Raw genomic sequence first — 72,089 nt, forward strand, 5'->3', positions numbered from 1 at the left:
TCTGAATGGTTTCATTCTTGGCACATTGCTAGTTTTGAGAGGTTGAGGAAACATTCAAATGACCTGTCTGAAAAATATGAAGTAGGCCACATGTTAGGAAACTTTGGAATAAAGTGATGGGAACCAGGGTGAGGTAGAGGGGAGTGATTCACAGTGCGATGTGGATGCTAGGACTGCGTCCACACTAACGAGGGGTAGGAAGGCACCATTCGTCCAAGTAATGTGGGAAATCTTTGCCATCATTCACTTAAATGCCCTGTAACTTTTTTACGGAATGGGTTGTTCCAACGTAGGGAACTCCTGGTCTCCTCATCAGAGAAGCCTGCTGGCTCTATCACTCGTCATTTCACTTTCCATTAAGATGCTCGTTTGCTCCCAGCTTGACTTATCTCTGCTCTGTCTTACTTCTTTGTGGTCCTGCTTAAATGTGCTTGAATTTGTCAGTGTGGTAGGTTCAGACTGTGGTCAGAGTTAAGATAATTTGTTAAGCTGATGGAAGCTAAGACTTCAGAAATGGACATTGGACTTTCCAGTACCTTTATGAAAAATTGTGACTCTTGGGTGCAGATCATAATGATAATGAAGAAGTTTGATTTCTGGATTATGTACCATGCATTGGATCAGATGCTTTATAAGCCTTATCTCATTTAGTTCTCCATCAAGCTTAGGCAGTAGCTACATCTCTTATTTCTAGCCCACAGAAGTGTAAACAAGGCTCAGAGAGGTTAAGTCGCTTGCCTAAGTTCACCCAGCAGGTAAGTTGCAGGGCTTCTACTTGATCCTGGACTATTCTATTTTAGAACCTTAATGGCTACATGTTGCTGCCTCCCCTTGTTGTCCTGGAACATTTCTCATCAATTGAACCCGGTAATGGCATTTCAGGCTGGCAGAGGCTCTCAGCCCTGGATGTACATTGACTCACAGGGACCTTTTGAAAAATGCTAATCCCAAGTCCAGCCCCTAATGAGTCTGATTTAATTGGACTTGAGGTGAGTACTGGTATCTTTGCTTAGGTCCAGCCCACTGTTTGGTTTTTTGAAAAAGTGATTCCAAGGCTCAGGCAAGCTCTGAGTTGGAGATATATTTTCTTCTGGGAAATAGATGCATAAACTCTCGGAGTTCAATTTCTTCTCCACCGTCTCTCCACCTTGTTCCGAATGCCCAGCCTTCTCTCCCACAGACACACGCGTTTCAAGAATCCACGCCTGTTCAGAAGTTTTCTAATCACTCCCCTGAGCACTCCCTAAGAAATCCCGTATTTAGTTTGGCCCAAATGTTGGTGTGGAGGATGCCTTATCGTTAGATTTTGATCAACTGATGTGTGCCGCATCTTCCCACCCAGTTAATTTGTATAGTCCTTAAGGGCAAAGCTATGTGTTCTCCAACTTCTCTTTCCCCAAAGATACCTCGCATACTGCTGTGTGTGCAGGTGTATGAAAAATGCTGGCTGAGTTAGTGCAAAACTACTATGGGGTTTCAAACCTATGAGAGAGTATGCAAGGGACAAAGAAGAAAGATAAATCTGGTATTGGCAATCTTTTAGAATAATTGTACTTTATGTATTCAGAAAATATTGAACATCTCTTATGTGGCAATCATATTCTACTGAAAGACAGAATTATCCCATATATAAACCATAAGTGAGTCTTTTCAGATCGTATCAGTATCTTTCTTGGTGGGCGTAATAAGATTTTTGAGAATTACAATTCACAGTCAAATGATGATGCAAATGACATATATGTGGGCTGTTCTAATTATTTCATGTATGTGGATGGGAGGCCTAAGGAAATTCTGCTAGTGACCTCTAGGGTAGGGAAAGCGTCAGTGTACTGGGTTCTCTTCAAATAAAACATGTCCCCAACACAGTGTTCAAATGGCTAAGGGATACATCATTTACTATGGGTTCTTTTCTTTTCTTTTCTTTTCTTTTCTTTTCTTTTCTTTTCTTTTCTTAAGTTCATTTATTTATTTTTGAGGGGTGGTGGGGGAGAGAATTGCAAGCAGGCTCCGTGCTGTCAGCTCAGAGCCTAAGGTGAGGCTCAAACTCAAGAACCATGAAATCATGACCTGAACTGAAATCAAGAGTCAGAGGCTTAACCGACTGAGCCACCCAGGTGCCTCACTGTGGGTTTTCTCTAACTGTGCTGAAAGGTGGGAAAAGGCATATTCCTGACAAAATGTTTATCTCATGTTGCTCTGGTGGTAACTTGGCAGTGATGGAGTTGTGGCTACTGGAGCCCTTTATAACATCATTTGACTACAGAACTCAGCTTTGTTTCTCACTGCTTCAGTAGGAAGCCTCTAAATAGTAGAAACAGTTATGAAAGACCATTGGTGTATTAGTTATCTATTGCTGCACAACGAATTACTATCAGTTTAGCAGCTTAAAATGAAACACATTTATTCCCTCACAGAATCTGTGAGTCAGGAGTCTGGGCGCAACTTAGCAGGGTACCCTCCTCAGGGTCTCAGAAAGCTGTCATCCAGGTGTCTTCCAGACTGCATTCTCACTTGAAGGCTTAACTGAGCAAGAATCAGCTTCTAAGCTCACTCAAGTTTTGGGGAGAATTCATTTCCTTGCATTTGTAAGACTGAGGCCTCAGGCTTGTTGGTACCTGTCAGCTGGAAGCTGTCCTAGAGAATGCCCTTAACCCCTTGGCATGTGGACCAATCTACCAGCAAGACAGAGATTTTCATACTACAACGTAACAATTGAGGTGATAACCTATCACTTTTGCTGTATTTTGTTGGGTTAGAAGCAAGTTCTAGGTTGGACCCATGCACAAGAGGAAGAGATTACACAGGGCTGCCACACCAGGAATATAGAACTAAGAATCATGGGGCCATCTTTAGAGTCTGTCTATCATACTTGGTTTTATTTAAAAACAAAACAAAACGAAATACTTGTCTTTGGAAATTATAACTAATGTAATAACTTTCAGTGGTTGCTGATAAGCAGACATCTTAAACACTTTCCTTTTATAAATTTAAACTTTGTTCTCCATGGGTCTATTCTGGGGGTAGAAGGGGAGGTACATCTTTTAAACATTACTTTAAAACTGGTTTGTAGGGGCACCTGGGTGGCTCAATCAGTTATGTGTCCAACTTTGGCTCAGGTCATGATCTCACGGTTTGTGGATTCAAGCCCCGCATTGGGCTCTGTGCTAACAACCCAGAGCCTGAAGCCTGCTTCAGATTCTGTGTCTCCCCTTCTCTCTGCCCCTCCCCTGCTCACACGTTGCGTGTCTGTCTGTCTCTGTCTCTCAAAAATAAACAAACATTAAAAAAAAACTGGTTTGTAAACTGACAAATGTCTACACTGTTCATGATTTTTATGACGGTCCAAGGCCACCTCCTATCTTTTTGAGGTAAGCTGACTTCATCCTGTTCTATACAATAGGCAGCCAAAATAAATCGACTGAATTTTTCAACGTGCCTTTCTAGGAGACAAGCCTTCTCGGGAATATTTGCCAAGTGAACGTCCTCTGTGCAGACTCACATGATGCTCTGTCATCTTTGGGAGGAGAGCCAATATTGTGAAAAGTTGCCAGTGAAAAAAATGGATCACAGCAAAATAACCGGAGCATTTAACCAGCCTGAGTTTGGTATGCCTGATGTCCATACCCTTTTAGGAAATATTTGCCTTTTATTGTCACTCTTTGCCTAGCCAGTATTTTAGTGGTTCCTTTTGCCTCTGGAAATTGGAGCCCTCAAGATACTAGACTCCAAGGGTGGTTTTGTCAGGACACAGGCAGTCACCAGAGAGTGGCTTGGAGGGAGTACTGATAATCCCCATTACTCATTACTGCCACCATCTTCCCCCCTACCATCCTCCGCTCCCTGCCCCGCAAGCTCCCCCCCCCCATCACCCCTGCCTTTTCCTTGATATGGACAGTTGGTGTTTTCTTAGTCTTATGTAAAGTGCCGTAAACTAAGCTTGCAACTTGACTCCTCACTTACACCCTTCCATCCAGATTGCTACCCCCACATCACTCTCATTGAGAGGTTCGGGGGCTTCTCTCATTTCACGTTGATATCAGAAGAGAGATTTGGAAACATTTGTATCTTTTTCTTGACCCTTCCCTGAGAATTCAAAGGGGAAAAAGTCACGTTACCTATTGTCTGAAAGACAGATGTGAACTAGCTGCTTCCCAGCCCCAGGTATCGGCTTTTGTTTCATCTCTAGGAGGTGATTGTTGCCGGCCTCTGCGGGTTTCCCGGGTCAAAGAAACAGAATTGAGAACCTGGAAGTGTTGATCAAGACAGGTGCTGCAACTTTGATCAGTTAAGTAAGAATAAATCGGAAATTTATGTTTAAATTCCCTTCGAAATGCAGGCACCCTTGGAGGTTAAGGGGAGAAAGCGTTTGGCAGAATACAGCTGAGAAGTTGCCAGCCATATAATGCTTGAAACATCGCCAGATCCAGTTTGCCAAACCTGAAAGCAGCCAGGTTTGCTCATCTCCACATTAAGGGAACATTAAGGTCTTTATCTCTTGACCTGAACCTAATAAAGAAGGGGAATTTTAGAGCTGAGACTAATGTCTTTTTGAAAAAAATCACCTCCTAGTGCCTAATTGTTGTTGAGATCTCTGTGCGATGTTGCACATCTAATCCATGATATTCAATAAGACCCAAGTGTGGAGTTGGCACATAAGTAAAGGATGTTATAAAGAGGGCAGGGACCAATTAGCCTCATTAAGTCGAGCAAGCCTCAGAACAAGTGATGGCCTTAAACTGCAGTAAGGAAAAATCAGATGAAATGTTAGAAAAGATGACATTATGTAATAGGCAAGGCCACAGCTGCATCAGGATATAAACTCACTTAACTTTTTTATTTAATTTTTAATTTATTTTTGAGAGAGACAGAGCCATGAGCAGAGGAGAGGCAGAGAGAAAGGGAGACACAGAATCCGAAGCAGGCTCCAGGCTCTGAGCTGTCAGTACAGAGCCTGACATGGGGCTCAAACCCACGAACCGTGAGATCATGACCTGAGCTGAAGTGGGACGCTTAACCGAGTGAGCTACCCAGGTGCACCTATAAAATCACTTCTAGTGCAGAGCCTGACGTGGGGCTCGATCTCATGACCGTGAGCTCATGACTGAGTAGAAATCAAGAGTCGGATGCTTAACCGACAAGCCACTCAGGCGCCTCTATAGTAACTCATTTAATCTTTTTTTCTTCCATTTAATCTTTATAATAACTTTATGCTATAGTTTTTTGTCATGGTATTTTGGGATAGTATTAACATTGACTAACTGCTATAACAAACATCCTAAAATCTTAGTGGTTTGCATAATAAAAGATTTATTTCTTCCTTACATCATTGTCAATAACATGATTAGCAGGCAGATTTTCACACCATGGTTTGGGGAGGCAGCAGCAGCTGGAGGGGACTCAGAATCTTATCCTGGATCTTCTGCAACTGGCAGGCAGACTATGAGAGAGGAGAGAAGGAGCAGAGAGGATGTTATGGGAGGCTTTAGGGGTCAGCTCACTAGTGTCATTTCTACCTCTTCCACATTCCAATAGTCAGAACAGGTCACAGGGCTGCACATAGATGAAAGAGGAGAATGGGAAATGTGGTTTTCTTGTGTTCCCAGGGGGGAAAAGAGTGTGATAGATGCATAATGATAGATCTGCCACAAAAAGGTGCTATTATTATCCCCGCTTTATAGCTGAGGGGATGAAGGCATTGGAAGGTTCAATATCCAAGATCACATAAATCAATACCCAATTTCAGAGTCAATAAGTAGGATGATGGGAGCCCATGCTTGTACCTACAACTCTCTACTGCCTCACAGTTATTGCAGGGCCAGAAATGTTATTCTCAAGCCTTTGCTATTTGTTTTGATGATTTTATCCCAGATCTAGCTTAGACTATTATTTATACATTTTTATGATTGGGTAAGTGTGCTATTTACAGAGTACCAGTCACAGATTATAATAAAAATCGGTTAGACAAACAAAACAGAATTCTTAATTCTGTAGGAACATTTTACATCAACTTTTCGCCCACACCTCCTACTTTCTTTCCCTGTCTCAGACCCACCCAACCACCAGTACCACTACTACCAAGAAAAAGGAGAAGAGAGAGAGAGAGAGAGAGAGAGAGAAAGAAAGAAAGAAAGAAAGAAAGAAAGAAAGAAAGAAAGAAAGAAAGAAAGAAAGAAAGAAAGAAAGATCCTGATAAAGCTTTCATAGTATTTGAGAAGGTCAAAGGGAGTTTAGTGAGTTAATATCTGCTGCCACCTGAAATTAACCAGACATTTGGCTCTTTTCCCAAAATGGATGGTTAAAAATACCAGACCATGAGGACTGAATGAGTTTCGCCCAACTTTCAGCCTTGTGCTCAATAGCAGGCCACTCCATGGTTTTTCTTACCCACCACTGCTATTTCTCATGTGTCCAAAAGCATCTGAAACCATCTCACTGAGCCTCCCCCGCGGAGCTTTGCCCTGAAGTCTTAGAGACAACCTCAGACTGGCCTGGTCAGACCCTTGGAAAACTTCAGTATCCTGCCTGTCAGATGTGTACATGTCAACACGCCACCTGTTCTGGCAGGAAACCAATTTTCTTTTCTGTTTCTTCCTCCTTTGGGAAATGTGCCTGTTTCTGGCATCTGTCCCCATGTATCCTGCTTCACACACAGAGACAAAGAAGTCATTTCATTTCTCAAGCCGTCTTTCCCACTTAAAAAAAAAAAAAAGAAAGAAAATTCTTGTGTTCTCTCCTAACAGTCCTCTTGACTCTTTCATCTTCCTCTACTTTATGTATCTAAAACTATTCTTCTTTCCTTGTATACTATTCTTGCTCCATTTTCTCTTAAAGTTCCCTTCTTTGTTTCTGTTTGGAGTCTTCATCTTTTTGAAATCACCTCTGATGTTATGAAAGAACCTCTCTTAAGTCATCTAAGGTGTTTTCATATGCATCAACCACCAATCTTAATGGTTTTCGTTACTGCTGTGGAACATTTTGCCACTGATCTTCAGAAAAGTTGGACTATTTGCTTTTCTTTCTTCCTAATAGTGCATACTAACATACAGATGGTATGGGTGAGAAAAACATGACAGTATTGAAATAGGGGCTTACACTATTGATCTGTACTTTAAGATACACGGCTTCCGGTACTTTTTTTTAAAGAGAACATTGGACTTTCTCATTTTTCCAAATTCCTGCCACCTCTGTTGTTTCAAACATGATTCCTTTGGGGTGTGAAAAGAAACAAGTTCCAGGGAGGCTGGTGTAGGCAGGTCAGATGGATTCTCTTCTTCCTACAGAATCATCCTGTGATCTTGGTAAAGTGAAGTTACAGGACAAAAGTGTATTTAAAGAAAGATATTATGGGACCGGAAGCTTAGAGAATTTAACTTTACTTCTGTGACTCAGATGCCTCCCATTTTAAGAAAGTCATCTGAACACTGTGTACTTTGGTTTTGCCTTTTCGTAAAAAGGAAACCAATAAAAATATAGCACTTACTATGTAGGCCCCTAACAAACTTCCAATAAATGGCTCGTTAAAATCCTTTTCAAAAAATGGTGTGGGTGAAAAAATTAATGAACTTACTCAGGAAGATGAAGTTCATTTCCCAGGAACTGGTATTTTGTGAACATTCTCTGCCCTCCTCCTTCTGTCTTCTACCAAATTTTTGCCAGTTTTTCTCTTCCAGTGAGCAACACTTGGGTTTGCTAGATGTGTTTCAAAGGACATGAGAATGTTAGTGAAAAACACGAGAAAGCAAGGTATAATGAAATATGTGGTACATGCTCTTAGACATAGTATGGATTTCCTTGTCATCCCCTCTCTGTCCTCTCTGAGACAAAGTGTCACAGTCACTAATTCTGCAGATTGTTATGGCAGAACCCATGGGCTCAAATCCTGGCCCCATTGCTGATTAGCTTTGTGATTTTCAGCAAGATAGATAACCTCTCCGGGCCTATCTGTCTTCATAAGCAAAGTCCTCTTTGGGAGCTGTAAGGCCCACATGAAGAAAAGCAAGAGAAACATTTAAACAGCACCTGGCCTGTTGTTAATATGCAACAAGTAGCTCTCCCATAAGCCCAACAGAGAATATTATTAACATATTAAACTAGTCTTTCTTCCTCCTCCCTTCAAATATGAATGGGTACAAATACTGTTTCCTTAAATTCCTTTGACCTTTACAGTTGATTGCCATGGGGAAAGAGAGGGTGGGTGGACACTTAAAAATTATATATATATATATATATATATATATATATATATACACACACACACATACATATATATATTTAAAAGTTTTAAAGTGTGTACTTATTTTTGAGAGAGAGGGAGACAGAGCACAGGTGGGGGATGGGCAGAAAGAGAAGGAGACACAGAATCTGAAGCAGACTCCAGGCTCTGAGCTGTCAGTACAGAGCCTGACACAGGGCTCAAACCTACTGACTGTGAGATCGTGACCTGAGCTGAAGTCCTATGCTTAACCGACTGAGTCACTCAGGGACCCCTGGGTAGACATTTAAACTCAGAGGTTGTAATTTCCCTTTGAGTTGAAAAGCTAACGTTTTGAGTCAGTAGTGTGACAATAGCCTTGAAAGCCACGCGTTTGGGAAAAACAAAAAGAGCCTTCTACTTTGTAAAGCTTCCCTTTACTTATCTAGAGTCAAGTCTGGTAAATTTGGACTCCAGAGCTTTATTTATAAGACCTAGAAAAAAGAAGAAGGAAGATATGATGTAAGAATAAATTTCATCTGACTGAAAGGCAAAGTAAGAAAGCCCTTCAGGTTCCAGAGAGAGGAGTCCAGGAAGGAAGAGGAAGGAGAGGCAAGATTCCAGAAATTGAGGAGTATAACCTTACCATCAAGATCAAAATTCTGGGGCGCCTGGGTGGCTCAGTTGGTTAAGCATTCGACTTCGGCTCAGGTCATGATCTCACAGTTCCTGGGTTTGAGCCCCGCATCAGTCTCTGTGCTGATAGCTAGCTCAGAGCCTGGAGCCTGTTTCAGATTCTGTCTCCCTCTCTCTCTGACCCTCCCCTGTTCACGCTGTCTCTCTCTCTCTCTCTCTCTCAGAAATAAGTAAAACGTTAAAAAAAATTTTTTTTAAAAGATCAAAATTCTGAGTGGAAGAAGGCTTGAGAAACTCTCTCAGCAAATTGACACAACCTAAACATCTCAGGATAAATGTTAGTTGAGTCAGAAGCCCTTCAGGAAAGAGCTCCCTGTTTTGAGCCTAGCACCGGAGCAGCACGGAGCATGGTTCAGAAAGCCTGGAGGTGCCCTTCTTGGTCCACATGGAGCTGCAGAACCCTTGCATGTCTCAGTAGAAGAGTCAGGAAGTCCTATAGACCCCCGAACCACAGAGGGACAGGGAATAAGGAGGTTGTTTTATGGTGCTGGGTCCTCATGTCAGGAGCTCTGGCAGAAATCACAACTTCTGCCTCAAGTAGTAAGTGCAAACGAGGTAAGATGCGTCATGCTAGAGACAAGAATGGGCAACAGAGAGAAGATTTGAACACTCACATCATGTCAGGCCTAGAACATCCAAAGAACAACTAAGACACGGTAACCTTGGAATAGCAACATTAACTTTTCTCTGCTCCCCGTGGAAATAAAGCCTTCTCAAATACAAAAAGATCTGAGAGAGAAAAAAAATAAAGAATCTATATTGACTTTTGCACACCTGAATATAATTCATAAGTTTCTGACCCTTCTATGAAAGTAATTGAGGACTGGCCTCATAGTGAAGTTGACTTTCAGTTTCTGTGTGTATTGTGTGTGTGTGTGTGTGTGTGTGTGTGTGTGTGTGTGTGTGCGTGCTGTGTAGTTATGTTGATAGTGGGTGGGGGCTGGGTTGGTTAGTATAGGACATCTAATTACTTCACAAAGATGTGAACAGAGAAAGCTATCTTTTGGAAAATAGATTTTGAAGCTTCACAGAATAAAGGGGGTAGTCTGCCACAGTAATGTGCTATTTTTTTCATATGAGAGTGGGTCACCTAAGGGCATCCACCAAAACATACACAGCTGTAGCCATGCCATGCTATGCTAGCTACTTAGCTATAGGAGTAGTCCTAAACAGCATTTATGAGTCCTAGTCAGATATATCTCACTACTTACTGCCTGAAGCACTCCCTGTTTGGGGCTTGAAGTAATTCGACTAAAAATATACCTACCAATCAACACCTCCCTGTTGTTTCTAGCTACGTGGATGCTAAGGGCAGAAAAAGTCTCCAAATATACTTCAAAGAGCCCACAGATCTTCAGGACACTAGTTCACACAGTGTTGTGGAAAGCAGAATAGATATGTAGCACAGTTACCAATAGTGTCAACAAACTCAAGGTGTTAGCATGTAAAATGAGGTTGTTATTTTGATGACAGTGATTATATCAACTGTTCCTCCTTACAATCATAAGGTGCTTTTAGATTGTGGACACGAAAATTACCAACCGGTAATTTGGAGATTAAATTAACAGCAGCCCATTCAAAATAAATTGGTTCATTTTGGCTCGGTGGCATTAGGCAACAGAAGGAATGTGAAGTTCTCAAACTGGTTTGTACCACATCTTTGTAGCTCGAGCTTGGTGAAGTTCTGGACAGATGGCTCTTTCAGGCATTGCTCAACTAGGAGGTCATTTCTGCTGTTGTCAGAATGGAAATCCCAAAAACACATATTTGAGAGTCCACAGACTGTCTTCATAGTATATTTCAGTAACGTCAAAATCTTCACAGTTGGAAAATTCTTTACTTTGTCACCCAAGTCCTCCTGATTCACGAGAAACCACTATGTTCCCGAATATCCGTCAATCTTATTCCAAGTCTCCATATTGGATACGAGAAATCCTGTCTCCTCCTCAAGTATTTCTGAGTATCCCTAGATGGCTTACATTCCTGGTGGTTGCTTATTGTATCAGTTAGGAATTGGGCCCAGCTTCATGTAACCAAAATTTAACTGCTGCGGTTTAACCAAGTGGAAAGAGGGGTGGTGTTCTCACACATTAAATGTCTGGAGGTGAGCCATCCCAAGGGCTCTGTAAGCTCTTTACTGTTCCAGTCCCCTTCAATATTTCTTTCCTCCATCTGTAACGTAGGGCTTTTGCCTCATGGTTGTTGCTTCACAGTCACAAGATGGCTGCCCCCTTTTCCATGTTCATTGTCTTTGCTCTCAGCAGAAAGAAGGGATGTCTGAGGGGCTAAAGGACTAAAAAAAAAAAAAAAAAAGGACTAATAACATCTGAAACAGCAAAACAAAACTTTCCCAGAAATCTCTAGCAGGCCTTTGTTTATGTCTAAATGGCCTGAAATGAATGTCCATGCATTTGCTATAGTCCGGGAAAGCAAGGATCTTAGAGAGACACATTCCTACCTCAAACAAAACATGAATACGGTTGGTAAGGAAAAAGGGGAGCATGGCTACTGAGCCCACTGCCCCGCCAAGTCACCGCTCCTGGCTTCTCCACACTGGCCATGTCTGGACACTTCGTAGCTATTGGGCAGAACCCTAACATTATGTACCAGATACACATGCCTTGCATCTTCCTGAGGAAGTAGCCTCCGGAGCATTTCTTCCTGACCATCCAGCCTGACGCCATATTGCTGAGACCACTTCATTTCCTTATTCATTCAGGTAACAAATACTTTCGTGGAGCTTCTGTATGTCAGGGACTGTTGCAGACATAAAAGATATGGAAGGAACCAAGATCTCAAGGCCCCTACCTTCATGGAACTTAAATCTTGGGGAAAACTGGATTTTAGTTCAGAGTTGTCTGGTCTCTGGGCACCGTTGTGCAGGGTACAATCTGCACCATTGTGTGTGACCACTCTGATCATTCTCCAGGAATCCAGGCTTCTGTCTATCCATTTCTACCAGAAGAAATCATAAAAAAAAGAAAAACAGGCAACAAACATTATTGTTGCCAAAATGAGCCTGCTGCCTACTCCAAGTCTCTTATATTGTTAAACAGAATATGTGCCCTCTCTGTGAAGCACCTGCCTTTAAGTCACTCTGTTTGTTCAAAGCTTCCTCAAGAACAATGTTTTCACCTTTTTAGCTGCACGAGAGATTTTACTAAATGCCAATTCCAGTTTCCACATTTATAGCAACCAAGAGTTAAACAAATTTTGGATCCAGTGTTGGAACAGCTCATCAAACTTAAATCTAATGGAAATTCCTCAGGGAGCAATTCATGCCCATTGACAGTTAGTGGCCTAATTTCCCCAGCACATTTTAATTGATAGTCTGTGTGCATTCTGAAGCTCCTTCATAAAATTCACATTCAGTGTTTATGTGAATCTGCTCGATCTGTTGCTTTTAATTTCTTTGTTTAGGGGAAAGGAATGGTAAAATCTCAGTTCTGACAAGATCTTTTTCTCTTTCCTGCTTGACTCAGAATCGTATACACAAAGAGAATATGACAATACCAGAGTCATATGTAAAGATATTCAAGGTGGAATGGGATCCTTGAGGAGTTTGAGGGTTCTGTACATAGGTGATCAAGGCTAATGCAGTTGAGTTTATGAGTTTATAATGCTTTTAACATAAATTCCTTACTAAACTGTCTCTTCTCCAGCGACTGTGTTCTGTTTTGTGGTTTCTATTCCAACTAAGCATGGGTTTTTCCTCCCCTCACCCTCACACCTTCCCTAAAGAGTTTTTCCTTGCTCTCTGTCAAGCCATGTCCTTTAAACTACATTGCTTCAAACCATACTTCTTAAACTCACCATGTATTCCACTGCCTTACCTGTCCTCACTCTGTCCTTCCTGCCTCCCTCAACACTTATATATAGCTATGTCTAGCTATTCATCACCACTCTCCTGTACTGATGCTGGTACTGGTTCAAAAGATCAAACTCACAAAATGGGTGTCAGGGTCTTCTACACACCCAGGAGCTCCCTGCTCCTTGTGTGGAGCTATACACTATATACTATCTTTGCCCAGAATATACCATCTATGCATGGGGCCACTGCAGGTTTAAGATGCAAAGTTCCTCTTTAGTATGCTCAATTTTCTAGGCAATTTATATTTGAGATTCCAAGTAAGTGGGTGTGTAACTGGTTCCAGCCTTCTCTTGGTGGTGACAGAATTATGGGGGGGGGAAGGGGTTCATCTGTGTTGCCTCCATCTGCTGAGACTTCTCCGCGCCTAAGCAGGTGCAATGCACCAACTCAGGCTTTATGTTTCCAAGCAGCCTTTGACTAAATTGCTTGTCTTTGGGAGTCCACTGATTTGGGGTCCTCAGAGGAGTAGGTATAAAGATAGGTACAGTTTCATGCACATGCTAATGAAGAATGCAGAACCTGAGCTTCAGTTTTCTTTCCAATGAAATGGAAGATTATATATTTATCATAAATTTGATGTAAGGATTAGGTGAGAAAACGTATAGTAAGATCCTTTGTACATTGCAGGTGCTCAGCATCTATTAATGTTCCATCCCTATTCCATTTTCATGTTGAGATATCCACTGCTCAGTTGCACAAAATCTCATTCTCCCCCCCCCCCCCATTATTGTGAACCACTCCAGGAGAAAATCACAGCCTACTTATTTTTATGTAAGGAAGAATTGGATTATAGAAAGAACATCAGGAATGATGAAACCATGATCTTGTTCATGGACCTGCCATTCAAATGACTTTGGGCTAGTTCATTGGTCAGAAAAACAAAAGGTTTGGTTTGGAGGATTGCTAAGATCTATGTGCCTAACCTAAATCCCCTAAAAAAAGGGTACTCAGTAGGCATGATTCTCAAGAGGTTTTAAAAATTTTTATTTAAATTCTACTTAGTTAATTTACAGTGTCATATTAGTTTAAGGTGTACAATATAGTGATTCAGCACTTCCATACAACACAAGGTTCTAATCACAAGTGCACTCCTGAATCCCCATTACCTATTTCACCCATTCCCCTACCCATCTCCCCTCTGGTAACTATCAGTTTGTTCTCTATAGTAATGAGCCTGTTTCGTAGTTTGCCTCTGTCTGTCTCTCTGTCTCTCTCTCCCCCCCACTCCCCCTTTGGTTATTTGTTTTATTTCTTAAATTCCACATGCTCAAGACTTTCTAGTAGGCAAATGGGTGAGTGTCCAATGTCTTGATGGCATTGTGGCCATTTTGGCCTTCCTACCCAATGGTCTCATTCAAGTCTGACAGACTCGAGAGTTTAACCATGCTGCAGTTCCTCAGGCCCACAGAGGGAAAGTGTCCCTTCAGTCTGAAGCCCAGTTTCAGGCCAAACTCTCTGAACCAACCAAACAAGTCACCCAAATGCACACCCTCCCCTAAACTCTGTCCATCCAACCCAGCCAAGAAGAATGATGTGAAGGTGCTGGAGGGAATGGTAGATTGAGAGATAGGAATTTAAATTCAAGTTCTGCAAATGATGGAAGCTAAAGTACACAATGGGTGAGCAAATGTTTGACACTTCTCCACTCACTGACAGTGTCATGAAGTTCAATATGGATGTTGAGAATGGCTTTGAGATTATCAGGTAAAAAATGCTATACTGATCTGATTATAAAATTTCCAATTCTACTATTATATTTCTCTGTAACAAGAAAGGTTTTTCCCCTGCCTTGGGTCTTTTATTTGTAGTCATACAAAACCTGACAAATTTGCATTACAATCAATCAGTGGAGATGGTATCTTTGAGCCTATTTTAAGCAAAACTGGAAAGAAGATCTTGGTTCTTGATGTGTTCATGATATCATTGAAAGAATATTTACCAGGGGCGCCTGGGTGGCTTAGTCGGTTAAGCGTCCGACTTTCGCTTAGGTCATGATCTCGCGGTTCGTGGGTTCGGGCCCGCGTGGGGCTCTGTGCTGACTGCCAGCTCAGAGCCTGGAGCCTATTTCAGAGTCTGTATCTCCCTCTCTCTCTGGCCCTCCCCTGCTCACGCTCTCTCTCTCTCTCTCTCTCTCTCTCTCTCTCTCCCAGGAATAAATAGAAAATATTTTAAAAAAAAGAAAGAAAGAAAAAAAGAATTTATTTTTTTTTTAAATGTTTTATTTATTTCTGAGAGAGAGAGAGAGAGTGTGTGAGCAGGGGAGGGTCAGAGAGAGAGACACACACAGAATCTGAAACAGGCTCCAGGCTCTGAGCTGGCAGTCAGCACAGAGCCCGAGGTGGGGCTCGAACCAATGAGCCGTGAGATTATAACCTGAGCGGAAGTGGGAAACTTAACCAACTGAGCCACCCAGGCACCCCAAGAATATTTACCATATTTATTTCTAATGAGCTAGTTTGTATTTTTCTTTAAGAATACTATGACAAGATCATTCTGATACAACTTCATTTTTGCCTCTGAAGACTAGGAACCTGAAACTGATACAAGTTTTCATAATTAATTGAAATTAGCCAAAGGTCAAGTTGGGGGGAGGAAGGGATTAGAAATTAGTCACCAAAGGGAAATGAATTGTCCAGCTCAAAAGATAAATTAACCTCCATTTTAGTACATTCTTCATTTGGAAATCTGGACTAGGAGGCAATACGGTAAAGAGATACAAGTCTTCCTAAGATGTAAGCTCATGGCTATTTTCAATTTTCACACATTCTTTAGTTTAAGGATTTGCAGAAGGACTTAGAACAGATGTTACGAAGGCTGTCAACTCAAATGTACCTAGGCATAACTAATATATCCTGCTTCATCAGTTTGGAATATGAAATAACCTCCCATTTCTTTGAATGTTCAATTTATAATAATCCCAATTCCCTGTTTTCATTGAGAAGACAAGTCTATTCTTTCTTTCCTGTCCATTGCCCTTGAGAAATCTGAGTCACAGACTTCTAAGTTCACACCGCCTGAACAGTCACTCATGGGAGAAGATGCCTACTCTTGCTTTGTCACTACTGAAAACATTAGTCCATAGGTCTAGCGCAGGCAGAAGGGCCAGGAGAGGCTGGCAGGGCAGAGTGCTTGCCCCTGGAATGTGCATGGGACCCTGTGCCTCACCAAGCTGGGTTCCAGCAAGATGAGTCTTTGTGATCAGTCTTCCTTTCTCACGTACTCAGCCATTTGCCATTGGGCATGGGCGTGGTGTGATGGTGACTGAATGTGGAAGGGGCAATATCAGTGCCAGACCAGCTCTCCTCTTGGATAATCTTGATCCTATGCTTAAGCTTAAGGCACTCAGGGGTACCTGATGGGGAAGGTCTCCTGGGCCCCACCCCACTTTCCTACTAACTCAGTTCAGTGAAAAAGATTTCAGTATTTTGGAGATGTTCAAATAATTGGAATATCTGAAATAAGGACTCTGATTCCTGTTTCTCATCAGCTCTCAAGAAATCCCATTATAAATATGGGACTGGTACATGAAGGAGTGACACCTTCCAACACCGTTGTCAATTGCTGCCAAACATGCCTTGTCAAATCAGAGAGTGCTAGGTTTCAACTCTGAGGTGAGAACAAAGGGTGAGCAGTAGCTTTACCTCTGCTGAGCCTCCCAGATAGCTCAGCCCACAGCAAAACTGTCTACGTTGAAGTGACTTGATAACCAGAATGAGAAACAGCAACTTCTGAACGGCCTTTCCCCAAGGGTAATAATAACAATAACAATTTTAATTCCGTCATCATTGGACCACAAGTACTAAAGATAAATGAATGGTTTGTGAGCATTGACTGAGTACTTTTCATACATACATGAACACTCAGCGAACAGAGAAGGGTACAAGAGGAAGAGCTCTGAGCCCCCAAATGTGCAGGCCCTGTGCCAGTCCCGGCATACTTGTCACCCTACAAAGCTAAGGCTCAGAGAAGTTAGGGAACCTGTCCGTGGTCACAGAGCCATTACCTGGCAGAGCTGGGATTCAGAAGCCTGTTCTCCTAACTGCAGCGTCTGTGCTCTTAACCACTGTACCCTAGGGCCTCTCTGAGTGAGCAGTCAGGCAAGCTGTTAACTAATCAAATAGGCAAAAGTGGAGAAGACACAAGGTCTGGGGTCCATCTAAAACTCTATCTCCTCCTCTCCTCACACCTCTGTTCCATGCCAGGTGTGCCTCTGTGATTAATGCTTCTGACGCTCTGGGTGTGTCCAGATGATATGCTATCTACAGCACACAAATGGGGATTTTCAAGATGGTGTTCTTTAACAGGCTTGCCACCAAATGCTGTCAGAAAACTAAAATTGTCCAGGCTATTTTGAGACCAAACTCAAAGTTTTATCCAGCTTCTCCCAAAAGTAAATTGATGTTCACGAATCTCAGAGCTGTTCTCTGCCTCACATTTTTAGTTGGAGTCATATAGCTAGAATTTGTGCTCTTTCAAATTCATGTCCCTATGTTGACCCCAAGCCTTCTAAAAAGCCCAGTGGAATTACATGGTCTCAGATGGAATCAGGGGCTTGCATTCATTAGCTTCAGAGTAAAGAGAAGGCAAGAGTTGACTCAGAACATGAACACGGTACCAAGAATAAAATTAGCATTGCCCATTTAGTGTTTACACATCTCCTAGGCTGGGGGTGAGTGTAGCTTGTTTACTTTTGAGTCTAAATTACTGAGCTTTCCCACCTTGAGATGGAAACCCAACCTGTGAGACAAAATTTTCTTTTCTTCCCTCTTTTTCTAACAAGTAGAGATGGCTTGGTGAAATGTGCATTGGTTTTCATTCCAGGTGAGAAAATAGAAGTAAGGCTGCAAATTCTAAGTAACGCATCTAAGATGCATCTGAGACTAGACTAGACAGGACACTAACATAAATAGTAGCAAGGACTGGAAATTTCAAGCCCCTCCTCCCCACCCCCCACCCCCCAATTATTGGCAGTTGACACTTGGCCCCGGGTCCTGAAGCCCTCATGCTCACTCTGCAGCCTGGGAAGTGAGGCAGGGTGACACACACAGAGAATCTTTTCCTGGAAATGGGTTTGGAGGAGAGCTTATTATAAACAATAAGCCCTTGTGTATGGGATTGAAAATAAACTCAGACAGTGCATAAGGTTACGGTTATGTGTTGAAAGGCTAAAATCCACCATCTGTCACCTATCTACATGCCCTGATCCAAGCGTTTGCCTCTGCCTGGAATCTCGTTCCAGGAAATCTGACGAAGTGATCAGGCACTTCTTTACACAAAGGCAGTGATTTACGGTAGATGGCCATGGAATTGAGACTTATTTTTAAAAACAGATAATATTTTGGTTCTTTTTAAGAAAAGAGTCAATGTTGTATTAGATGGTCACACGATATTTTATTTGTTCACTCATTACTGGTTACTCAATGCTGCAGTCTAATGGGCTCTTCTGAGTCAGCTTTCATATATTCCCCTCCATAAGTATATATGATATTATCTAGTCACAGCGTGCTTGTTGGCTTCAAGCTGTATGAGTGGAAAAAAAAAATCACAAGCTCTCTGGCTTTGCTCTTCCATATAAAAAAAACCATGATAATTTTCCGTGCTTGCTTTTGAGTGTATACTACAGTTATCATTAAGCAGATAGTATTTCTGGGCCAGAAACTGTATATATGGGTCAGGATGTTATCTCTTCCCGTCCCCCATGATGTACATCTCAGCTGAAATGCTTCCTTCCTGTCTTTCTTTCTCCGGTGGCACAGCTACAGTTCTGGAGTTAACTGTGTAATTTCAAGAGGTTATTTTCTATCAACTCAAAGCACTTAGGAGGACTCAGGGAAGAAGTATTTTGGCACTTACCTAGGCAGGATGATTGTGCTGGTTGCAATACCATTTTGGAAATTAAAAGTGTCTTTAGTCTTGTGATTACATAAATTTCTGCTTGGCAAACAAGGGTGTTCTGGCTTTGTGGACCTGGGATCTAACGTATCATCTTTTTTAACCTAAATTCTTTTTCTGTGAGTCTGCATTGTTGGTGAAGGCACAACCCGGGGAGGTGCCGGCTGGCTGTAATTCCAGTCCTAAAGTCAGTGAACAGTGCAGGGGGCCAAGGGGACCTCAAATCTCTTTAGTCATTTTAGGAGATAAGGAGGACAGGGTGGGAACGTCACAGCTTCCCATTCATTTGGCTCATGTTCAACTACCAGAAGGCGCTCAAGGGCACAGAGGGAAAGTGTGGCTACTGTGTTCCCATAAGACAGTCCCTGAAATGTGAATATTTCACATATTAAAGGAGTCCCCTTGGCAGCTTAATGCTATAAAAAGTTAGAAAGTTTACCCTAAGTGCAGGTTCCCAACCCTGGGGCTACATAGTGGCTCCTGGCGGGCTGTAGTTTTATAGAGGGTGGAAAACTCACAATTGTGTAGAAAATAGCCTGTGTGAGAGATGCATCACACAGTTGTGTCCTAAGTTACCTAGCATAGTGGTTAAGGCTCTGGCCTTGGACAAGTTCAAATGCTGGCTGTGTCTTTTACTAGTTGTGTGGCCCCAAATGAGTCATTTAACCTCTGAGTGCTTCTGCTTCTTCATCGGTAAAATGAAGGCAATGGCAATACGACTCCCTCTATAGGGTCGTCATCTTAAGTGAGTTAATACATGTGAACTAGTGTTGCTCACACAGTTAAGATGCAATAAACTTTTAGGGGCGCCTGGGTGGCTCAGTCGGTTAAGCCTCTGACTTCAGCTCAGGTCCTGATCTCATGGTTTGTGACTTCAAGCCTCACATTGGGCTTTGTGCTGACAGCCAGGAGCCTGGAGGCTCCTTGGGATTCTGTGTCTCCCTCACTGTCTCTGCCCCTCCCCTGCTCACCCTCTGTCTCTGACCGTTTCTTAGAAATAAAATAAACATTAAAAAAAAGACTCAATCTAAATTTTAGCTATTATTATTTGACAGACATATTTGTGGGATGATAAATTAAACAATACATTCTTTTAAATGTGATTTCATTGCTAATCTTTGTCAATATATACAGTTTTAATGGATGGAAACCAAATGGAAAATTATCATCATAAGGGAATTCTTATTGTCAGAGATGGAAGGAATAAAGAGGGGAGCTTAGTTATGTCCTAATCGGGAAGAAAATACAAATGGTAAGAGGGCCAGCTTACCCAGTAGGCACAGGAGACAGAGAGGCGAGGACCCATGATACTTTTAGGAAGTCACAAAAATGTTTTACATTCATTTAAAATTAGAAGTATTATTTTCATATGGAATATTAATACATTTATCTTTATGCTGTAAGTATAAGTTAAAAATAAAATTTTTGATATTTTTATGCAAGACGGCCAACAAAGGCACATGCATTAGAGCTCACGGAAGTCATACTGTGGCCTAAGTACAGGTGCTTCTGCTACATTTGTTCATGTACTTTGCTGCATCCCTAGTGAATGGGGAGGGCTTGGAAAAGAGACTCTATCTGGTTTGCCATCGGGCACATAAAGCCTATCACGGTGCCTGGGCACATGATAGGCAACCAATGAATATTTGATGAATGAAAAAAATGATTAGCATTTTGGGGTTACAAGCAACATGCTTGGTGCCCTGGAAAGAAGGGTGCTGCTCAATCTCTAGACAAGTGAGTCTCCGTGCAGCCTAGAAGTGCATTTGAAAGTGACATTCGATTTGTGGATCCAAGCCCCAAAGGGTGGAAAAGTCAGTGACCAAGGCAAAAGAGAGACACATACTCCATTTTCTCCAGATTTGACCTGAGCGTGGTCTTGACATGAAAGACTGAACGTAGAGCTCCAACTGGGCCCAGCTTCTGGAAAGGGGGCCCTCACGCATCGGCCCTAGAGGAGTGGGGCTGTTCGTAGCAGAAGGGGAAAAGCAACTCTGGAGACTTGAACACAAACAAATAACACATTCCCTTCCTCCCTTAGGGCTCTTCTGGGTCCTCTGCTGCCTGAGGCCAGGGAAGGAAGAGAACCCTGATAGGACAGCAGCACCTTGGGAAGTCAAGGATTTGGTGACTAAGAACCAGATACAACAGGACCTAAGTGGAATTGCCTGAGTTGTGCCCAGAGAGCTCACTGTGGGTGGATCTGCTTCATGGAATACTGGGGAGGTAGGTTGGGGGCAGAACTGGGGAGAAGCATGAAGAAAATCAAGGTAACTGAGGTCTAGAGAAAAAAAGGAAATACTGTCGCTTTGGATTTTTTTAGTGAATCAAAAATCTCCTTTGGCTTCATTTCTTGTATTCAAAAATAATTCAAATACATTGTGAAGTATTCACAACAGGAAATATTATCAGAAATTGAAATAAGTAAACAACATGGATGATTCTTTGCAATATAATATTTAGCGATTTTTCATATGGAAAACATTTTAACATCTAGAAACAGAAAGAATAGTGTGATTTCCTCCAGGTACCTACTATCTGGCTTCTGTCTTAGCTAGTCTTGCTTCCTCTGTATGTCTTAGCCCCTTCCCCCTCCCTTATTATTTTGAAGAAAAGCTCAGACATCATAGAATACCATTTTTATGATGTTAAAAATAACTAAAATAAAAAATAGCATTTTCATGAATATAGAGATGCAGTAAAACCATATAAAAAGAAATTCAAGCCAGAAAAAGCACAGCACGTGGGGTGGTAGTTACTGCACGTGGGCAGGGGCAGGTTACAAGTGGATCAGTGTCTGCGATTTTGTTTCCATGGGCCAGTTCTGGGGACTTACTTGTTACCTTGTTAAAAATAACTGATAAAGGAACTAGACGTAAAAGGAGACTATGCAAAGACCAATACGAGAAGGTACATGAAGCAAGGATTCACCTTCAACCCGTGCTGTGCACAGAAGCCCCTTGGGTCCCCTTTTCTGCCTGAGCCACTGGAGTCATCACTGCCTTCCTTTCCAGAGGTAACTAGCCTGTGTGGCAGGAGAGGACTTTGAATCAAGCTTATATGAAGTCCTGGGTTACCTGGGTAGAGCTCTGTGTCTATAAGCACATCCATGTCCCATTTCTCTTTTACCCACTTCGCTTGGTCTGTTGCTGCCTGAATCCTGGGACTCAGAACCACAGCTTGCTAATGATGGCATCCTACCCGGGAGAGGAGTATCCATTGCGGCCAAATGTGCCATGGGGGTTTCAATAAGATGCCTGTGAGGCAAAGTTTATTTCTGGTAGGCAGGAGAGGTTCCAGAGCAAGGGGGAAGATGGCAGAAGAAAGAAGGGGGGAGGGAAGAAGTAAAACAGAAAGAGAAAGGAAGAGTTGGGGGAGGGTTTGTTCATAGCTACTTATAGTATATGTTTTCTCAGTCCAAGATGTTCTTAAATTGATGACTTAGAAGAACAGTCCCACTTTCAGCTTAGGTCCTTGCTTGAGTTTTGGATTTTCATACAACTGTCATAGATGGCATTGCTTGATTTAATTAACTTCTGTATATTGTGCAGAATGAGGGGAGGACAGAGTGGAGTCCATGGACACATCTTTTAACCCTGGCTCTGACCAACTGAGCAGGCCATGTAAGCTCTCTAGGCTTGGTTTCCACATCTGTAAAAACAAGGAGGTTGGACTAGAAGATGTCCAGGGTCCAGTTCAGATGTAATATTTTATGATAAAAGAAATCTTTCTCTTTCATTTTGTATAGTTAAGTGACTCGAACCAGACCATAAATTGCGCAGAAAGGAATATTTCACAGGGATTTAAAAGAACAGTAAATTCAGTCTCTGACTCCCCAGATTAATGTTAAATTTCTACACTTGCAGTTGCTTACGTCTGGAGTTCTCATGTTTTTCCACATTCCTTATGACCTGTGCACCTTAAGAGAAAATGAAGGTTGCAAAATCTTCTCCACCAAACCTCACCTTAAATGGAGCAAAACTTTTCCTGAATAAGGAAGAGTTCTCTGAATGGGAACAGCCACTAAATCAGCCTCAAATTCTGGATTCTATATTCAGTAACAGACACAAGTAGAAAATGGCTGTCTGATTTGGAGAACCACAGGATGTAGCGCACCAACCCTGAAACACACATGCATGAGCATGGGTGAGCATGCGCATTTGTGTACACACACACACACACACACACACACACACACACACAAAATTGCAGGAAGCATCTTTTTGCAGTTCGTGCATTCTGATTTAGGGCCCAGAATCATAGCTTTTCTACCCAGAGGGGAACTAGTGATGAGGACTTAATGCTGATGCCAAGTCCCTTGGTAGCCAAGGGAGATGCTGAGACAGGAGTACAGGCTATCCCATCTGTGGTCCTGGGGTGCTCATGGTGTAGACAGGGCAGGACTGGAATCAGGGTTAGCAGGAAGTAATCACAGGAAGTAAATAGAAAGCCTGGAATCAAACCCAAATATAAATTGTACCTAAAATATGAAGATGATCAAATCAATGGTGGGGAAACATTTAATAACTAACGCTGGGATAACTTTGCTCATATGAAACACTTCCAGTTGAAACCTTAGCTTACATTATACATTTAAATACATTCCAAATGGGTTAAAAAATTAAATATAAAACTGAAACTGCTATCTAGGTAGGAAAAAATGTATGATTTTAGATTGAGAAGCCTTTTCCAAGGGAGAAACTCTGAAGAAATAAGTGCATAAATTTGACAACATAAAGATTTTATGTTTCTGTACATACTAAAAAATAAAAATTAAAGACATAGGACAAACTGGAAAACATATTTGTCAAATATGTGCTAAAATCAACATCCCCGTTAGGGCAATAGTTCTTTTTGTCAATTCATAAAAGATAAACTCCCAAAAGCAAAAATTGGTTTGCACTATAGGCAAGAAAGAACTACAAAAGAGCCTCAGATATAAGCATACGAGTATAAATTAAAACAACAAGATACCATTTTGTCCATAAAGTCAGAGAGTTAAAAGACTCTTAGTACCGTTGGTAATGGTGTGGTGACATTAGCAATCTAAGATTAGATTTACTCCTGGCTCTGACTTCAGTATAAAATCTTCAGATAGACATTTAATCTTTCTTAGCTTCAATTTTCTCACCCATGAAATGGAGTACAGAATAGTCTCACAGGGTTAGGGTGAAGATTAGATGACATAATGAATTTTAAAGGAACTTGGTAAATTCAAACATATATACACGGGTACAAGTAAATGTAATTATTGGGTCCTATAAGCCAAGTGGCATATAGACATAGCACTCAAAGAACAAAAAGGAGTTGAGGGGGTAGGTAGACTTGCTTCTTGATGCTATCTTTTTTTTTTTTTTTTAATTTATTTCTAGGAGAGAGAGAGAGAGACAGCGTGAGCAGGGGAGGGTCAGAGAGAGAGGGAGTCACAGACTGAAACAGGCTCCAGGCTCTGAGCTGGCAGTCAGCACAGAGCCCGACGCGGGGCTCGAACCCACGAGCCGCGAGATCATGACCTAAGCGAAAGTCGGACGCTCAACTGACTAAGCCACCCAGGCGCCCCTCAAAAGCTTTACATTTTAAGCTTAACCAAATTAAGATACTACAGTACTCAAATAAGTTCCTTGAAAGAGCTGTGTGCAATTATAGATTCAGTAAAATATACCTTAGAGGTGGTGCTAACAAAGACTGAGAGACAGGGACATTGCTATAGGAGCAGCAGGTACCAGTAGGACCCTTAAAAAGGTATTGGCCGGCGTGGGTGCCAGAAACCCCCATTCAATGGCAGCAGCCATGACAACAGGTTGTGATGGAAGACACTTCCAGCCACAGAAACTTCCCCAGTGGAGCATGCGTTGAGAGTCCCTGTGACAGGACCGTGTCCAAGGAGAGGAATCACTAGGGGCAACTTCAGTGTTCCCTGCAGGAATGACCCTCAGAGCTGCCACTCAGAGTCACAGGTCAGAGACAGTGCTAGGGAGATCCCAGGGAGGTGGAGATCACTGTATTTTTGTGTAGTGGCTAGAGTGTAGTATATAAGTTTTAGAACCAGACTTCCTGGGTTCACATCCTGACTCCACTAAAGGTGTGCCCATGTGGAAAGTCTCTGTGAACTAGTTTTCTCATTTAAGTGTAGATAATAATTGCATTTAACTCATATGGTTACTATGAGAATTATACGAGTTAACACACATAAAGCACTTAAGGATTCCTAAAACATAATGAATGCCTAATCATGGTAAGAATTTTTATTGTGCTATTGGCAACACTACCCTGACTACTACCACAATGTTCTTTGAAAAGAGTATAACAGGGACACCTGGGTGGCTCAGTCGGTTAAGCGCCTGACTTGGACTCAGGTCATGATCTCACAGGTTCATGAGTTCAAGCCCCGTGTCAGGCTCTGTGAGGACAGCCAGCTCAGAGACTGGAGCCTGTTTCAGATTCTGTGTCTCCCTGTCTCTCTGACCCTCTCCTACTCATGCTCTCTCCCTCCCTCTCTCTCTCTCAGAAATAAATAAAACATTAAAAAAAAAAATAACACATTCTCACTAGGAAACCCAGCGTTATGGGAGGCTTAAAAATTCTGGTTAGTACATCCATGAAAGCCCTAGAGCCCCTCTAATTGCTCCCCCACAATTAAAGGTCCAAGAATGAGCTCCAATCATAACAGTAGGTTATTCCCCTTGCTACATAAGGAAGTCTTCATTTATCATTTGGCTCCACCTCCTTTCTTCCATGCAAAGAAAAGGAAGTACACACTAGGGTAACACAGCATTTGCGAGCCTTCTCACCCCCATCAGAGACCCTCCCATGTTCACAGTCTCAAACTCATACTCCAAGTATGTGCCCCCAGTGGAAAGGCCATTACTGTGTTCTGGCAAGAGAGGCAAAGTATAACTTCTGTCTTTTTGTGTTCAACAGTAAGTTCAAATATTCAACCATGAAAATTTCATAAAGAGTTTCCCATGATATTTTTGGAATTTCAACGTGGAAGTGTTTGATTAAAAACTGAAGGAGAGCAGGTCAGTCTCCACTCCCAAGTTACTTTGCCCTTCCCTTCTGGGTCACAGTGTGCTTTGTGCCCCTGTATTAGCGGTGCTATAAGCAAAACATTTTCCCTATGTAATTTGGAAAATAAAAAGATTTGAGAAACTAATTCTTAAATACAGCATTTGGGGGACCACCGTCAGGGATGTTTGATCCCTACTGCCCCAAGACTGGTGTCGTTTACCGGTCATAACTGCCTTCCAGATGAACGCTCACTAGAATATGTCTCTCTTCATGGCATGTAATTGGAATGATAATTAATTATTCATATCATAAGAAAGATAGTATATTTGTTTTAATAGTTCTTGTGAAAAGAATAGAGACTCAAGACATGCTTTGGGTCACGCTTCTGCCATCAGATACATAAGGTACCATCGTCTCTACGAATAAAATGAGCAGGTTTCAAGAGGTTAAGTGGTTTGCTGGAGATCACTCACCCAGATCATTATTAATGGGAGAGAACAAAGGAGAAAGGAAGAAAATGGCTATTTTCCTTATATGTCATCCATGCTATCTTTTTCTCCAGAGAGAACAGGGACCACAGCCATCACTGGTTAGGGAATATACACCAAATACTCCCAACTATAAACTGTAAAAGAGGCAGCCAGAGAGAAGGAGCGTAGAAAAGAAACAAAATTTCTGAGTACTCAAAACGGATAATACAAATCAAATCCTAGATGTTGAACAGGTATGGTCCCCAGAAGATAGCTGTTCTGTCCATGTTGTCAGAGATGAGTTGAGAGAAGAGAGCAACGAGAGGTGATAATGCATTCCAGCTTTGTTGAGGAGCAACTTGACTTTCCTGTCCTATTTCATTAATGGCGGCTCTGAGCAAATGAACTCTCTTACTTCCTGGGTTTCTTGGGGGGTGCTGAAAACAAGTTCTTCTTTTCCCTGTGTAGTGGGTAGAACATCCTTTGGATATATATGATCCCGATTTGGCCAACTAACTGTGAAAACATATTTGTTCATCTATAAAATGGGAATGACCACTATAGGAGTGATTTGGGAGGGCTGTTGCAAGAACTTAATGGGGTCATTTGTGAGGGGGGTCAGCATTGTTTTCAGCAGATGTTTCTTTCCCAACAAAAGCGAATTCCCTATTCTTTTGAGGGAAGTTAGAAATAGGGGCAAAAACTATCTGGCACCTTACTCTGTCAGCCTTTTTCTCTTTTCCTCTTCTCTACCTTGAACTTGAAATAGAGATATTTTCCACTCTTCTTGTATTTTCCCCCCTTTATGTCCTGAAATGTGAAATATCAGAGCAACCAACAAGATACATTTTTAATTCGCCAGCCTTTTGAGCCTCTGTAAACCTATGTTCAGAGAAGACGGTTTCACCCAACCGCTGGTAACATAGCCTCAGTGTCATATATTTATAAGTAATGGAACACAATTGCTGTAGATTTAATCAGGATATTATATCAGAAACTATTACCAAGCCGAGAGTTCAAGTTCCAGTTTTAATGTGACTAAGCCCAAAGTACAGACAACAGAGGAGCTTACTTACAACACATCCTAGAGCAGAAGTAAAATTGGAATGTCCCATTTAATGTCAATACCTCTGAGGTGCTGGGCTGGGGAGTAGCCTCTTGATATTTACATAGAACACTGTATGTCAGGAGACACATCTCCCTCTGTAGTATAACTTCAGCCATATGATGCTGGTTATTTTAAGTGAAGAAGGTCAACAGATCAGCTAACTTTGAAGGGAGATTAAAAAAAAAAAAAAAACAAAACACTGCATTTGTAGCTGAAGGAAGGGAGGAGTGGGACTAGATTAGTTAGAAGCCCACCAGCCACAGAGGAAGGCAGATATGCCAATCCTATAAAACTTTGGTCGGAGCACAGAGCTCCAAAGTAGGAGCCATTTTAATGTCAGAGGTGGAAAAAAGAACCCAGAGTTACCTATAGAGGGACAACTCTTTAGAACATGGTATTTATATTAGTTGGGTTTCTTAGTTGGAAACAATAAGTTTTGGTTAACTTAAAAAAAATTTCTTGGGGCACCTGGGTGGCTCAGTCAGTTGAGCATCTGACTTTAGCTCAGGTCATGATGTTAAGGTTCATGAATTTAAGCCCTGCATTGGGCTCTGCACTGTCATCACAGAGCCCACTTCGGTTCCTCTGTCCTCGTCTCTGTCTCCCCCACTCCCTCTTTCTCTCTCTCTCAAAAGTAAATAATAAACATAAAAAAATAAGTTTCTTGAAGGGATATATAATTGCTGTAGAAAAGCCTTTAAAATGGAGAACTAGAAATCTAAGAAGGGTTCAGCAACAGCCAAACCCACACTGCAGGAATTTTCTGGTGAGAATGGTATATTCATTTGCTAAGGCTGGCATAACCAAGTACCGCAGACTGAGTGGCTTAAACAACAGGATTCTATTGTTTCACTGTTCTGGAGGCTAGAAGGTCTTCAAAGTGTTGGATCCTTCCGAGGGCTGTGTGGGAAGGGTCTGTTCTAGGCCTCTTTCTTTGGTTTATAGATAGCCATCTTCCTATTTACATGGCAGTCCCGCTCTATGTCTCTTTGTAATTGTCTTACCTTCTATGCATGTCTCTCTGTTCAAATGTTCCCTTTTTATGAGGACACCAGTCATGTTGGATTAGTGCCCACCCTAATGACTTCACTGTAACTTGATTATCTCTGTAAAGATCCCATCTCCAAACAAGGTCACATTCTGAGATACTTGGGGTCAAGTATTCAACATAAGAATTTGTAGAATACAATTCAACTTGTAACAGAGAGTTCTACTGGATACGAGTTATAGAATACTGTTTCCCAGTGGTAATGCTACTTCCCCCTACTACCTTGGTAAATGAGGGAAGAATGGGCCACTGATCCAAGCAGACACCTCTGATTGGCTGGGCTTGGTCACATGCACATACGACCCCTGCCAGTGAGCTGAAGGAAAGCTAGAATATGGCCTTTTCAGTTTCTAGATGGGATGCCTTCTACCAAGACTCATGCTGTGAGGATGTCTCAAATGGCTGAGTTCCTAAAAAACCTGGTAAGTAGCCATGTCAGTGCTTTTCAAACCAACTAGTGTTTTCAAGTAGGCATATTAGTCTTAGGAAAGAGGCTCTGAATAACATTTAAATAGAGGGTCTAGAACCAAGCCAGGTGAAGAAAGAACTCTAATGACTAATGCTAAAACATGTAAATTAGAGTCCAAGTCTGTTTCTCATTCACATGTGGAAACTTTCTGCTCAAAAAGATTAATTTCCATTTTCACAATTCCCAATGGAAGAGGCAAGCACCCAGGTCCACATATCCCCATCCTCTCTGACTTCGCCACCACCACAGTCTGTGTTGAGATATTTGCTGAGACGTGGAGTGCAAACATCTCTTTGGATTAGGAAAGAAGCAAGACTGGACAAATGTTGCCAGAGCCATTGGTCAGAGTCATTGCTGGGTGATAGACGTCCATGTCAGAATGGTCAGGGTAACCCCTGTGTCTTCCCATGGGAGTATAGAAGCTTTGAAAGGAATGAGAGCCTAAGAGTGAATAGCCACTGGCTGTGGTGAAGTTCTTGCCTTCACATCTCTCCTTACTGTGCCTTCTGCAGGGTTCTTTGATCCACTTGCACTTTCTTGTTTACTGAACACCTATGGGCCAGGCACTGTGCTAACGACTAGAGATGCAATGAAAATACTAGGTCCCTACTGTAGGGAGATCCCAGTATGCAGGGCAATACTGACATGCTTTAAATAGCTACAAAGCAATATTTTTAAAACACATGTCAGTATGTGGAATTATGTATATTTTAGTGCATTTACTTATTCACTCTGTCCGTGACAACTGCCATGCAGTGGACTTTGTCACTTTCCCTGCTGTGTGTGTAGCACCCCAGCACATATGAGTCTAGAGGATGTTAGAGAGTCAATAAATATTCATGAATAATATTTATGATGGGAGCATTTTAAAGAGTGCTGAGGGAAATCAGAAGAGGCTTCCCAGAGGAGGAGACTATATGTCATCATGACTCATTCTCATTGTGGTGAATTGGTTGCATTATTAATAATGGGTTTTTTTTAGAGTTCTCTATATTCATGCTCTTTGGCAGTGGTCTTGGCCATGTGGCTTGTTTGGACAATGGGATACCAGCAAACTTTATGCAGGCCAAAACTTGAAATGTGTTTTCTTATTCCTCTCCTGGAGCCCTGCCACCACCAGAAACACAAGCCTAAACTAGCCTGGGAGACAAGCTATCATAGGAAACAGAGATGAGTTACCTCAGCTGAAGGCCATCCTAGGCCAGCTAGGCCCCGCCAAATGGACAGCTGATTGCAAATATATGCAGGAGCCCTGACTAGACAGGCAGAGCTGCCCAGCTGACCCAAAGAAGAATAAGAAATAACCAATGGCTTTTTAAAGCCAGTGGGCCTTGAGGTGATTTATTACACAGCATTATTATGGCAGTCTCACTTAGCATCTCACTCGACAAAAATCTGTGAAATGGTAGTTTTTATTGCCAGTTCAAATATAAGGAAACTGAGTCTGAGAAATAAATAAATAGGAGGAACATAGAATTTCTTGTGAGTCTTTGGACTTCAGATAAAGTACTCCTTTCTTCATGCCATAGCTGCCTTTATGCATAGCAATGTATCTCTGATGTATCATGGCAGCCTATGGGTAATTATGTAATGGAAGGAAGGAAGAGAGAAGGTAGGAAAAAGGGAGGGAAAGATGGGTGGAGGAATGGAGAGAAAGAAAGAAGGAGAAAAGGAGGAATAACTTTGACCCCCAAGGTGATGTTTGCACCAGTAATTTAGCCATACAAGTGTTGCTTGGGGGAATTCTGAGTGATCTTTAAGATAAACCAAAGTTAACTTAAAAAAATGGGTTGAAGAGAACTTCTTAAGAGTGAAAAGGAAAAGAAGGGTAGACAAGAAAGGACAGGGAAAAAGAAGTATATGTTTCTGTAGGACAGAGGAAATCATTCATTCCTCTTTTGGCTGAATGGTCAGGGAAGGAGTGTCTGAGGAGGTGGCAATCTGCAATTTGAATAACAAGAAAGAAGCACCAACGTGAAGATCAGGAACAACAACATTCCAAGGCAAAAGAACAGCTGTGGCAAAGGACCTACAGCTAAAACAAGCTTGGCAAGTTCAAGGACTCAAAGGAAGGCTAGGGTAGCTTGAGTGAAGTGGGAGTGGGGGTAGGGCAGATCTTATTCTAGGCGATATATGACATATGCTTTGAAAAAGAGAGCTCTAGAGAATGGACTGTGGGAGAATAGATTATAGGCAGGCAAACATGGAAGGAGGGAGACAAATAAGCATTACTGCAATTGTCCCCGTGAGAGATGATGATCGCGGTACTTCGGCTATGATGGTAAAGACCACGAAGAGTGGATTTGTTTTGGCAGCAGTGTCAACCAGACCTGCCAGTGGAATGGGTATCAGGGAAAGGCAGGAAACAAGAATGAATCTCAAGGTTTTGGCTTGAACAACTGGGTAAGTAGTGGTGCCATTTACTGAAATAGAGACAATCATAGGAAACAAAGGGTTTTGTTTTGTTTTTCCCAGAGTAGGAGATTCATACGAAAAAGACAAGAGAGAATAGGAATAAAGGGTTAAAAATACAGTGGCTGCATCAAGAAGAGACTGAGTAACCTCAACAGTATCAGTCTGACGCATCAGTACTCCGGCTGTGTGCCCTGATCTAATGTTTTACTCTGTCTGAATGATCCAGGAAAGTTAGATTGTTATGGTATAAAAACAAACAATTGAAAAATTAAAATAGAACCACAGCATTGCTGAAGAACAGTCTGTTAGTAAATAGCAACAGCTGTGGGCAGAGTATGCGAAGTTTGTTTTTCCTCTCCAACCCTAAGCACAGTGCACTTGCGAGCCCAGCACTCTTCAGTGGTGAGTTCTTGGGTAACCACCTTTTTGCACATAGCCTCTCTTTGCCACAATGGAAAAAAAGGAGACATTTGAGTTTGTTTTCTAATACAGCTCACACTGTTATAACACTTCATACGATTGTTGACAACAGCTCGGTGAGGTGAGCAGAAAAAGATACCACTATGCCCAATTTTAAAATCTGGAATCTGAAGCAGAGGCAAAGCTATGTGGTTAATAAGTGGTGGAGCTGACACCTTACAAAGCCTAGTGCAGTGTGCTTCAACTTGCAAGGCTTTCTCTCTTTCTTAAGGCTATCTCTGTATTGCTGATGGCCAGCTCTCTCTGTTTTCCAAAGCCATTCTTCCACTTTTGGGTCCCCCTGTTGTCAACCTCGTTTTTGGTGCTCTTTTCTCCTCCCCTGCCTCCCTACCCAACATGGATTCCATAGTACAGTCATTCTTACAGTCATTCTCTTGTACACTCAATAATAGCCTATGAGAACACATCCTATAGTAATGTGAGCTCAGTTGACATCCTCCATGCAGCCATCCCCCATTGGCATTTCACTAACAGAGGCATAGCAGCTCTCTCCATTGTGCACAACTGAATTTTTGAAGCCTGTAATGTTATGGTAGGATTTTGCTGTACCATCAACTCCTTTTTATTGCGCTCTTCCATCACGTTGGCTGACCAGATGTCCATCTCCTCGGGTTCTGCACCCAGGCTACGGGGAGTTGCTGTAGGAAATCACCAATTGGTCAAATTAATGCCAAAGTCAACTTTAGCTGGGCCCCAGGCACTAATCTGAGATCTTGCTTGATCTTCAGTTTGTTTTTCTGTACGCTGTTTCAAGTTTACTCCCTTCAAAACTCCGATCCCTTCCTCACTAGAAGGAGGTGACTTCTTACTTCATAGAGACAACAGAAGCCATCAGATGGCAACAACTTCATCTTCTGACCATGAGATATACATGTGTTCTTGAATTATGTGCTCCCTCTCTATTCTAAGGTCTTACCATGCACTGTGCTCTGGATCCCATTTTCTTGTCTTTTAGTGTGTGTATTTCCAACATTACTCCTCAAAAAGTTGATGTTTGTCAAAAAAAAAAAAAAAAAGGACAAAACAGGGAACCTTCCTTAGACCCCTCCCCATCTCATACTCTGGTCATTATTTTGTCAGCCTCCACCTATTCAGAGTAGTAAGCTTGTCATCTTTGCCATATTTTTAAATTCCTTTTCATTCTTCAACCTTTTATCAAATCCAATTCCCTTCCCCATCCCTCTATCCAGAACAACTGATCCACTGACTAAGCTCACCAATGATCTCCAGGTTCTTAGGTTTAATGGACACTATGAAATTTTGTCTTATCTCTCAGATGTATAACACAGAGTTAGACATTCTGTACTCATCTTCAGGAAACATTCCAGACGTTTACAATATCATTCCATTTTAACTGGCTGACCAGACCTTTCGTGTTCTGTTCTGAAGATTCTCCCTCTTCTTCTACTCATCTGTTAATTTTTTTCTTATTTGACACACTTCTCAGATGATCTTACCCATATCCTGTGCACTGATAACTCCCCAGACTGAACTGTTGCCAAGAACTTTCTACTGAACTTCAGGCCCATGTACCCATTTGCCTACTTGGTTGTCATCTGCATGTATGAGTTTAATAGGCCTCAAAAGGAACATGTGCAGACTTGAACTTGTGACCTTTACTCTCAGCACTTTATTCTTCCTGTAGCACATGACCCCACCATCCACTCAGTTGTGGCTGTGAAAGTCCTAGTTGTTACCTGTCATAAGTGCTCTCATTCTTGTCTGCGTAGCATCCGTTCCCTACTGTGCTGGTGATAGCTTCTCAAATGTCCTCCACCATCCTGGGTTTATTTGCTCTGGATGGAATAGCTTCTGCCTTTCTTTTCTTTTCCTTTTTTTTTTTTTTTTTTTAGCTCCAAGAGTGTTTATGTTACTAGAGACTAGAGACTAGCCAATTAGGCTCAGTTCTAGGATATTTCCTGAAAATATTAAGAGGTTCTCTTCTGCTGGAGTTACTACCCTATGAGGACGTGCCAGGTGCTCTCTTGCTACCATGAGGAAAAGAGCAAAGCCTAAGCAGCAGATACACAGTCAGAAAGAGACCTGCTCCTATAGGCATCCTCTGAACTCCTGGATCCACCCATGTCTGAAGCATCTGATCTACTTCTAGGACTTTACCCATTCTGAATCAATCCATTTCCTTTCAGACTTAAGCTAGTTTGAACTGGGCTCCTCTAATCACTGCATAGAAACAGACCTAGTACCTTTAGTGTCTCCTTTTCCCACAGCCCTCTCGCTATCCAATCAGTCCTCAGAACTTTTATACTCCATTTTCTAATTAGCTAAATGTCTGAGAAATCACTCATCTGGCGATCAATTCCACCCATCATTCTAGGCCAAAGCATTCATTATCTCACCTGGACAATCATAGTGGCATTCCAATTGTCTCTTCAGTATACTGCCCTCACAATGGTCAATGTGATCTTAGTAAAACACTAAATATGATTATGTGCCTTCCCTACTTAGAGCTCTTCACTGCTCCCTCTTGCCCATATGATTAAGTCATGTGGCCTGTGGCCTCTGAATGGGCTAGCCTCTGCCAGGCTTTCCAGCTTGGTCTCATTCTGTTTTCCCACTCATTCCCCTCATGCCAGTGAGGCTGGTCATGACTCTTGAATCTCAGCACTTCTGCAAATGCTGTTCCCAGCACCTGGAACAGTCTTCCCCCTGAACTCCCCTTAACTAATTACAATTTAAATGTCATTTCTCAGGAGAAGTCTTCCCTATTAAATCAGACCACTTTTGGGGAGCCTGGGTGGCTCAGTCGATTGAGCATCCAACTTCAGCTCAAGTCATGATCTCATGGTTAGTGGGTTTGAGCCCCGCATCGGGCTCTGTGCTGACAGCTAGCTCAGAGCCCGGAGCCTGTTTCAGATTCTGTGTCTCCCTCTCTCTCTGATCCTCCCCTGATCATGCTGTCTCTACCTCTCTCTCAAAAGTAAGTAAAACACTGAAAAATTAAAAAAAAAAAAAAACACCAACCAAGCCATTTTCTTCCCTGAGCCATCTCTCATGCCCCAACACCTCACATTCCATACTTTGCTTTCTTAGCCTTTGTATTTGTCATCATTTAATTAAGCATTTAATGTGAGCAATCCACATACAGTCCAACTCCCCCACTAGACTATAAATTACTTAGGAATAAAGACCAGGCTTATTTTGTTTACAACTATAGCTTATCACAGGGCCTGACATGATTTTAATTGATTTCCTCTGTTCTGAGGTGGGGGGGGGGGGGGGGGGGGGGGGGGGAGGATGGGAGAAGAGGGAGAAATTAAAGAAAAATAGAGATGTTTGATCAGGTATACAGATTTCATTTTAGGCTAAAAACTTCAGATTGAAGCAGTTGACCGTCCATTATGCCTTTAAAGCAGTATCTCTGTAGGGGAAGATAAGACAAGAGTGGAGTGATTTCCTAAAAGTCTGACGTATGTAAAGAATAAAATCTGAAAGAGTAAAGGAATGAAAAACACACAAAAATCTCATCCTTCCCTGTTCTCTTTAACAAAGTTTAATGGAAATAAATAAATAATAGTAAAGAGAGGGAAGAAATCACAGTAGACTGAAGATTTTTAAGGGACATAATGACTAGGTACAATGCAAGGTCCCAGGTTTGAATTTGGTTTGGATAAATTAACTGTAAAGGGCATTTTTGTGGACAGGCAGGAAAAATTTGAATACAGACTGAATTTTAGATAAGATGAAGATGTATTGGGAAGGAAAGTTTGATATCTTTAACTAAAAAAAGCAGGTTACAGACAGCACATGATCTCCTTTCTGTAAAAATATGTATTTATATATTTATATGTGTGTAGATTCTAGATTCTTTGGCTGGCCTAATAATTAAATCTATATAATACAGAGTCATAGGAGAAAAACACATTTAATTTTGTATGTACAGGAGCTTCACATACACATGAGATGGTCAAAGACAGTGAAGCAAGTCAAAGTTTGTATGCCATCATGAGCTAAGGAGAAGGGTGTAGGAGTCCAGGGCTTCAAAAGGAAGGGAAATGATTCACAGGAAGATTGGAAGAGCATTATGTTTGGTAATCAAGTGTTTGCCATGCCATGCAGAGAAGTGTTTCTGATGTAAAAAGTTATCTTTGGTAGTAGCTCTCTTCCTGGTATAGGCTCCCTATCTAAATGTTTTTAGCAAGTTAAAGGAGAGATTGAAAGCTCTTCTTTCTTTTTTTCTTTTTATGAAAGAGAGAAAGAGAGGGAGAGAGAGAAAGAGAACTAGAGAGAGAGAGAGAGAGAACATGCAAGCAGGGTAAAGACAGAAGGAGAGGGAGAGAGAAACTTAAGCAGGCTCCATGCCCATCACAGAGCCCAGTGTGGGGCTTGATCACATGACCCTGGGATTATGTCCTGAGCCAAAATCAAGACTTGGATGCCCAAATGGCTGAGCCACCCAGGCACCCCTAAAAAGCTCTTCTTGAGTGTGTTAATTCTTGATTGCCTTTAGTTCAAATAAGCCACATGCCAAAATGTTACATTCTGGCTCAATATCCCTGAGCCCCATTAATACATAGAAACAGCTTTCAGAATATATGCACAGGTGTGTTAACAGTGGTAACCAGTGGCTGGTAGAAAGATGGTGCTATAATTTTCTCATTTTTCTTCATCTGAATTTATAGCTTTCTATAAGGCAAAAACATTGCTCATGAAATAATAAAAATTGAAATGTTAATTAATTTAAAAAATATTTAAAGTAGGCTTAAGCAGACTTAGATTTTTAGTGAAAGCTGTCCAGGACATTTTTTTCTGTGTCCTCCACCTTACCAGTGAATAGTGTGTCCCAACTTCCAAGTAGTTCTCAGCAGGAAGGATTAAAATTTTTAGCAGTCCTTGAACTGAAAGTGAATCAATCCAATATTGAGCATGCATACATTTTCTGCTGGCAATGTCAGTAAGCGACCTCCCCATCAGTAGCAAGAAAAGTTGCAAGAAAGCAACCTTACAACAAGGTGCTCACATAATTACCAGGCAACGTTGAAGCGGCCGTTTCCTGCTCTAATGGAAAAATCCACAGTTCATCAACTCTTAAAGGTAGTAAGTACATAGAATATTTAGAAAATACTGAGTTCCAGTGCTATCTGACAAGGGGAGGGAAGAGCATTTTGAAGACATCTGTAAAAGATTCGGAAGGTCACCACTGGACACTATTGAATGGAGTATCAAGAGACTTGTATTCAAGCCCCAACCTTACTCCAAGGGATTGGAAAAGTTCACAGCCATAATAGTCCTCATATACCTTTTCTGTGAAATGAGATCTAAACAAAATCTGAAATTTTAATTGCTTCACAACCATGGTTTTTTGGATAACAAACTATAATTGTTGGATACCAAGTCACAATGTTAAATACACCATGAGAATTTTGCTAACATCCCCTTTAATGGAGTTTCACATTTAGAACAAGTTGCCTGTAGAGGGCACTAGTCTGTTAATAACATCTACTTTTTGAATCAGTTTGACTCAAGATCAGGCAGGGTCCTGCTCTACATCATATATCCAGTCCTTCTTTCTTATAGAGGAGAAAATTGAGGCCCAGAGATATTAGGTGACTTGCACAGAATCACACAGATAAAATTGGCAGAGCTGAGGTAGAATAGAAAATTCTGATTCATGCTAAAAAAAACCAAAAAACAAAAAACTTATGGAGACCAAAAAATTGAATTGCATTAGTTGCTCATTTACTGAATCACCTTTCCTAAAAACAATAACATCCTATTGCCATAAAAAAAAAGACACTATCCCAGAAAACCTATTCTTGAAGATACTTGTCTTGAAGATATTACATTCTAATATCATTCCTCAATGACATTGATATCCAGTGAAATTTCCTTAGTCTATTACCATTTTTTGATAACCTTTTTTAAATGCTTATTTATTTACCTTGAGAGAGAGGGAGTTTATGCACACATACACAAGCAGGGGAGGGGCAGAGAGAGGGGAGGAGAGAATCTCAAACTTGGGATTTCTCAGCAATCTCTCAGCATGGAGCCTGTCACAGGGCTGGAACTCACAAATCATGAGCTCATGACCTGAGCTGAAATCAAGAGTCAGATGCTTAACTGACTGAGCCATCCAGGTGCCCTGATAACCTTTGCTATTTTAATATTTCTTTGCCAAATGTTCATAGCCCTCAAAATGCACTGGGGGACAGGAGGGTGTGTAAGGTTTTTTCCCCCCACCCAGTTCCATAGATAGCAATTAATTGTTAACCAGTAGGCTGGATCTGCGTCATTCCTTTGTTAAGATTATGCTACTAGACTGACATTGTGGTTTCCTCAGGTTGGTGTTCAGTTACTTCAGTCCTCCAACGGTCAGATTAGATCTAACACTTTGCCAGATCATCTATTCCTCACCATCTCTTCTATTCCATCTATTCCAAAAAACAGTGTTTTTTGGGTCAAATACTGTACATGGACCTAGGCTCTGTAAAACCATGACTAGGATGTGTTTGATATCTTTGGGTCTTTCTGTTTGTTGCTGTTTTGAGAAACAGATATATAAGGGCATCATGCTATAGTACAGGAATTATCAACTTTGGAGCTCAGTGGGCATAGGTTTAAATCCTGCCTCCATTCATGTATCAGTGGGTTCTCCTCAGCAAGTTACTTTGACTCTATGAGTATCAGATTTCTTATCACAGTATTTATCTTATAGAGTGAGGATTAAATGAGAAAATTATATTAAATGCCTCCTTCAGCACATGGCAAGGTACAAGTGAGTCTCCCACTTATAGAATATGACCTGTTTTAAATTAAGAGAGAGCAAAGAGTAGAAGTCTACAGTGTCATGGATTCAAGGTCATTGCTATTAAAGCAAGGTGTTGTCTTTAAAACATACCATGGAGAAAAATAAATAAATAAAAATAAAAAAGTTAAGTGAATAAAACATGCCATGGGGAAGAGATGAGATGAATATTCCAGTGGACGAGTTTCAGAAAAGTGACCCCAACCGAGTGCCATGGTGCTCTTATTGTCCATCACCTTTCACAGTAGTGACATTACTAAACTACAGCCCTGGTCACCCCACACAGCTTTATGGTGATCAAAGAGCATGCTCAGTTAAGAATATGGGTAGAGGAATTTAGAACACTTAGCCACTCTCACTCCCTGATATTTCCAGGGTGCAGGGAGAGCAGTTCAGCTGATTTTTAAACTCAGTCTTCTCTTAGCACTCATGGGAAAGACATTGAGGGAGGACCCCAAAGCATGATGGTCTCTGCATGGGTGTACAGTTGCTGTGGCATTTCTTCATAGTTTTGCATAGTCGGTTTACACCTACCGGATGCATATTAAGTTCACAGCACTAGACATATTATTTCATTCTAACTCTACCACAGCTGGATGGAGAGATACTATTAGTAACTTTAAGATGTTTGAAGCCGAGGTTTCAAGGGAGTGTTTTGCTCACCCCAGTTCCATAGCTAGTAGTGTAGTGAAACCGGGGTAAAGCCCTGACAGGGACTTCACCTCTGCCTCTGTGATCTCTTCTGTTTTGGCTCTTTCTGCATATGGTAATCAAAGGCAAAAAGGCAGGTAGCAGCCTGAGGGAGGAGAAAACAAGAAACTTAAAAAAATCCACCACTGACCCAAACTGTTTAAATCCATGCAGTTTACATTGACATGGCTTTACTGTTCTAGAATATTCATCAGCATAAGTTTAGTGTTCCAGAAAGCTATTGCCCAGGAAGAGAATAGTTACAAATAACTTTATTGTCCATTCCAAGGACTTCCCCACAGACCCATTGATTGAAAACATCCCAGGACAATTTTATATCAATTTGAGCATTTTCAAAGCCCTCCCCTCAAAATCTTCACCTTGTTGAGTTCACTAATCCTAAAGATTATATTACTCTCCTCGCCCAACCCTAACCAGACCTCCCAACCCCCATCACTGAAACACACTCGTTGAAGGAACCAGACTTCACAATCTCAAAATGTTCTTAACCCTTGACTGCCCCACTCTAAGCCCCTACTAAAACTGTCAAAGTGGTGTTCTCTGTTACCTGTAAAGAAATGGTTCTCAACTGGGTCTGATGTTTCCCTCCCAGGGGACAAGATGTTTTTGATAGTCGTGACTGGGGTGCTACTGGATGTAGAGGGTGTAGGTCACGATTTCTGTGAAACATCCTACAATGTATAGGACAATCTCCCTACCCGACAAAGCATTATCTGGTACCAATAGGTTATTATGATAATATTTTGAGCAGCCAGCAATATCTAAGTCAGTTCTGTAAAGAAGTTTCCCAAACTCTGAACCATTCAGTCTACGTTCTTATCTTCCAGTGCTATTGATTCCTGGTGTCCCTGCAGGTTAGTGAGCTCTAAATTTTTTTTTTAATGTTTTTTATTTATTTCTAGGAGAGAGAGAGACAGCATGAGCAGGGGAGGGTCAGAGAGAGAGGGAGTCACAGACTGAAACAGGCTCCAGGCACTGAGCTGGCAGTCAGCACAGAGCCCGACGCGGGGCTCGAACCCACGAACCGCGAGATCATGACCTAAGCGAAAATCGGACGCTTAACCGACTAAGCCACCCAGGCGCCCCTAGTGAGCTCTAAATCCATGGTGCCCATCCTTAAGAAATTTCATCCTGAGAGTCTATATCACAGACATATACCTGCCTTTCTTTTTATGGGGCTTTCTGTCTCCTAAAAAAAGATCACCTGGTGGTTCATTTATCTTTAATTTCTACTCTTTGTGTTCTGTACAAGCAGTTTGAATTGATGAATTTGAGACCACAGTTGTTTACGGACAAGTCCTCCTTGGCTATCTTAATAACTGCAGAGTTCCTGAAGTTGTGAACATGGCTTTCACAAACAGGAAGTATATTCTTCTTGCAGCCAACTAGCACGAATTCAAAGCAATGGAGAATATTGAAATTAGGACTTTGAACTTCACCTTTTCTTCTAGGGATTTCCACTGATAATAGTATTTCCTTGGAAGTCTGTGTTTAGGGTTATAAGATCAATTGTGACCCCAAAATATGAATAGTATGCTTTTCCTGATTGTGCTGGGTAAAAGGCAAAAGCAAAAAAGAGAGGAAGAAAGAAAGAAAACAATATATATATAAACAGTTTAAAAACTGGTATTACTTAAGTGTTCAGATATTGTGCAATAATTTTCTGAAGGCAAGTGGTAATGGGCTTGGATCTTGGGGACTTAAGGAAGTGAAATACCAGTCCTCACTGTGGGCACAGAAGCCAGCACTTGCATTTTTGGAGTGAGGCCCAGGATGATCTCAGCCCAGTGGAGACTGTATTGATGACCCCACAGTGACTTTGTATGAGGTGGCAAAGTCTCTGTCACCAGGAGCCCAAGTGAACCTTCCCAAAGCTCACAAGCCCATCATAGAAGTACTGCCTGTCTTAAAACTTGCCTCAGGAAGGACCCAGGGAGTTTTCATTTTTTAAAGTTCTTGTAATGATAATGAGTCTTAAATCTTACAAGCATCCACTCAGACCCCCAGGGGTGCTATAAAGATAATGTCAAAGACCAAACATTTTAGCTAAAGCAGATGCAGAAAGAAATCTTATCTAAGTTGCTGTTATCTGACTACAGCAGAGCCTCCAGAAAATACAACTACCGTTAATCCCCCTCCCGGGGAGTTTCCTGCAAATTCAGCTGCCATGGGGACAGATTGCCCATTCCCAGTAGCACCAAAAAGCACAGCAGAACTTTCCATGTCTTCCTATTAAAGCCCTGAGCACCACCACTACCACCCCTTTGTGGAAATTTTGGTACATCAACTTTTTATCTCTGGCTATTGACTGGACGCCTTACCACTGAGTACTTCGACCTGCGTGCATAGATTATCCTTGTCTTTTCTCTAGATTATCAATTGTCAGTTAATTTGCAGGTTTCCAATGACTAGACACAAGGTGGAAGAAGAAAAGGTTTCCTCCTGCCAGTTTCAGGGATGCAGAGACTGCTGCTGAAATCTGAGGACCTCTGACCCAGCTGACGGGTACCTTTCCTTACTGTGGCTCAAGGTCTGGTTAAGCAAAGTCAAAAAGCAACTCTCCTTTTCCTTTCTTGCCAAGACGCAAATTAGCAGGAGCAAACCCTTATACAAACTAACTCTTTGTATGTTGTGACTCTTGGTTTAAGTGTTCTTCCTGTGGATTCTTACCCTCCCAGGGATGGCTATTGTGTCCTGTCTGTCTTATTTTCTGTCCTGAGAGCTTGGTTGGCACCTAGGGAGGGCATTCACTCTCTGATTTTCTGTCTGCCTGGGAGCGCACATTTTTGGAACTGTGCTCAGAAGAGGCTGTTAGGTTGGAGGCATGGGAATCTGTGGTCTGCAGGCACGAATACGAGTGAGGACTCCATTTGCTGCTGGTGTCTGGCTAACCATTGCCAGCTGGTTAGAGGGTTTCTCTAAATCCAAATAAAGGATCTTAGTCTATACTGCCTCCTCCTACATTGCCTTGCTAGAACTGGGAAGTCCCATTCCAGCATCATCTGCCTGGTGTGACAGATAGGAAGGGCTGTGATTGGAGGGGTCTCATTTTGGCAGGGGGTACAGAATTGGAGACACAAGTTTTCACAAACACCATCTTCATCATCTGTTGGAATGAGATTCTTTGCTTTCTTTCTCTTTGGCTATCATCGGAAGTGACTTTGGATCACGGGGCTTCATCTTCTCCATCCCCTTCATCAAGGGATGGCTCTTGTATCCATTGCTAAGTCATAGAAAGGCTTATTGGTTTTGAGTCATGCTTTGAAACAAGGATCCCTTTCGAGATCTTAAATCTCCCTTGGCCAGAAAGCAGATCCTTTGGTTTAGAAAAGCTTTTGTAGGGGTGCTTGGGTGGCTCAGTCGGTTGACCATCTGACTTTGGCTCAGGTCATGATCTCATGGTTCATGGGTTTGAGCCCTGTGTCAGGGTCTATGCTGAACTTTGGCATAGAGTGTGGAGCCTGTTTCGGATTCTATATTTCTCTGTCTGCTCCTCCCCTGCTCACGTTCTGTCTCACTCTCTCTCTCAAAAATAAATAAAAGTAAAAAAAAATTTTTTTAATTAAAAAAAATAAAAACTTTTGTATTTGAAAGGGTTTTTAAAGAGCTCTCACCTTAAAAAAATATTCTATTACCAACATGGGACGAATATACTAAAAGGACACCAAAAAAGATTAGCTGGCTTAAAACACTCCTTTAACAAAGTTAATTTTTTTAACGTTCTAATTTATTTTTGAGAGACAAAGTACAAGCAGGGGAGGGGCAGAGAGAGAGAGAGGGAGACACAGAATCTGAAACAGGCTTCAGGCTCTGAGCTGTCAGCACAGAGCCTGAGGTGGGGATCTAATTCATGCACTGCGAGATCATGACGTGAGATCAAGTCAGACGCTTAACCAACTGATTCACCCAGATGTCCTTCTTCTTTTGTTTATTTATTTATTCTTATTTTAGAGAGAGAGTGCACAAGTGAGGGAGAAGGGCACAGGGAGAGAGAATCTCAAGCAGGCTCCATGCTCAGCGTGTAGTCTGAGACAGAGCTCAATCCCATGACCCTGGGATCTGACCTGAGCTGAAACCAACAGTTGGATGCTCAAGGGACTGAGCTACCCAGGCACCCCTGGAGCAGTTACTTTAAAAAGTTACATTCTCCCTCTCCCTTTTTGAGAATGCAAATCTTCTACACCCCAGAACTGTCTTCTCAGAGACCTGAAAGCCATCTCTTTCAAACACAAACATCCAAGGAAATAACTCTGGTTCTCAGCCGAGGGGTGCTTTGCTTCTACTTGCACTACTGCTTCCTGTCATAAAATGTGAGAAATTTATTTCTTCTCCTGATAAGCACCACTGTTCCCCCCTTAACAAACCCACTATGCCATTTCCTTAGCACACCCGGCTTCTAAAAAGTAACGTCTCAGTCCATTGAAACAGTCACCTGAGGGCAAACTGCGTGCAGCCTCTATGTGATTACACATCAGGGCAGAGAGAAAGAACTTGAAGATCTCTCCTGCAAATATTAAGAAAAAGCTTTAGCCCTTATATTGAACAAATAACATTCCACCCAGAAACATAGTTTGAATAAAAAGTGGGGCAAAGATGAAAATGAACTCTTATGAACTAGTGAGTTTTTGTATGTTTGTGTGCTATAAGGTCTCTATTATACCTGTGTGTAAGCTTATGTATGCCTAGGTATGAGTGTTATATAATGTCCTATTTTCTTACCTCTGGATGGTATTGCCAAATTCATTTATAAAATTCCTTAAAAGAACCCTATTTTAATTGGCTTGGAGAAAAATAAATAGTTAAGTAAATTAAATATTCCTAAAACTGAGAAACACAGACACGAATCCAAATATTTTTCAAGTTCACATCATCTGGGTAAATCTTTGGTAAATAAGATCATTGTAATATTGCTGGCTTAACAAAAATGACTGTGTCTTCTGAGTTAACAGCCCTATGACACGAGCATATATTTTTAGGCTACTTAAGTTTATTAATTAAATAAGCCAATATATTTATTAGATGTTGAAGCGTGTAAAACTTTATAGATTTGAGTTTAATCAAATCTAATCATTTAAACTTCAATCAAATCTAATCATTGCTCTTATAACCTTTAGTTCAATAAAAATTGTGTTTCATTGTATAACTGCTTAGAGGTAGTTTCCAAAATCTTTTTGGTAATTTGAAACCTTAAAGTTCTACTAAGTTATGTTAAATGACAGCTATTCATTGAATATCTATATCACTTTTAGATAAGATAAAATACCGAGCTGTTAATTACTGAATATAACTTTAAGTTGATCTACTTTGGGCTTATTGTTTATATGGAGAGATTAAAGATATTTGAATCTATTAATAACCATGATCTTTTTGGCACATTGAGAAATTGTACTATGAGGAAGCATATGGCTCTAGAAACAGTGGGATAATATGTTGATAAATATTCTAATTTAACTAGAGAATGCTGGTATATGACAGTTTACAATTGTCTAATTCTTAGTTTTCTCTGCAAAATAAAGGTTATTAAGGATAGAAAATTATAATCAATATATGTAAATTAAGCTATCAGAAATAATAAGCATGAAGAAATAAAAACTCTGCAAAGTATTCAGGGAATGTCAGATTGTTTTTGTTAAGAGAAAAAAAAAGAGTAATTCTGCCCTAAAGTAAATGTTTAAAGATTGTTTCAGAATGAGAAAGGTAAAACTTAGGGACAAAAACATATGAATGGATTTAGAAAGTTGTAAAAGGTTGGGAACTGACGGTTGGCCCAGTGCACAGAAAGAGAATCATATCTCATGTGGTCAAGCCGGCCAAGACTGAATGGATTTTTTGTAAGGTTTAAAATGAGTTTTAAAATCAGTATGTACCAATGCAAAGCCAGAGTTTGGTTTTCTACCTTAGAAAGACAAAGTTTGTCAGACTATTAGTCTGTTTGTAATAAGAGATTGTGAAAGCTTTTCTTTACTTTTTAGAAATATGTATATTTATTTACATCCAAGCTGGTTAACATATAGTGTAATAATGCTTTCAGTAGAATTTAGTTATTCATCACTTATGTACAATACCCAGTGCTTACCCCCAAATGTGCCTTCCTTAATGCCCATCACCCATTTACCCCATACCCCACCCACCACGCCACTAACAACTCTCAGTTTGTTCTCTGTATTTAAGAGTTTTTTTTATGATTTGTCTCCCTCTCTGTTTTTATCTTATTTTTGCCTCTCTTCCCTTATGTTCATCAGTTGTATTTCTTAAATTCCACATATGAGTGAAATCATGTGATATTTATCTTTCTCTGACTGACTTATTTCACTTAGCATAAGACACTCTAGTTCCATCCATGTTGTTGCAAGTGGCAAGATTTCATTCTTTTTGATCACTGAGTAGTATTCCATTGTATAAATATACCACATCTTTTTTTAAAAAAAAATTTAATGCTTATTTATTTTTAGGAGAGAGAGATAGAACATGAATGTGGGAGGGGCAGAGAGAGAGAGAGAGAGAGAGAGAGAGAGAGAAATGGAGACACAGAATGTAAAACAGGGTCCAGACTCTGAGCTATCAGCACAGAGCCCAATGTGAGGCTTGAACTTGGGAATGACGAGATCATGACCTAAGCCAAATTTGGACAGTCAACCAACTGAGCCACCCAGGTGCCCCATACCACATCTTCTTTACCCATTCATCAGTTGAAGGACATCTGGGCTCTTTCCATAATTTGGCTATTATTGATAGCCCTGCTATATACATGGGGTGCATGTGCCCCTTTGATTCTTTAGCTTTTAAGTAACCTACCTAGGAAACACAGATTCTGTGTTTTATTGAAATAATTTCCAGTGCTTTATCATGTCTTTGATTATTTTAGAAGACCAGGTCTCTTTTTCTCTCTCCTCAAAAAACTGACCTGTAATCTTGTTTAATCAGATGTTCAAATCTTTGACATTTTGGATAACTTCCTACAATCAAATTCAAAATGAAGTCTCCTTGACTTCAAATTGACTTTGAGACTCTTCAGAGAGTCCCTGGAAAATCTCACAGGATGTTTCCTCTTACCTTGTTAAAAGAGAGCTATCAATTAACTTCTTAGAAAGTTGCTAATGCCCTGCATATCCATGATATGTCTTGATATAATGTTATGAATCATAATGCCAGTCATTGTCTTAAGATGTTGTATGTCACATAACCAAATTTCTCTGTCAATTGCATTACTTTTTTTTACAATGAACTTTCGTCAAACTTTAACTGTGGTCATTTAAATTTTTTTTCATTCACAGATAGTGATTGTTGCATTCTAGTGCTTTTGTAAAAACTCTTACAATTAGCTACAAGCCACAATACTTTGTCTTCAAGAAAAGGGATATCTCAGAGAATCGTAGAAAGGTCTATAACAGGTACTCTGGGGTACAGGCTTCTCATGGCATTGCTTAAGTACCTTTGAGAACATAGTGCTGGACTAAGTGAGGATTTCCAGAACTCTAGGGGACAAGCTGATGAGTTCATCAAATTTCTAACCTAAGATCAAGCAGAACAAGAATTAATTACATGGGACTGAATGAACAGATGAAGAATGATTGTAATTTTTATAGCTTTGTTTGTTTGGAACATTTATGGTTCTTTAATGTTTTATTTTCTGGATATAATTTATCTTTTCTATTTTCTAGATATTTTCTCTTTTCTCTTAAGCTGTCTGTAATTCACAGTTTGGTAGGTTGTATCTTTGTAAATAAAAGTGAAACATTTATCTTTTTCTCCTTCCAGAATTCGGAAACTCTTATTGTATATTCTTATTTTCGTTGCAATATAATGTTTTGAAAGTTCAGTAAGAATTTGTTCTCCTTTTAACAGGACATAACTGAGAAAATTGGTTTTATCACCAAGGCTTTAATTGAAATGTTGTACTTGAGAATAGTATGATAGAATCAGATATGACTAGACAGTTGTAAGGAATTAAGATTGACATTACAAAGTCAGTGTTTACAAAGCCCTCTTGAAAAAACTGGCCTGTTACCTGGCTTATATGTTTCCTAGTCTTATAGATGAGTGCAGAATGTCACTCTCTGGCAGGCCCAGGAAATTTAGAATATTTGGGGGATCTTAAGAAAAGAGGAAATCACCCAAATCTATAGGTACTACAGATGAAGTCTGATAAATTCCTAGCTTGGCTTATAAGAATTAAGAGGAACTTAAAAGTCTAATCTGAGGTTTCTTACAACAGTTCCAATAAAACAGGCATAAAAAGGCCTGTGTGGTCAATTACCACTCACTATTGCTGCATTTATGTAAACGATCAGGCCAAATTTGAGGAGACTAGGCTTATTTTGTAAACATGACTAATCTTACTTTGATTATCTTTGATTAAGAAAGGGGTGATTGTAGAGAAAAATTTTATGTTTCAATGAAAAATAATAATGCATCTTTCTGTGTTATCAGGTTTGAGTCTTATTCATTGTTTTTGAGCTGTTTTTCACTTCACCCTTCTGTCTTATAAATTTTGTTGGTAATTAATGTTTGTAATTTTTCCCCCATTCTAACTTGGTATCGCAAGGAATTATAACTGCCTTTTTCCTGAAACACTGTGAGCTGAAGATAGACACCTTGATATAACTTGTAAGGATTTATCACCACAACAGTGTAGACTACTCATAAATACCAGAACACCTACACTTTCCATGCTCTGTTCCAGGAAGTAACCATGACCATGATATTACCATCCTCACTAAAAGATGCTTTGAACCCAACATTGAGAAATCTTGACTGGCTTCCCTCTTGACTCAGATACTGGGTCCATAGTATGCTCCAACCATTATTCTTTGTTTGTTTTTCTTTCCCTCTATATATCTTGCCTTGAATCTTCTAATTGGAATTTTTCTCCACAGCAATCAACCTAGCTTCTTCTTAATTTTTTTTTAAAGGAAACTTCTAGGGAAGTTTCAGATGGGGAGAATGTGGGGAGCCATTCGGACCCCCAGAGTTGATTTTAAAGTGAAAACCTTTGAGCTAAAAAAGATACAGAATTAATCTTACTTTAACTCCTCTTGTCTGACCAAAGCAGAGCCTTCACAGTATACAGCTGCCATTAACCCCACTCTGACGGGAGTTTGCTGTGAATTCCCACCGGCTTCAATAAGCCTCACAGAAAGCCCATTCTTATCCTTGGCTGTTGAGTGAGTTACCCATCACTGAGTAGTACCACGTGTAGACATAAGTAAATCTTGTCTTTTCTCCATTAATCTATCTACAGCCATTAATCTGCAGTTTCCAATCACTGACCCAAGTTGAAAGAAAAAAAAGATTTCCCCTCAACAGTCTCTGCCCTGCTGTTTACAATGGGCTGCTCACTGATGAGAGCAGCATTGCCCTGACTACCGAATTATCTATTCCTGTACATTTGTGTGCACATGGACAGGTGTGTATTTACAGCCCTGGCAGCTCAGCAGGTTATGACTGAGTGTCCTTAGGAATTTACTTTGAGAGTCAAAGCTTATTAAAGCAGAAACACTTCCCAGAAGATCAGAAATCTGTCTGTAAACCAAGCTCATTCCCTTGCTTGTTGCATCATCAGGCCAGGCAGCTTAAAATAAATCATCTATTAAAAGTCAACCAATTACCAAACTCACCTTCCAACACTTCCAGTATTAGTTTTGGGAAATGTACTGGAAGGACTTCTTCACTGGTAACTTGACCATGCTCTCCCTGATGACATTGGCTTGGAATGTTGGTAAACTTCTTTTGGCATACGCTTTGGGGGAGAAGACAGTTGTCTAAGTTAATGACAATCCTTAATTGGAGGCAGTTATGTGCCTTGGTGTCTGGTAGACTGGGCTCACCTCCCAACATAACCCCTTGTTAATTTTGCAACTTTGAGCAGTGCTTTAACTTCTGTGAGGCTGCCTCAGTTTCCTTATTTGCAAGGTGGAGGAAATAACGCTTAACTCAAAGGATTTGGGGAGAAGATAAAATGAGAAAAATATATATGCAAGCGCTTGTTTTTCTTCCTGGCTTCTTTACGGTGCTTTCGAAATCACTTGGGACACAGGATTATCACTCTGTAGACAGCAATGACACAGCTCTTCTCTATATTGTAACATGGCTGCTACTCCAATTGCTTAATTTTCCACGTCTATTTTACTGTTTCCATTATTCCTGGAAAAAGATCACACAAGCCTTAGATGGGCAGAAAACATAGTCAGCTTTTCCTATGAAAACCAAATCAAAATATTTAAAGAGGAGAATATTTTTGGTAATTTTCTAAATAATAGTAATTTAAAAAAACTTTTCCTGTTTAATTTCATTATGTTTTCTAGATTTTCCTCTAGCTTGGGTCTGGTGGGTGCAGGCTGATATGGAGTCTGAATCCCCTTCTCTTTTCCTTTTCTTGAATGTATAAATCTCATTATAGCTGGCTCTGCCCTCCATGACCTGGCTCCACTCACCATGACGAGCTGCCTTGAGTCTGGACTGACTGCATTGGGCAATAAACAGGCCAAGATCTTTCTGGTCAGGGCTTGGCAGCATGAATTAAAGAAGATGCCAACATTGTTGCCAAATGAATGGCTTATATTTTCCATCTTGGTCTTTGTGGATGGCAACCATGCTTCCCATGGTACCCAGTTTTGCAACAGATACCAGAGGCACTGAGCCAGAGCAGGGGCCTCAGATGAGGTTAGGTCTTCCTGATGTGCATGGGTCTCAGTTGGGCTAGCAGACATGTATGTGTTGAGCTTGAATAATCCACTATGACAGCTTAGACTAAGACTTGGTAGACTAAAGCTGATAAAATCTGAAACAGAGGCTGAGAGCGGCCCTTGACATAGCAAAGAATGGGTCAGAAGGAAGAACTTGAACTGGTGTTGATGTAGAGATGGGGTGTGGTCATCAGATCAGGCTCATATGAGGGAAGATGGGTAGTCAGGTAAGGCCGTAGCTTGGACACAACTGAAGACAATAACCAAGATCATTCCAGATGCTTCCAAAGGGGCATGTGATGCTGATGGAGCTTACCAATGTGCAGCTTAGGAATTCTCTTGGCAACTCCACTATAGGGCAATCAATCTGTTTCTCTCTAAAAACCAGTTCAGGGTAGACTAAGACAGTGAAAGGGGAGATTCCATTGGAATGAAAGCTGAATATTCTTCAGGCCAGGACCACTGTATCTTTTTAGATAAGCAGTTCTGTTCCCTGAGCTGAAATCTGAAGCAAAGACTAGGATTTTCTCCATCTGTTCACAGAGCATGGATAAAATTGAAGAAATGTATATGCTTTAGGCAATGCTTTAGGCAAAGTGTTTTTTTAACTTCCATCTGTGTCCATGTAAGATTGATATCTTTGGTGACTTTCAGGAACAATATCACTGGGTTAGTTTTCCCATCAAGAAAACCAATCTATTGCATGAATGCTTACCTGACTGTAAGCTTTTCTATCCATAATACCCCAGAAAGAATTCAAATTTTTGTTAACAATGAGTAGGAATCATTGTCACAGGTTATAAATAATCGTAAAAGCCCTTTGAGATCCCTTAAATAAGTTGTCCGCCTCAGACCTGGGGTTGGTCCCTCAACCTGGAAAGTGGCTTATAAAACCCCAGGGATTGGCATACAGTGAGGCAGGGATAGGAGAGGAGGTGAATGATGAGGTGCTACTCCCATGAGATCTCTGTCCCTCTTTTTCTGGGCTTTCTATACCTTCCAGAACTTTTCCTGGAACCCCTGCAACTCTCCTCAGCCTTCTAATGAAATGTCCCTGGGCTAGGCACAGGTGAGGTCTTTCCTTGCTGTAGAAAGTGAAATCAAGAAACTTTTATTACCTCTTTAGTAGTGATACTTACATACAAAGTAAAATGAGCATTATGAGTTTGCAGGAATCAGGACTCCTATGTCCCAGAAGAGTGCCATATTTCTCCTGAGAGCTATCTTTTATCCCTACGCTATGGCAGCCATTACTGACCCAACACTCTGTGGCCCAACCTCATTCCAACCAGGTGTCCTTCCAGAGGGAGAGGCAGCCTTCCCAAATGATCACACCCTATTTCCCTAAGGCTGCCAGGCCACCTGGGTTTTTCCTGATTAACTTTCATGAGACTCTAGAACACATTATATACACTAAGTACATAAATTAAAAGTCTGCATATGATAGTTTCTTCATTGACAAATGAAGCCTAGGTCCCAGATATAAGAAATAAGTTGACTTACAGTACACCTGAAATTAAAAAAAACTAAAATAAACAAAAATCCTTGGCTGCTTCAGGGTTCACATATAAATATAAAGACCTTGCAATTTTCAAAAGAGATGTCTTTGTACACATCAAAGCAAGGTACAAGAGTTTAAAGCTTGTAATGGATCCTGGAATCCGAGGTAACATGCAGTGTAGGGTGAGGGGAAATTTTCACGTCTCTCTAGCCCATGTGAAAATGATCTCATCTATCTGGCTCCTGTCCACCTACAAAGCACTTCTTATATTGAATTATCCAGGTGGTTGCTCCATCTCTCCAACATAGTATCCATGTATATATAAATATCTTAAATTAACACCAAGCATGATGCCATTTTTAAAAGCTGAACTTGAGCTTTTATAGTATTTTGAAAATCTATAGTTTGGCTTCTATTTCTGGGAATTTTTCATTTTTGTAACATTGTTTTTTAAAAAATTCTCTCAGTTGATTTGTGCGGCTAAGCTCCCCCAGGAATAGGCTGACCTCCAGCAACATCTCACTCCACCCCCAGTAGGAGCTTGAATAATGACTGAGTGACAAAGTGTCTCATTCAGTTATTATTCAACTATATTAAATTGCTAAAGTTGGTAATTGGAGCATATCTTATTACAAAGGCAAAAGTTCAACATTTTTCCCCAGGCACAATAGGCTTGCACATTTAAAAACTTCTGGTCTGCTAAGGAATAGATGTCAGGACATGGAGCATGCACAGATTAAACAGGGAAAGATATATTAGCCAAACCTGGGCAAAATTACCAGGCACTACCTTGAACATACTTAGCATTCTCAAGCCCCATTTAAAGGGGTGCAAGAGAGAAAGTAGAAGGGCATCTTGAAAATGCATCAGTATTCCCAAGCATTATTAGGCTTACACAAACTGAAAAGCTATCATTTTAAATACTAGGGACTGAGGGGCACCTGGGTGGCTCAGTTGGTTGAACATCCCACTCTTGATTTCAGCTCAGATCATGATCCTGGGGTTGTGGGATTGAGCCTCACATCAGGCTCTGTGCTAAGCATGGCTGTTTACTGGAAGTATCATCTGGGATATGGCTGATGGGTCTAATTTGCTCTGAGATTGTATTCCAGTGAAGGAGCCATTTCAGTAGGACAACAGGAGCTTGGGTTACCTGCTTGGATGTGGTCACCCCAAGTCACTGCTTCAAAGGACAAGAAGTATTGAGGGAACAGCAGAAATCATAGTATATGATAGTATACCTCAAAGGCGCCTCATCAGAAGATTCTTTTGGGGCAACTCTAAGAATCTAGATTCCCAGATGCCTTCCCTGGAGATCGTGAATACTGGGGATAGGTCTAGGAATCAGTATTTTTAATAAGTATTCCCATAATTCTTATGGTAAGACAAATGTAGGAAACACTGTTCAATCAGTGATATTCAAGATACATTTTTTCTTTTATTCAGTTATTTAGCACTTGCTATGTTATTTCTGAGAGCGTGATCCTAGATTCCCTACATCATCTAGAGTGTTGATGAAAATCCAGATATTGGGCCCCGTCTCAAGCCTACTATATCAGAATCCCCAGGGATAGGACCCAGAAATCTGCATTTTAAATGAGCATTCCAAGGTTGCCCGGGTGGCTCAGTTGGTCAAGTGACCGAATTCGGTTCAGGTCATGATCTTGTGGTCGGTGAGCTCGAGCATCCTGTCAAGCTCTGTGCTGACAGCTCAGAGCCTGGATCCTGCTTTGGATTCTGTGTCTCCCTCTCTCTCTGACTCTTCCCTGTTCACACTGTCTCTCTCAAAAATAAACATTGAAAAAATGAGCTTTCAAAGTGACTGTTATGTAACACAATTTGAGAATATCTACTGTGTTACATAGCAAGCCTCTTCAAGTTATCTAAGCTATCTCTTCCCAGTTAAGAGGCGTCAAACACTAAATCGAAGATTTATTGAGACAGGGATCGACAAACGACGTATGTAGGAGCAGTGTGAAGGGTGAGGTGAGACAGGCAGCTCTTCCTGCTTTAAACTTGAAGCGTGCGAGTCCTGTAGGAGCAAGAAGGGAAGCTACCCTATAGATGGAGTGTCCAGGTTTGGGGGAGCATGGGAAATGTAAGGGAGGCCCAGGCCCCTTCAGCCTCTGGAGTCTGTGGGCTAACCACGTGCCTGGCTGGAGTTGACCGTGCAAAGACTGCACAATCCCAGGGTCAAGTGGTGGAGCACTGACGAGAACTCTCACTTGGAATTTCCTGCCAAAGCTCCAGCCCTGCAGGACATAAATATACTTTACTTTTCTCCTTTCTTTTCCCATTTCCTTGGTTTTGTTTGTGCAACAGTAATGGAACGTACCCAGGCATTGTTTAATTTTGACACCATATCAAGGTCTGTTCTGAATTCACTTTCTCCATCAGAAGTCTATGGAGTGTTCATTGTTCCTATGGACTTTTACTGATGTACAATTGTTTTAAAAATAACTTGTCCAAGGCATATCTGGAAAATAATAAATAAACTTATTTTAAGTAAATTTTGGCGGATGATTCCAATTCTGATTTCTCTGATTGCTCATGTGGATGAAAGTTCAGGCAAATGCCTCCCTGATTTTGAATGGTAAGAGCCATAAAAAATAACAATAATAATGAAGTACTCAAGAGTCTTTTGTAACTGTAGCTCTAGCATAGAATTTGAAGTCAAAATATCTGAATGAACTCATTTTCCTCACCTAGGAAATGGGAATAATGAGACCTGCTTTAGCTACCTCACAAGGTTTGCTCAGAGTCCCATGACTGTCAGCTTTGAAACTTGGTAAACTATAAAACTTTATACCAACCTTGATTGTTGGTTTTAATAATTTTTTTTCTTGTCACCGTGCCCCCCTCTAGCTTCAGATATTATTGAAACATTTTTAGATAGTATGGATTAGCCTAATATAAAACACTAAAAAGACAAAGGAGTTTAGGGAAAAGGTGCTTGCCATTGAAGTTGTCTTTATTACAGACACAATTATTTGGACCAAAGTATTATATTTGCTAAGGTCTGGGAAGGAGGAAGTATAATCCAAATAGCAAAGGTCCCAGTGACAAATGAAAGACACTTGGAAACTATGGTGCATTGTTCTGTTCTTCTGGAAGGCAAAACACTGCCAGGATGAAGACAGAGCCCTTCCAAGTGGGTGATGAAATTTACTTTATTGACATTATCAATAAGGATGTATTTATGGGAAACAAACATGAAATATAGCTCACACTTATAGACTTGGCAGGTAAGCACAGGGAAGTGGGGTGTCTGATCATGAGGCTTAAACCTTTGGGCTTATTTGGCGTTGGTCTCAGGACTGATTAGCTGTGTGATTTTTTTAGGTAATCCTCTCCCCTCATAGGTCCTCAACTTCTTGTGCATAAAACGAGCATAAAACTGCCCATGACACATAAGAGCATGGAGTATGTTTTTCACTGGAAGTCAAACAGTGTACACAGTTAATTACCAGGTAAGGAACATTACTTCTTACATGCGGATTGAAATCAAGAAAGATCTATAATCGAGTTAGCAAACCACAGAGTAGCATACAGGCCTCTGTTTAATATTTTGACTTGTGTAATATGAATATCTTACTTTTGGTTTTCTGGGTTTTATCCTCTTTCAAATAAGGGCATATATATCTACCCTGTTGTAAGATCATCAAAGGTTAAAAACATGCCCCCCCCCCCCCCCGCCCCGTCAGGACAGCAGATAGAAATGGAATTTCTTTATTCCGTATCACCTTCTATTTGCACTTCCTAGAATCTTGTGAGAAGAAAGCAGAGTTCTGGTACATGTGATGCAAGTTCATGAAGTTAATGGTCATGCCCTAAATTCACGCATATTATGAGTTGATGAATCACTGCTTGGGCTTGCAGAAGTTTTGTAACTGAGAAAAAGATTAGTATAGTGATTGTTGAAGTTGCCAAGTTGACAAATCCAGATAACAAAGAACTTTTCTTTTAGGATTACTTAAGAGAACTAGTGTGTCTGAAACCAGAAGGAATCTTCAGAACCATCACTGTATAGATGAGATAGCTGGGGCACAGAGGTAAGTTGTAGCAGCAGCAATAAGACATGTTTATTGAGTGTTTTATGTGCTAGATATGTACTACATGATATGCATGAATTATTTCATTTCATACTCAAAACAGTCCTCCGAAGTAGGTGCTGCTATTGATGCCATGGTAGAGAGGTTATCAGTCATTTACACCGTAATGAAATGACACAGAGATTTGGAGAAATTAAGCCATGTACTCAGGGTTACACAGCTTGGTGATTCTCCTGAGCTGCCTTGGTGTCTTAGTTCAAGCTGCTGTACCTGAATGCCCTAGACTGGGTGGCTTAACCAACAGAAATTTCTCTCTTACGGTTCCGGAGGCTGGGAAATCTGAAATCAAAGTGCCGGCCAATTTGGTGTCTAGTGAGAGGCTTCTTCCTGGTTTGCGGACAGATGCCTTCCTGATATTGCCTCCTAAGGTGGAGAGAGAGCTTTTCTTAAAAGGATGCTCATCCCATTCCTGAAGGCTCCACCTTCATGACTTAATTATCTCTCAGAGGCCTCACCTGTAAATACATCACACTGGGGTTGAGGCTTCCACATACAAATTTTATGGGGAACACAAACATTCACTCATAGCACACGGTGAGAAAATGTTTTGATTATTAACATTTATTGAGCACACGTTGTGTGCCAAACACTGTACATGCACTGGGAACCTGAAGGTAAAATAATGACTTACGGCCCATCTTTGTGGTATATACAGGACAGTGGGGGACACAGACACACATTAATGGTCACACAAACACATCATTACAAAGTAGGAAACGTGGTACTGAAGGAAAAGAGTAGGCACTGTGAAAGCAGAAAATTTTGTCTGGTCTGAGGAATCACGCTGGCTTCTCAGAGGATAGAACCACTGAGCGAGGCTCTGAAGGGTGAGCAAGAATTCACTAGCACAGCTAGGGGAACGTAAGAGTGTTTTGGACTTGGAAAGTGCAAGTGCAAGACCCTTGGCTGGTGCACTTAGAGCTGGGGTGAGGGTGGGAGGTAGTGCAGAGACATGAGAGGTTGGCAGGGCCAGACTATCCAGGGCCTTGAGATGTTTGGTCTTTGTCATGAGAACAGTGGCTTCTAGAATTCTCAATAAAGGTTACCAGTGACATGGTAGTCACCTCGTTTACAGCCTTTCCCCAGGTTCCTTCCTCCCCAAATGTATGGAACACCTGAGAGCAGTAGCCTTTGGCCCCATGTCTTCTAGTCTTTGAGAGAACTCAGAGGTTCTCTCTGAGAACCTCTGGGATCTTTCTCTGCTCCACTCCTTTTCCATCCACTTAATGTAAGACTATGTAGTAAACTCCTTTAAAACATTTGTGTGGGGGGGAGGGTGGAGGGTTCTCAATATGTATTCTTGTTAATTTTTCCAAAACCCAAATCTCACACACTGTATTGACTCCATTTAGTGAGGCCACTTACGTTTTTGGAACACAACTATTTTTTTTAAACACTGTACTTGTCCAATATTTTATTTTCTTCCATGTACATTAGTAGCTCTAAAACTTCTATGCTATTAAGATCTCACTTGGGTTGAGAAGGCATTCCTCCACTGCCACCATGCTTACTGGCAAAAATCATTTTTCACCCATGGTCTGGCTTCTGAATTTCCCATTAGGGCTTATTTCTTTAGACTAAAACATCATGCGGTATGTTAAAATAAGTGAATAATCTGAAAACATGTAACAGATGATCAGTCATTTATACCATTATGAAAATGACTCTCAGATCTTTTCCATTGGGCAAGTTTCCACAAAGAAACGGAGGGAACATGAAGAAGGTGGGTGAGCTCCTGGTTAAGGCGGGAAGGGAGCTGAGAGGGATATGGAGATGGGAGGGAAGCCGTGGAGTAGAGATTCTGTTCTTGGAAGTCGGCAACTTTGAACAATGTCAACTCTTCTTTCTTTCCCGTTCATAAATGCTATTTATTTATTCTTTGGTAATTATCCATTACAGTGAGTAAATTTCTGGTTAAAATGTTTACTGTGGTTTCCTTTAGGCTGTAATTATTTGAAAACTTCTGATTAAAAATAGTAACTTGAAATACAAACATTTAACCCTGGCTATATAACCAATTGTCCAGATAGACTTAACATTTTTCCACATCTATTTTCTACCCAAATACAGTACAGCATTTTAAAGGAAGACTGTGCCTGAAGGCATCATTTGGCTTAATGGGAGATGCTGCTTTGAAAAAAAGTTAGCTAAATTCAACAGCAGCATGATTCAAGATGATTGACACTTGAGAGTGAGCATCCAAGTTTCTTTCATGAAGAGTAGGGGGAATTTGGCTTCAATTGAACATTTACTTACCAGTGTTTGTGCTACTGGTTTCCAGGCAGTGTATAAATTACTGCTCGCTTGCATGTGGCACAGAGAGTCAAGGCAAATCCATCTTTTAGGGGGCAGCCGGGCTCTACCTGATTTATTTGCTATGGTGCCATTAGGCCGACTAGGGAGGACTCAAATGGAGACATGACAAAATGGCAGCTTTTGCTAAGTCAGGAAGTCTCTGGAACTCCGCTGGTACACTGGGCTTAGTGCTTGCCTGGAAAGAAATATGTTGAAGTGGTTAGAGGGGCATGGTCTTTCTGTTCAAAACTTGTTTCTCCACTGGCTCTAGGTAGTTTCTGAATTTCTATTTCAGGTTGTGCAGCATCATACCAGGTGTTGAGCCAGACGTAACTGCTTTGTGAAGTTTCCTTCAAAGCCTGTTCAAGGACTTTGAACAGTAAAACGTGTCTGCTGTTTGGGGATTGCTTGCATTGTTATGGATACAAAGTGATTCATCCCACTCCCCACCACAACAGCCACTTCTGAATGGAGAGAGGTAAAACAGGTCACTGTGTCACAGATAGCCTAGGAACAGAGATAAACTCAGGGCAGAACTATCCCGATGGAGGGCAGCTGGAACACAATGGTGGTCAGAAACTCACTTGAGCTCTGCCTGGTGGGTGCACAGGGTATCTAATGGAAAGTGCATCTAGTCATGGGCACATGCAGGAGCACCGGTGGAAGGAAACATGCGACACGGATGCTTCTTTCTTAAAAGGGAAATGTTAGCTGAAGGGAAAAAAAGTGTCCTTCCTTTATATGGGAAGCTGACTAGTGGTCATATGTCTTGTCAAATGCAGAAAGGCAGCACCTAGCACGTACAGTGCAGAGTGAGGTAGAGAAGGAATTGAGAGTAATCTCATCAGACATTTACTTGGAAAGAAAGGTTACTTGGTTTACTTGATCAGATTGTGATGATGCCATTTTGAAATCATCTTGCCGTTTCCCCCACTTATCAGCCTCCTTTTTCTCAACCAAAACCATATGATTCAACCAGAAATTCTACTCCACAAGCATCTGAAGAGGCCAGAGGTGCATGGCAGGGGAATGGTCTGAGGGCTCCGCCTCCACCACTGCCCCTCTCCCTCTGCACTTTACAAAGCAAATAGTCCTTGGAGGGAAATCCAACTCCCATAAATCACCAATAACTTTTCTGAACTTGAAATATCTACTGCTCTTTTGCTAGTACTGCAGTGAGGGGAAGTAGTGAGGGGAAGTAGTGTAGCAGTGGTGGGGGTGAGGGGGGTGGGGTGGGGAGGGAAGCCCAGTGGGCTGCAAGTGTACAGTCACAGGAAGTAAGACAACTTCCTGCCCCGCTTGCTCTCTAAGTACCACGCTGAGTGACCCCAGGGTAGCATGATTTCCCTCATGACTCTCAGTATCAGGACTTTCCTGCGTTGATTTATCCCTCTCTCCAGGAAAAAGAAAAAGGAGATAAAATTTGGGGAAGAGGTAGAGGGAGATTCACAGAAGTTCAGTGAAACACCTCAGTAAAGAGAGGAGGGGCAGGGTCCACATCAGGAGGGACCTGACTCCCTTCCCCCATGACCCTTAACGCTCTTGCTCAGCGCGCTCTGGCCTCCAAAGCTCCTTCTTCCTTCCTCTCTCACTTCCCCCTAGAGAGCTCCCGTTGGCAGTAGCAAACTGTTAGAATTTACCCCGTTCTCATAATTTAAGGAGCCTGAATTCCTGCTTGGAATGAGACAGCTGAAGTTCGACCTGCCCTTCCTACTGTTAGGGAATTAAAAGTCTAGCCAACAGACAGAGCTGCCTTCAGATCAGCGTGGAAAGGAGGGCAACTGATTTATTATTTGAGTATGCATAACGGAGCACATGCGGATAGGTAGCTCACAAGACACGACAGCACATACAAGGTGTACAGCAAGGCAGAAGAAAGAGCAATGGAATATCTATCTCTTCAAGAGGGAAATAGGTATATCCTGAGACAGGGTCCCAACTTAACTCCAGAGGCATGTGGTTATCCTTGAGAGATTACGAGGCCCATGACCTTGAAGATGCCTCTGCATTGTAAAACTGGCGACTGGGCTTATCTAGTCCCTTGAGACACCCATTTGCCTTCCAGAAGGTTAGAGCAGGGATTGAGGCCCATTCCCTTTTTAAGGAGACCCTTACTACTAATAGTAACAACACAAGGGCACTTACCTATGGAGTAGACCTCTAATATGGCCCCTCTCATAATTAAATATCATCCTCTTCTTTCCATACCTCCATCGCTGAGGCTGCGTGCTGCCCTTCATTGCTTTTCTCCTTCCTCGCCATCCTTTATCTGAGTGCCTTATCTGAGGAGTCAGGCCCCGGAGTATAGTTTTCTCAGTGGACACCACCCTTGGGCAGAAACAGTTCCTACAGACATGAAGATGTCCCTTCCCTGGGGGACAGGGGCAGGCAAGCCATCAGATTAAAGGACCCCACACTAAACTGTGAGTGATGGAGCCCCTTTAATCTGCTCACCAGAGCTTCCAACACGAAGAGGTAGGCGAAGATTCCCTTTTGTCCTTTAAACCAAATGTTAAATCAGCTCCACAAACCTGGAGATCGAGAGCAAGAAGCATGCGAAGCCTCTTTATCACTGCCAGCTTAAATTTAACTCCTAACACCTACCAGTGCATCTCAAACTTGAGTTGATACTTGCAATGCCTATTTAAAGTGCACACTTCTGACCCGTTTGTCTAATTCAGCTTTGGGGTGGATCCAAGGAAGCTACATTTTTATAAAGCATCCTAGATGATTCTGATGCCAGTGGCACCCAGGAATACTGACTTCCATTGTGCTGGTGAAACAAATATGCACGGAATTATCTGCCCAGCCAGGGGCTCCTAGAAGGTAGGGTAACACATGCCAACAGTGGCCGAGGCTCTCATAAAGTGCGCACTTTGGAAATATTTACCATGGTAATGGCTCTGGGAACCCGGTCTAATACTAGTAAGTATTAGAGGCTGTAACATGTCCCGAGTTAAACAAGTATTTTTACTGCAGGACATCTTAAATCCTTTCATGTGTCAATATACCCTGATTCTCAAGGAGGAATATATAACATACAGAATGTTCCAAATATATGACTATAGAATCCTCTGCTGAATTAGAACTCATATTAGGAAAATATGATTGAGGAGTCTTTTGAGATGCATCAGAGAAGTTTCCTTCAGTGTATGAATGGTTACTAAAGTGCTTGATTTGGCTGTCATAAAATAATGCTAGATATGTCAGTGTATGTGGGCTGTACCACAAAGACAACAAATAAATCATACATTGAGTGATACACAGTTCTGGGTCCCTTAGTCACATACACTAGACAGTATCATCACATATACTATTTCATTTAATCTCCACAATAATCCAGCGAGGCAGGTATTATTATTCATCCCTACCTGACGATGAAGAAACTGGGGTCAGGAGAATTTAGGGACCTTGTCCTAGATTATACCATCACTAGATGACATCGCTGAGATTCAAATCCAAGATTCAAACCCAAATCAATCTGACTTCAAACCCACATTATTTTCCTTATACCTTCTCCATGTCTAGCAATATAATTTCAGTGGAATCTCATCATCTGTGGGGTTAGGTTCTAAAGTCAGGTGCTAAAAATGGTAAATTATTAAAGTATTTAAATCTCCCATAAAGTACAGTTATACAAAGTTCTGGGCATATAACCCTGTCCAGTATTGTGTTGATATAAATATATAATGCATTTGTGTAGGCAAAATATAATTTTACAGTATTTTTAAGTATGTAAAAGAGAGAACTCATGTAATTGAATTAATGGAAATTAAACATCTATATGAGGTCTCTCTGCTTTGCACACATCTAAATGTGTGCCAGATCAACAGTGGTGACATCTTCTAGAATTCTACAACTTTAGAACCAGAAAGGATTTCTATGATCAACCCATTTGTTTTAGAGTTGGGGGAACTGAGGCCCCAGGAGGCTGTTCTTTCCCAGCCTCACTGTCTACCTTTGCTTCCCACACGCTTTGTGACCGTGAACATCTGCTAGGAGGAAAGTAGCAGGAACGTGCCTTTCTTACAGGTGCCCATTGTGGCCCTCCTGACTTGATGAATAGAATGCAGGGAGCTGCCAGGTGGTGTGAGGTGACTGTGCTCTGGCCTCACATCTTAGGAGGAGGCAGCTCCTTTCAGAGGGCAAATGGCTGCAGCTTTGGCTCTGCCTTGGAATCATCTTCCCACAGGAGACAGGCTCCCAGCCTCTGCCTTTTGTCTCTGCAGTTCCTACAATGGTCCAAACTGGTGGACCCATAAAAGGGCTGGGAGGGGGGCATATAAAGGGAAGGAATTCTGTAGCTTAAGAACTCAGTACACCTCCTGCATGCGTGTACACAGACACACACACACACACACACACACACACACACACACACTTGCCCCATTCCCTTGAAGACGGAAGAAGCCGGAATATGTGATATGGTCAGCTGTATGGACTCGTAGAATATTGAATCTAAGGAATGGGGCAAGTTGGGGGGAGGGAGCTCATGGTTTTTGGTGGGGAGGGCAGGGATAGTTCCAGCTGTAGTCCTATGGATGAAGGGAGTGAGCAGAACTGGGCTTTGTCATGGGAGAGCACACATACCCCCTTTAGGTGCCCTGCCTGGTCTCATCCACCTCCTCCCAGCCCATTGTCCACCTGGTCCTTCCTTACCTGCCTTCGTTCTCTCAGCTAACTGCCAGGGGGTGTAAGCAATCCCTACCAAGATGGCAGATGACAAAGGAGTAAGGCATTCCCTCTCAGGCACTTTCATGTGGGTGGTCTTACAGTTCCCAATACTTCCAGAAGCAAAGGAGAACCATATATGGATAACGTGTCAGGCAGATTGGAGAGAAATTTCTGGGCCACACGCCTTCCTGATATTTTGCATATCACAGCCCTGGTCAAGCCTGTTACTTTTGTAAGCAGGAGGGAGGCTGGGTGGGAAATTAGAGGAAGCACTACCACCTCTACCTTGAAACACGCCCCCCCCCCATCTAAATCCTGAACTTGAAGGTAGAAGCCACCCTCTGAGGCGTAAATCCTTACATGCCCTCATTTTCCAGATACTTGTTTTTATACTTGAGAACTTTCAGTTTGGGAGCACCATTGGGAAACACCCCCTCCCCACCAAATGTAGCTAGTGCCTCTCATACTTCCATATTCTTTTCCTGTGGTTTTTCTTCAAGGCGACTGATAGCATCACAGGTTGTTGCCCCACCTCTACTCCCTCTAAGAACACTCACCTGTGCAGGTTGCGAGCAAACTATTTTTAGTTCTGTTTCGAAAATAAAAATATCGGGGCACCTGAGTGGCTCAGTTGGTTAAGCATCCGACTTCGGCTCAGGTCATGATCTCACGGTTCGTGGGTTTGAGCCCCACATTGGGCTCTGTGCTGACAGCTAGCTCAGAGACTGGAGGCTGTCTTCGGATTCTGTGTCGCCCTCTCTCTCTGACCCTTCCCTGCTCATGCTGTCTCTCTTTCTCTCTCAAAAATAAAATTAAAAATAAAAATAACCTAGAAAGATAATGGTGTTTAGGTGAGACACCAAAGTTGTTGGCTCTCATTTGACAGAGAAACTTTCAGGGTCCACTTTCCATGTTTTATTTAACTGGGAAGATGACCTACATCTTGAGGCATGTAAGGCCCAAAGTGATGTTTCATGAAGAATAGTGTTAAGAACTTCTTACATTAAAATGGCATGGGAAACTTGTTAGGATGCCAATTTCTGGGCTGGGAATTTGATTTTAAGGGCACTGGTGCTTGAGAACTTTTGGATTAAAGGTTGCTATCTCTCTTGAGAGCCTACTCCGATGACAGGTTATACTATCTGTCACTCCCTGGAGAGCTCCGTAGAAATGCCCTGCTTAGCAGGAAGGTCCACCATGTTCAGGGCATTGAGGGAACAGAGGAGGTCTGCATTCATAAAGTCTATGCTCATCAAGAGAGCCCCTTGCACTGTGCTGCCTGAAGACTCCCACCCAGACCTGCTACTCAGCCAGGGACAGTTTAACCTCATCCTACCCTGAGTGTGGGCCTTGGGACATCCAGCCCTAGATGGATGGAGCTAATGTCTCTAAGAATTTAACTTTACACCATTCCCTGTTCACCCAACTGACACAGTAGACAGACAGAGACACCCCTGAGAACACGGGCTAAAAAAAGACATCCTAAATACCCAAGATTCAAATCGCTACCATCATCGTCATCATCAGGACTGAACAAAACCATGCTAGGAGGGAGCGCGGCCTGTGTTCCAATTCCACACGTGGCACAAGTAGCTGTATGTGGTAAGAGCAGATTGGCCTACCCCTCTGTGCTTCCATTTCCTCATCCATAAAACAAAGGTACTGAAAGAATCTGCCTCTTGAGATTGTTGTAGGAATGAAATGTGACAATGTGCACCAAATTTTTAACACAGAGTTTGCATATAGTGAGCGATCGGCAAACGGACCGCAGCTAACATGTAGGAAGTCTTTGTGTTAAAAAAAAAAAAAAAAAAGAAAAGAAAAAAAAGAGCTGCCTTCCTTTAGGTAGATACGTTGAGAACTTATGCCTCTTCCTCTGGCCGGCTCAGGCTGGTGCCTGGGTTCTTATCTTGGGGAGCAGAGTGTCTCCCTAGGCAGGCCATGCTTCAGCAGGTCCCAGCCCATAAAACCGACTGGGGAAGCTGTCACCAGATGTCAGCTCACACGGGAGGGGCGATGAGGCTGGCATTGGGAGCTAGGCTGAACCGGGTCCTCCCTCCCTGCAGGCCCTGCAGACACCTGACTGCAGGTGCCTAGAGCAGCGAGCTGGCTGCACCTTGCTTCTCAGAATCTCCGGGTGCTACGCTCAGCAGACGCTCATCTTGATAAACTTCAGCGACAACAAAGGCGTGAGGGCGCGCTGAATTTTCCCTTTTCTGAGCTTGATACCAGCTGATCATGCTTCCTGTTTCTCTAAGAGCCTCCCTGACACAGGCGACTTGCTTCTCTCAAATTTGGTCATCGCTCTCTCGCTTTCCTTTGTGAGTCAGCGTGGCTGCCCTGGTGCACGAGTCTGTGCTCCCGGCCCTTCCCCCCTCCCCCCGCCTGACCTCCCCAGGTAATCCCCCTGGGCCGCGGGCAAGCGTCCCCGCCCACTCGGCGCTGCCTCGCAGACGTGCGCTGGGGACGTGAGTCACAGCGCCCTCCTCCCCAGCTGGAACTATTCGCGGAATGCCTCCGCACGCAGTACACGCTCGCTTCCTGGAGCTCACAGTCCTGTGCCCGGGATCAGCCGCTCGCACTCCTCTGCCGAAGGTTCCACTTGGGTGATCACAAGGGGGTGGCGTCAGGTCCGGAAGCTTCTAAGAAAGGTCTCTTTAGGTCAGGCATCACAAGTCCTGCGCTGAACATCGACCGCGTGCACCTGGGGGGGCTCGACCTGGAAAGAAAGAGGCGAAAGACTAGAAGAGCCAGGGGGATGTACAGTTCCTGCGTCATTTTTACAGAGGGGGACCCCGAGAGGGAGGGAGGTGAGGTCCTGAGCTCATGGTCTGTAGCCAGAAGAGAGTGAAGGACATACCCAAGTCATCTGCCTCATTAGCACTGACTTCGGTAGCTCAGCGTGAGAATAGATTTTTAGTTTTCAGGAGGAGATTAGAAGGAAAGGGAGATGAATTTAGTTCATTGATCCCTCTGTGACACCCTGATGTCGATCTCACCTCTTACATGCTATATCTTGACTCTAGGAGAGATTTCAGGAAAGTTCTGGGCTGCATGTGAGTTGGATAATCTTGCAGACAAAGCATGAGTCTTGCAGGAGTTCTAATTCCATGTTGGAGTTCCTGAGAGAGAGAGAGAGAGAGCGCGAGCAGTTTACTTCCTGATTCTCCTTATTTGACAAAAACATGAGAACTTGAGCATGACAAAAGAAAAAGCCGTTGGCTGGAGAAGTTTCACATTCTAAGAAATAAAACCAGAAAGGAAAACAGCAGCTCCGGGGACAAGATGGCAGAGATCTGGAAGAGGTTGCGGGTGGACTGTGTCAGAGCAGCCTTGGCAGTAGGCATACAAAAAGAGAACAAGACGGAGATGAGAAATGCATCTTCAGGTTGCAAACACACACAGCATCCCGGGATGCCTGGCAGATCCCGGTCACTTCTCTCCCCTGATGACAAGGGATCACAAAGTGGGCCTGTGTCTCACTTTACCTGGCAGGACTGTGCTGCTACAGAACACTTCCATAAATGATGGCCAATTAATCTTACTCTGTTTCTAGGTGCCGATCTTTTTTTATAATATTTATTTATTTTGAGAGAGAAAGCACACAAGTAGGGAAAGGGCAGAGAGAGAAAAGTAGAGAGAGTATCCCAAGCAGGCCCCACGCTGTCAGCGCAGAGCCTGATGCAGGGCTCAAACCCATGAACCATAAGATCATGACCTGAGCTGAAATTAAATAAGAGTCTGACGCTTAACCAACTGAGCCATCCAGGTGCCCCTCTAGGTGCAAATTGCCTCCTGAGTCTCTGACCTTCCCCAAGAATGGCCACCTTATCAAAGTGAAAAGCCCGCTTTTTGTGTGCTGCTTTAATGCAGCTATTTGAATTAATATGGAGGAGCAGGCTTCCGTTTTCCGCTCATAGTCTGGGCCAGTATGGAGCTTGGGATTGGTAGAGAAGTGGAGCCCCTTTTTATTCCTTGATCTTAAAGGGAAAAATGTACACTTTTGCAGTTAGGTCGAACTGAGGGATACTGGAAGATACCCCAAAGGATTCCTAACCATAAACTAGGTGACTGAATTCTCTCCCTACCTCTTCTCAGAGTTGTCCAAGGATGCACATCTCAGCACCATGTACCCTCAACCTTAGTCCAGCAAGATCTTGATCCAAAGAATGAAAGATGCCTGTCTGAATTTAGAACAGTCACATCAGATAGTTATTGAGCACCTAATAAGGGCTTTGCTGGAATCTTCTCATTACAGTTCTCACAGTCTCCTTTGAGAGAGCTCTTGTTAGTATCCCCATTTTTTTCAGATGAGGAAACTAAGGCACAGAGAAGCCTTTGAAATCCATTCAATTTAAAAGCTGCTACTTTAACAGGCTTCTAATGAATAGACATCTTCAGTGATTACATTAAATGGTTTTTTAACAAAAATGAAGCAGTTCAGTTAATGACAGTATCCAAAACCCCAGGTCTAGTGGGATGAAGACTAAAATGAAAGGGAAGTTTCCCACTAGGAGTGTGTGTGTGTGTGTGTGTGTGTGTGTGTGTGTGTAATGAGGGAAGGTGAGAACCAAAGAGAAGTGTTCATTTTCTAAGACATGAAGTTGAAATCTTTTGTGGCTAAAAACTATTGCATTAAAAATACTGAGTTGACGGGGAAAACCATTGAAAATCACCAGTAACACTAAAAGAACTCAAAACTACCACACTTTTTTGCCAAAGTGGTATCACCGGATCACTGTGCTAAAAAAATGACCGTGTGGTCCAAGGTAGGGACATCTTGAAACAGAATCTCCTGTTTGCACATCTCTTCATTCTGCTCTTCAGGTTACGTGTCTCCAAGTTACAGAGGAAGTTTAGCTCACACGTGCTTGGGTGTCTCAGACGTTTGGATGCGACCTCCCTGAAAAAGTCCCTCACCAATCCCTCTAAAACAGAGAACCAGAAACTGCTTCTGCCATGTCAGTCCGAAGTTTAGTTCACATCAGGTCAGAGGGCTTTAGAGAACACAGTGCTGTCGTTTGGGCATAAAAACCATTGTAAAAGAAGATGATTTAGAAAACTTTAAAAAAAACGAAGGATCTGCAATTTTTTAATACAAAGTGGACTGATAAACATTTCAGCTCCTCTTGTTTAATGAATACGATAGCCCATTGTTTAGAACTTTTCATAAAGAATTCTAGCATTCTTGAGGTTTTCTCTTTTTTTTCTTTTGTTTTGTTTCTCTAAGGCCTCCTTTATACTCAGAATATTTGCAGACCTTGTCAGGACCTCAATAAAAAAACACCATGAAAAAAAATCCTTGACTTGAACCCTAAATAAAACTGGGAAGCAATATTTTTAACTGCATTTTGAAACAAAACACAGTGGGCCTCTCCCCATAAAACTACCAGTAAATTATGTCAGAGCTGAAACTATGTTTTTTTCCTAAACATTTTTTGAATTTAAATTTTTTGAACTAAAATAAATGAGACCATCAATATATTTTCTATTCTTATAAATTCATTTTCTTATTACTTCAAGTTTGTAAGTTTTTTCTCCATTTCACATTAAACATGAAAAATTTCGATTAGCTGCTAGCAAGAGTTTTAACATTTATACATCTGCTAAAGGACACAAGGCAAGGAAGATGATGAAGTTGCTCAGGAGTGTCCTGCCCAGTGTCATATCCCATGAATGCTATGGCTTGTCATTCCAGACAACAGAAAGGTGAGCCTTGCAGAGGATTCTGCCCACACACTTTTGGGCAGCTACGTGTGGGAAAAGGAACTATGGTTTTTGTGATTATGGGTTTCTGGGCAAATCCTAGAAGCAGAAGCAGCATTTGAGCACAGCAGGGCAAGGGTCAAATTGTTTTGAGAAGAGGTTTAACCCTGAGCTAACCTCTTTTCCCCCCCTCCTTCACATTTCACCCTCATGCCATCCAGGAATAGGTGAGCCCAGAGAAGGTAAAACAGGTGGATTTTAAACAGTGCTGGGGATGGGAGATTAAGAATCAGAAGACTTGGAAGTTTTCATTCACCACGCATTATTCATTCGTTCATTCATTCATTCATTCATTCATTATTTTAGAGAGAGAGTACACAAGTGGAGCAGAAGGAGAGGGAAAGAGAGAATCTTAAGCAGACTCCACACTCAGTGCAGAGCCCCACGTGGAGCTCAGTCCCATGACCTTGGGAACATGACCTGAGCTGAAATCAAGAGTCAGACATATGCTCAACCAATTGAACTACCCAGAAGTCCCTTCATTCATCCTTTAAATTGCCTTGACAGCTTGGAGAACTCAGTTGTCTCACTAAGTCAGTATTCACATCTGTAACATGGGTTTAATGGCATGTAGCCTATCCACACACAGCGATGCAAGCAACAAAAGGAGAGATGGCACAGTGAGATGGTGATTATTTGGACACAGCAGTCTCCCCTCCAAATCTGGCGCCACCTACTTCGAAGGCCCAGAAGACCATATTAAATTTTATTTACTATTTCCTGAATCAATCTCTCATTCAGTTATGTAAACTAAATTAGTCTTTTTCCTCCCTTCATTATTGTTGTTAAGTCTTTAAGCTCTAAACAAATTGTAATGTATCTATTTAGGAGTTAGATTTGGCTGTGCCATGGTATGAATATTAATAGAAAGTCCATATGTTTCATGTCTCTCTGTAAAATATGAAGAGAAGTGCTCTTAGCGTTCTGTGTCAAACTGTATTGTTAAATATATGTGTGCCAGCGTTTAAAAACTGGGTGCAGAGATGAACGGCGGAGAGGGCATTTGAAGACAGCACCACCCCGTCTCCCAGTGGGACAGTGCTGATTCAAGAGAGAAATGAGAAAGACAAGTTGGGGTGCGGGAAAGGAGAGCAGCTGAAATTTAAGCAGTCAGTTATAGTTCTTTGGAAAGGTGAGCAGAGGCATTTTCAGGATTTCAGAGGGCAGGATAGAGAAAAGAGTAAACCACTGGAGTCAGACCTTTTGTTGTGTGTGGCTCCGTGATTTAGTACGTGTACATTTCAACTCCAGAAATTATATTCTAGGTGTACCTGGGTGGCTCTCTGTCTAAGTGTCCAACTCTTGGTTTCGGTTCAGGTCATGATCTCACAGTTTGTGGGGTTGAGCCCTGCGTCAGGCTCTGAAATCTCAGCGTGGAGCCTGCTTGGGATTCTCTCTTTCTCCCAATCTCTGTGCCCTCCTCCGCTTGTTCTCTGTCTCTGTCTCTCTCTCAGAATAAATACACTTTTAAAAAAAGGCATGCTACTCTAAGGTGAAAACATTTAGATCTGAGGGTTTTCCATTCTTCTGGATTTTCCAGGTCTCTGCTGGTCTCCATCACCCTTGATAATGAGGAGGTCATGGAATCAGAGGAAGTGAGAGCAGCAGGGGAGCACTGGAGACCCTCCAGCCCAGCATTTTCATTTCACTTATGATGGGCTGAGGCCCAGAGACTTGGGAGAAGGGCCCAGCATAGACTGGAAAATCAAATAGGAATGTCTTCCCAGTAAATGGCTGATAGGCAGGCCTGAAACCTGCTTGTCGCTATCCTGGTTTCTTTTTTCAGTTTTTCCCTCAAGTCTCAATAGGTGTAACTATTCTGTACGTTAGGGCAGAACCTCTAGAAGCCACTGTCTCAGAGCAGGCGTCCCCTGCAGGTGGGGAAGGGAGCCTGGCGGGAAACTGTCAGCACCTTTGGAGGGAGCTGAGCTGTTGCTTCCTCGCCATAGTGAGTCCAGACTTTGCTTGTATAAATGGCCAGAGATTGATGGGCTATGCATTTGGGTAAGAAAAATGTCTTTGTAACAACAGTAAGAACAGGAGCCTGAAATGAAAGAAACAAACAGCATCCAGTCAGTGGTGGGGTTCCTTTCCAGCCCCCAAGGCACGCATACACCCCTGCACACATTTTATTGCTTCTCAGCACTTGCCTGACAGGCTGCCTCTGATGCTTATTTCGAAATACCGACTGAGAAAGTTCCATAGGACTCTGTCACGTACGCAAGCGCTTCAGTCCCCCTTCTGAAGCTTGAGGGGAGCCAGAAAGAAACCGTGTTAAATTAGACAAGACTCAAGAGGAAGAGGCCCCCCCTAGGCCTTCACTCAGGCCCCTGAGGTATGTGTCACATCTGCCAGCCAGAAGCGCAGGAATTGCCCTAAGGGAGGCCCTGGGCAGCCCACAGGCTTCCGGGTTCTCCTGCTCCACGAATAGTTTCTCCCTCGTTCTTGCTGATGAAGCGTTCAGAGGCTTCTGCAGCCTGGACGTCTGGGGCCTGTGCACTGTGGCTTTGTGTCGGATTAAAAAGGAAGCTGGCTTCCTTCTCTCTGTCTTTTCTTCTGAGGCCTGTTTGGAGATAATCCTGGCACAGAAATGCACTACGGATCACAAGGGATCATTTAAAATCCTCTGACCCTCGCTCATTGCCTTAAGACCCGCCCTCTTCTGTTTCCACACCCCCACAGGCTTTTTTTAAAGATTAGAAGGAAATTAATTTGTACTCGTAACTAAGAGGATAAAGCACTTACAAGTGTGATGTCCAATCTATTTTTTTTTCTGCTTTACCTTCTGTGTGATACCTTTGAGGATGATCTGAGTTTTGCTTTTGTATTATAAAAAGCACATATTTGTGTATCTCAGAATTTCTTGATAAGTACTTGTGAAGCAAAGTGTACATTTCCACATGGATAGTTAAACATAAGGGGCCGGCATTTAGTATAATGAACATTTATTGAGCACCTACTATTTGTTGGAATCTGAGGACACAGAGATGAAAAGGCACACATCATCTTAGATTATTAAACTTGGATTATTTTGTCTTCCACTCTGTACAGAAGAAGAATTCTAATCAGTATTTAATTCCCAAATGGCTTTTAAAAATAATGTTTACTATTTATTTTTCAGGAAGACAGAGTGTGCATCGGGGAGGGTTAGAGAGAGAAGGAGACACAGAATCTGAAGCAGGCTCCAGGCTCTGAGCTGTCAGCACAGAGCCGACGCGGGGCTTGAACCGACAAGCCATGAGATAATGACTTGAACTGAAGTCAGATGCTTAACCAACTGAGTCACCCAAGCGCCCCCCAAATGACTTTTTTTTTTTTAAAAGAAGAATGAGAGTAACTGAGATCTACTTAAAAAGAAGAAGAAGAAGAAAAACAACAAATCTGTTTTACCCAACTATAAACCTTAAGCTTTGGTAATGCTCAGCTTTGAGTACATATTGTATATATTGTATATATGTGTGTGTGTGTGTGTGTGTGTGTGTGTGTGTACATACATATATGTATTTCTTAGATACCTACTGTGAAATGTGGAGCAAAGTCAAACTCTATTAGATATCTGATATATCCCAGCAAAGAGGATAAAAAAGAGAATCCAGATCTTGAAGTCATCTTGTAGGTAGGTAGAAATGGCTTGGATAGGGAATTAATGAGAAAACTCAAGAAAGCCATGATAAGACCAAAGTGGAAGAAAGATCTTCAGAATGGAGTGTAAAAACATAGTGTCAGATCTTCTGTTTATATTTTTGTTTATTAAAAGAGAACAAACAAAGGCATTAAACTTAGCTAATATTTAACAAATAGAATGGCAGTAGTACATGTGTATACTATATTTGCATATATATATGTATATATATCTGAACTGCTTGCTCAAGCAAGCAGTTATTAATTTGTTATTTATAGGCTATATAAGCAAAAAATGTTAAGAGGCCCC

The 72,089-nt window shown here is 41.8% G+C and overlaps 1 long non-coding RNA gene across 1 annotated transcript; it reads left to right on the forward strand.

Annotated features, from left to right (window-relative positions):
- The first annotated feature begins 3,452 nt into the window (after positions 1-3,452).
- Positions 3,453-55,357, forward strand: LOC120219995. Its single transcript, XR_005525435.1, has 4 exons — positions 3,453-3,605; positions 4,187-4,284; positions 20,692-20,876; positions 55,279-55,357. It is a non-coding gene; the product is annotated as an uncharacterized LOC120219995 (long non-coding RNA).
- The last annotated feature ends 16,732 nt before the right edge of the window (positions 55,358-72,089 follow it).

This window comes from Hyaena hyaena, unplaced genomic scaffold (assembly GCF_003009895.1).
Source record: "Hyaena hyaena isolate Hyena2069 unplaced genomic scaffold, ASM300989v1 scaffold_659, whole genome shotgun sequence".
Classification (NCBI taxonomy): domain Eukaryota; kingdom Metazoa; phylum Chordata; class Mammalia; order Carnivora; family Hyaenidae; genus Hyaena; species Hyaena hyaena.